The sequence below is a fragment of the Haliotis rubra genome, unplaced genomic scaffold (genome assembly GCF_003918875.1).
Source record: "Haliotis rubra isolate DU_JTF1 unplaced genomic scaffold, ASM391887v1 Scf87, whole genome shotgun sequence".
NCBI lineage: Eukaryota > Metazoa > Mollusca > Gastropoda > Lepetellida > Haliotidae > Haliotis > Haliotis rubra.
Genome location: NW_025767601.1, coordinates 252,176 through 319,784, shown reverse-complemented (window position 1 = coordinate 319,784; position 67,609 = coordinate 252,176). Strand labels below are relative to the sequence as shown.

General features: G+C 42.5%; 3 protein-coding genes across 5 annotated transcripts; all 3 read right to left on the bottom strand.

Moving 5' to 3' along the window:
• Nucleotides 1-7,380: 7,380 nt before the first annotated feature.
• On the bottom strand, nt 7,381-11,317 carry LOC124263143 (cornifelin homolog). The gene is made up of 4 exons (XM_046697699.1): nt 11,210-11,317; nt 9,288-9,504; nt 8,159-8,298; nt 7,381-7,588 (listed from the first exon to the last, which is right to left on the bottom strand). The coding sequence occupies exons 1-4, from the start codon at nt 11,240-11,242 to the stop codon at nt 7,481-7,483; spliced, it is 498 nt and encodes a 165-aa protein (XP_046553655.1). The 5' UTR covers nt 11,243-11,317; the 3' UTR covers nt 7,381-7,480.
• Nucleotides 11,318-15,071: 3,754 nt separating this feature from the next.
• Nucleotides 15,072-27,431, bottom strand: LOC124263175 (protein MMS22-like). Of its 2 annotated transcripts, XM_046697746.1 has the most exons (11): nt 27,376-27,431; nt 26,537-26,543; nt 25,988-26,053; nt 25,397-25,555; nt 23,025-23,151; nt 22,452-22,622; nt 22,012-22,134; nt 21,318-21,416; nt 20,124-20,165; nt 19,383-19,515; nt 18,597-18,655 (listed from the first exon to the last, which is right to left on the bottom strand). In XM_046697746.1, exons 4-10 carry the CDS (start codon nt 25,507-25,509, stop codon nt 19,474-19,476), a joined length of 717 nt encoding a protein of 238 aa, XP_046553702.1. In that variant the 5' UTR covers nt 25,510-25,555; nt 25,988-26,053; nt 26,537-26,543; nt 27,376-27,431; the 3' UTR covers nt 18,597-18,655; nt 19,383-19,473. The 2 variants fall into 2 exon arrangements, with proteins under 2 accessions (XP_046553703.1, XP_046553702.1); XM_046697747.1 differs by lacking the exons at nt 20,124-20,165; nt 21,318-21,416; nt 22,012-22,134; ... (4 more) ...; nt 26,537-26,543; nt 27,376-27,431 and adding exons at nt 15,072-15,902; nt 16,319-16,510; nt 18,261-18,395 and having other exon boundaries at nt 19,383-19,475.
• A 4,603-nt stretch (nt 27,432-32,034) lies between these two features.
• LOC124263174 (protein MMS22-like) lies at nt 32,035-60,389 on the bottom strand. 2 transcript variants are annotated; one of them, XM_046697744.1, is made up of 18 exons: nt 60,310-60,389; nt 58,946-59,134; nt 57,627-57,747; nt 57,083-57,208; nt 55,888-55,937; nt 55,430-55,493; nt 54,750-54,894; nt 53,933-54,023; nt 53,585-53,712; nt 51,833-51,949; nt 51,248-51,329; nt 48,505-48,629; nt 48,226-48,285; nt 47,784-47,903; nt 47,365-47,417; nt 46,697-46,752; nt 33,123-33,230; nt 32,035-32,143 (listed from the first exon to the last, which is right to left on the bottom strand). In XM_046697744.1, the coding sequence occupies exons 2-17, from the start codon at nt 59,082-59,084 to the stop codon at nt 33,190-33,192; spliced, it is 1,518 nt and encodes a 505-aa protein (XP_046553700.1). In that variant the 5' UTR covers nt 59,085-59,134; nt 60,310-60,389; the 3' UTR covers nt 32,035-32,143; nt 33,123-33,189. The 2 variants fall into 2 exon arrangements, with proteins under 2 accessions (XP_046553700.1, XP_046553701.1); XM_046697745.1 differs by lacking the exon at nt 60,310-60,389 and adding an exon at nt 60,058-60,303.
• Between the last annotated feature and the right edge of the window lie 7,220 nt (nt 60,390-67,609).

Below are 67,609 nucleotides of genomic sequence, written 5' to 3'. Positions count from 1 at the left end.
GAACTGGTTCAGGTCACGCGTGGTCAACACGGTTTCGTCCATGATCACACCGTCAGGTCGTCTCTGGAACGGTCAGACTCCACCATGTTTGTGGTACTCGAGGAGAATCATCGGACACAGCTTTGCCACAGTGGACGCCAAGTGTTGAGAATTGACATGGTATACAGCACAACCCATTGTCGGCCAAACATCCACAAGTTGGTTAATCCTACTTTTCATAAAGTGTAGTTAATGTCTGTAAACACCATCCATACACAAGATGTCTCCACATCAACCACGAAAACATACAAGTCCTATTATTCGCCATGTTGTACACTGCTGAATAGCGGTCTGATCCTGTCACTATAGCCTATACATATCTGTTGTAGTAAAAGCTGTAGGGGAGAGTTATGTTAAACACGATGAGCTGTGTCCTTTGTATTGATTCATGTACCTCTGACGCGTCTGTGTCCCTCACCTCGAGTAATAACAAAAACCGGTGCCATTTGATGCCACCAAGGAATGGACAACTCACTAGATGATTCTTCTCGCGTTGAAACACAAATTACCTCCCTTGTGTCCGTAGTCAAGGGAATTAATATGAATGCGTCTCTTTTCACCCAGTAGCTGCTGTAGTGATCATGTGGTAAAATGTATGCACTTTTTCTCCATCCATACCAACATGATGCATGGGGATAGCCTGCCATAGTTACCAATATGATGCATTGGGATTACTTGCAATCCATATCAACATGATGTATGAGGATGGCTTGCCATCCATACCAACATGATGCATGGGGATAGCCTGCCATAGTTACCAATATGATGCATTGGGATTACTTGCAATCCATATCAACATGATGTATGAGGATGGCTTGCCATCCATACCAACATGATGCATGGGGATAGCCTGCCATAGTTACCAATATGATGCATTGGGATTACTTGCAATCCATACCAACATGATGCATGAGGATGGCTTGCCATCCATACCAACATGATGCATGGGGATAGCCTGCCATAGTTACCAATATGATGCATTGGGATTACTTGCAATCCATATCAACATGATGTATGAGGATGGCTTGCCATCCATACCAACATGATGCATGGGGATAGCCTGCCATAGTTACCAATATGATGCATTGGGATTACTTGCAATCCATACCAACATGATGTATGAGGATGGCTTGCCATCCATACCAACATGATGCATGGGGATAGCCTGCCATAGTTACCAATATGATGCATTGGGATTACTTGTAATCCATACCAACATGATGCATGAAGATGGCCTGTCATCCATACCAGCATGATGCATGAGGATGGCCTGTCATAGTTACCAATATGATGCATTGGGATTACTTGCAATCCATACCAACATGATGCATGAGGATGGCTTGCCATCCATACCAACATGATGCATGGGGATAACCTGCCATAGTTACCAATATGATGCATTGGGATTACTTGCAATCCATACCAACATGATGCATGAGGATGGCTTGCCATCCATACCAACATGATGCATGGGGATAGCCTGCCATAGTTACCAATATGATGCATTGGGATTACTTGCAATCCATACCAACATGATGCATGAGGATGGCTTGCCATCCATACCAACATGATGCATGGGGATGGCCTGCCATAGTTACCAATATGATGCATTGGGATTACTTGCAATCCATACCAACATGATGCATGAGGATGGCTTGCCATCCATACCAACATGATGCATGGGGATAGCCTGCCATAGTTACCAATATGATGCATTGGGATTACTTGCAATCCATACCAACATGATGCATGAGGATGGCTTGCCATCCATACCAACATGATGCATGGGGATGGCCTGCCATAGTTACCAATATGATGCATTGGGATTACTTGCAATCCATATCAACATGATGCATGAGGATGGCTTGCCATCCATACCAACATGATGCATGGGGATGGCCTGCCATAGTTACCAATATGATGCATTGGGATTACTTGTCAATCCATACCAACATGATGCATGAAGATGGCCTGTCATCCATACCAGCATGATGCATGAGGATGGCCTGTCATCCATACCAACATGATGCATGAGGATGGCTTGCCATCCATACCAGCATGAGGATGGCCTGTCATCCATACCAACATGATGCATGAAGATGGCCTGATCCATCCATACCAACATGATGCATGAGGATGGCCTGCCATCCATACCAACATGATGCATGATGGATGGCCTGTCATCCATACCAACATGATGCATGAGGATGGCTTGCCATCCATACCAACATGATGCATGAGGATGGCCTGTCATCCATACCAACATGATGCATGAGGATGGCCTGTCATCCATACCAACATGATGCATGAGGATGGCCTGTCATCCATACCAACATGATGCATGAGGATGGCCTGCCATCCATACCAACATGATGCATGAGGATGGCCTGTCATCCATACCAACATGATGCATGAGGATGACTTGTCATCCATACCAACATGATGCATGAGGATGGCCTGTCATCCATACCAACATGATGCATGAGGATGGCCTGTCATCCATACCAACATGATGCATGAGGATGACTTGTCATCCATACCAACATGATGCATGAGGATGACTTGTCATCCATACCAACATGATGCATGAGGATGGCCTGTCATCCATACCAACATGATGCATGAGGATGGCCTGTCATCCATACTTACATGATGCATGAGGATGACTTGTCATCCATACCAACGTGATGCATGAGGATGGCTTGCCATCCATACCAACATGATGCATGAGGATGGCCTGTCATCCATACCAACATGATGCATGAGGATGACTTGCCATCCCTACCAACATGATCCTTGAGAATGGCCTGTCATCCATACCAACATGATGCATGAGGATGGCTTGCCATGCATACCAACATGATGCATGAGGATGGCTTGCCATGCATACCAACATGATGCATGAGGATGGCTTGCCATCCATACCAACATGATGCATGAGGATGACTTGCCATCCATACCAACATGATGCATGAGGATGGCCTGTCATCCATACCAACGTGATGCATGAGGATGGCTTGCCATGCATACCAACATGATGCATGAGGATGGCTTGCCATGCATACCAACATGATGCATGAGGATGGCTTGCCATCCATACCAACATGATGCCATCCATACCAACATGATGCATGAGAATGGCTTGCCATCCATACCAACATGATGCATGAGGATGGCTTGCCATCCATACCAACATGATGCATGAGGATTACCTGCCATCCATTCCAACATGATGCACGCACACACACACGTACACACGCACACTTCTGAGCCATGTTCATGTTCGTGAACATCCACCGTACATTTTCACTTTTGTGTGTCACTTCTATTTACCTTGGCATAAGTTGTGTAGCATGAATAGAGTAACGCAATAACAAAGGACATTCCTCTCTTTTTCTCGGTGCGTTACTTTGGAAACAGCATGGAGGTGTCTCTGTGTCTGGCGGGTGGGCGGCGACCTAGATACTGTTTGTCACAGCAATGAATAACGCCGAGTGATAGGGTAACAACCTTGTCAGTGTTTAAATTACACGGTGAATGTGTTCACCTTTGGGACATCAAACACCTCTCCCTTCGTTATGAATGAGAGCGTTTGGTTGCAAAGATGAAAGCACATTTTTATTACCCCCCACACCTCCACAGCGCGTAAAACTGATTTTTTTTAAATTTACTAATGAAAGTGAACGATTTTTTATGTTGAATACTTGACTCTATCTCGTAAAACTGTTTTGATTAAAATAATGAAAGTGGACGATTTCTTAATACTGAATACTCATCTCAACCACGTGAGAATATTGACATAGACGCTCAAATGCTATAGGCGTAAACGTAATAATTAAAATGTCGATATTTCCAGTGTAATTATGCTGTCAAGCGAATCATACTTCATAATAGTCCATCAATCTGTTACAGCGAAGGATTCAGGACAGCCATTGTCAGAATAATTCCAAGTATCAATTATTATGTAGCTTAGACATGTATAACTTGATTTTATTTATTGACATGACGCTAACCTGCATTCTTAATCCTCGTCACCACAAAATTGTGTATTGACTTGTCCACCAACGCGTGACATTCTGTCACTTTCATTAATTACTGTTATGAATATTCGGACATATACACATCGAAAAAAGTATCGTAACGCCCCATAATTTTTCTTATAGTATCAATATATTACCATTACCCATTGCAAAAGAAATTAACCAAACTTGAATTTATCTCGTCATCTGGATACATTGCCTCTCAAGGAATAATTAAATGGCATATTTAAAAGCAAGAAACAACAGAGGAGGCAAATATGGCATTGTGTACTGCCGACAACTATTGATTATTACGTTAACAAGATGCGGCATACGACCCCCAAGAAATCACGTACGTAACAATAACCGCCACAGTAATGACAACCCTGGCCGTCCTCCTCGCTGACTGTATCTGACGTTGAGGTACTACAACGTTTTGTACTGGATGATCGCTCTGACGTATTCTGCTACCCACAATGTCCGTGGAATTGAGATCTAGAGTCCGGGTGGCGACCCATCATGTCCGTGGGATTGAGATCTGGACTCCGGGCGGCGACCCATCAGTCCGTGGGATTGAGATCTGGGCCCCGTTTCACAAAGCTCTCGTAGGCCAGTTACGACAGTCGTAAGTCTATGTTAAAGTATGGGAGTTACGACCATCATAGCGCTACGATCGCTTTGTGGAACGGGTCCCTGGACTCCGAGTGGGCCAAGGGAGTTTATACCGTCTCGTGAAAGAAATCACCAAAGGCACGTGCACGATGTGGCCTAACATTGTCGTCCCTGAAGACTGACCTTGATGTGTGTACCTGTGCGCGTGTGTGAGTGAGTGGGTATGTGCGTGTTGTACATCATATAGGTTGATTTTCAATGATCCATTCATATAAATTGCAAGGATATTCTCTTAATGCAGTCTCTTTTCCCAAGAGTAATCACTAGAGCTGACCTTTTAGTATATCTTGTGGGATGTAAACGTGAACGTGTCACATGTTGCCGGGTGGTATTTGCACTTGTCGCTGTTGTATTTGTAGTTGGGGGTCCTATTTCCGTGTGTGTGTGCACAGTAGTGATTGCAACACTGGAAAACAACGTCGCGCTGTCGCCCCTGGAGTGTTTATACCCGGGAGTCCCCTCCCTTCCCCTCTCTCTCTCTCTCTCTCTCTCTCTCTCTCTCTCTCTCTCTCTCTCTCTCTCTCTCTCTCTCTCTCTCTCTCTCTCTCTCTCTCTCTCTCTCTCTCTCTCTCTCTCTCCCTCTCTCTCTGCTTTTTCGCAAACACCTGCTATCGTTGTAATGAGTGTGAATCCTGGACGCCTGTTTAGAAAGACTGTTTTCGAATTCATAGCACGGAATGATTCAGGATCACTGTATGACTAAACTGTAAGATGAGCTGGGTCTTGGTCCTTGGTTTCAGGAAACAATGATGTAACGTATCAAAACAATCCTCTCATTGTTTAACTGATCACGCCTTTATTATTTTGGTATCAACCACGCCTATATTATTTTGGTATCGATTGTGACGTGTTGATTTCCAAGTTGAAACTATACCTTAACTATACAGTATGTTCAGTACAGAGCTCGAAGAACAGGAAAGAAGTGTGATATAATTAACAACTGAAAAAGTTAGCAAAGCAGTATAATATAAATGCAGTGACTGTAGCCATAAGGACAGTGTTGAGAGTATTCACCTCGCCGCAACAGTGGTCAAACTTGCAAAAATAGCCCAGCCTGGTGACAATCAGGAATCACATTTTGTTGCACTTTTATTGAAATGATCAAGAGCAATTAAAGTGCCCAGTGGTGTAAATTAATATTTTCCCCATATTACCGCTTTTATGTCACAAAAAGAGTTTTTCATATATTCATCAGATTTGGGTGAGTTTATTTTTACGCCGCTTTTAGATATATTCTAGCAATACCACCAAAAATAGGCTTCACTTATTGTACCAATGTGAGGGAATCGAACCCGGGTCTTCGGCGTGACGAGCGAACGCTTTAACCACTAGGCTATCCCATCGCCCACCAGTCTGGGATAAAACTCATCACCAACATCTATATAAATTTATTTCATCACCAACATATCTTTATGACATATATGGGCTACGACACTACACAATGCTATATATCCTGCCCACCAGTCCTGTTGCTTACAGATATTTGACAGCATCAACGTTTGATATGTTTAACTCTTGTTGGCTCGCCCGCCCACCCTTGTCGGGCTATTTCAAAGAGTTAGTTATGTCAGCCTGTCCGGAACAAAAATCGCCAAACAATAAATATTTGTCTAAGGAGCGTCATTGTATCACCGGATTGACCTTTGTGTTCAGCGTGTAATACACTCTTTCCTCGTTCCTGTTACTGAAATCTGCATATAATGCAAAGGTGGGTGACAGGAGCAAGTATAGAGTTCCTGGATCGAGAGACCAGTATTTGAAACACGTATGGCGGTTGTATGCTGACCCTTTCACGTACTACAAAATGTAAATATAAACAAACAACTGACAACACACGGATCCACATTCCAAATATGGCAGCAAGGCAACATTTAGAGCCGTAATTTGATTGGTCACTTCCAGCCTGCCCAGGACAACCCTGTGCTATTGAAAGTATGCAAACTGCAAACATGATTTATACTTCATCAGTATGTTGTGAAATACATCAATACATTATGCTTTCTTGAATAAACGATAGACGTATTTCATTATTTATTTTCTTACATTACGGATAAACGATCTATTTTAGTTTGAAGACAAATTTTCAAAAGATACAAACATTAGATTTATTGATTGATGATTGCATGCTTTTTGACGATTCGTCTGTTTTGGTATAAAAGATTAGTACTAAATTGCAATCGCACATGTTCTGTTAAACATGACACTTAGTCTCTGATATAATTTTGATAGAAGCAAATAATACCATTTCAACTCAAAGGAGCCCAAGTGAGTTGGAATGTTTGGGAACTGATGAAATCTAGACTTGCGGTTGTGTAGCCCAGTGGTGAAAGTGTTCGCTCGTCATTCCGAAGACTCGGGTTAGATTCCCCAAATGAGTGAAGCCATTTCAATTTTTGAGTACATTTATTCTTGTGTTCAGATCTACATATATTCGACATCTGTTTCTGCCACAATAATCCCTTTTTAGCATTTAGTAGCGTCATTGGGAAACACCCTGCCTTTTCAATCTCCAACACAAACAAGTTTCCGGTCAGAGCACAGGCAAACCGTAGCGCAAATAGGGTTGCGCAACAGAGCAAAGTAACCAGTCTTGGCAACGTACTTCGCTAGCTTCGTTTCGAAAAATAGTCAAAGATAACCGAAATAGTGATAATGTTGAGCACTTTTATTTTTATCACAGTTAGCACAAGGTATACGTTGACCACATGACTACAACGGTACTTCCGGTTGTTGATGTCAGTTCCACGTGACTACAGCGCCGTCTTCCCGTCTTTGATGAAGTCAATTTCACGTGACAACTGACACATAGTGAGCTGGAAGCAGCACGTGACTTTCATGCAATCGTCACATAGAGTTCCCTGCAAGAAAATGGATATAATTGTAAAGAAACTCAGGGTAGAAAGTGACTACTTCTATCCAGCTTCAGACAAAGTAAAAAGACATCTTTGGATAAAGATGATTTGCCCCATACAAGAGCTACAATTATTTGGAACAGGAAGAGACACAATGGTAATTATCAACAAATTCCAAAACTCCTTGTCACAATTAAGGATTTCTTTCTAAAAACTGAAATCAGACCCAGACATCTACGAGAGAGGGGAGAGAGAGAGAGAGAGAGGGAGAGAGAGAGAGAGAGAGAGAGAGAGAGAGAGGGAGAGAGAGAGAGAGAGGGAGGGAGAGAGAGAGAGGGGATAATTATGTATTGGAGGGGGGTATATTTTTTAATATGCTAATTTGTTAAAGACATTTTTATATGTTACTATGAAACAATCCTGACATTGCTCCAGTTTATGTCCTATAAATACATACTTCGCATACATGGCACGCGTGTTCAACTTGAATACAGCTGAACTGACGATGGTTTAGTCTTCCGGTTGTTATTTTGATAATTCATGAGAAAAACTTTCATTGAAAACAACTGCACTGACCGAAATCCGGTATCTGCCCCTGACGTAGGCCCTGAGGGATATCATCCACCCGGGTACTAACAGCGGCACCAGGCAGAACTCCCCAGACTTCCCCGCAAGGTGGCAGGCGTAGCACGCCGGACACAGCCACACCGTCATACCTGCAGACAACAAACACTCTATACAAAACAATCATCACGTAATGTTTGTGGTGAAGTGCTGAACGACAGAAGAGTGGAAGAACGTTTACGCCGTTTTAGCAACATTCCAGCAATATCACGGCGAGGAATCCAGAAATGTGCTTCACACATTGTACCCATGCCGATAGACTGACTGACAGACCGACTGAGTTTGGTTTTACGCCGCTTTTAGCAATATTCCAGCAACATCACGACGGGGGACACCAGAAATGGGCTTCACACATTGTACCCATGTGGGGATTCGAACCCGGGTCTTTGGCGTGATGAGCCAACGCTTTAACCACTAGGCTACCCCACCGCCCCCATGCCGACAGAAGATCAATGAAACAGACACAGTGTACTAACAGAAACTGTCTGAAATCCAACGTTATCGGGGTATTTCACAGAGTATATGGACTCTCAGTACAATATATTCGGCACTTTACGACCAGTAATAGGGTGCTAATCCTATTCTAATATAGCTGAATTTTAAAGGCTTTGGATTTTAACTAAATTTGGATGCTGTCGTTCAGTGGGTGCCTTTTCGAACGTGCTTCCCTGCGTTTATGAATATTGGAGTCCTAAAAGGTGTTCTTGTGTGGGCCAAGTGACAATAGACCCCAACAAACCATATTTATCCTAGGAGGCTACAAACTGGATCGGGTGGTTACACTCAGTGACGTGTGGTCAATGGCGTGTTTAAGCAGCCTAACAGCGTGGAAGCGGTCTTCATAGGTGTTATGAATATCAGAGACCTCCGAAAACAATATCAGAGGACGTTCCAAGAGGCCATAACATTTACCGGGCTGAGATTCCAGCCACGGAACCTCTGTTCCCAGATCGGACGTCTTGTCCGCGTGATCATAGATGCCAACCCTTCACCATGCTGACAGGACCATGGCGTCATCGGTTTGGGTAGTTCTGCGGAAAACGTGAATTTAGCATGCGATCGTAAAATCCTCATTACTTACAAATACCGAAGTTGTCACAACAGGCACAGAGCCCAGAGCTCCAGGATCGGGAAGAGTTATCTACCGCTGACGGCTGGGAGTTTACGACCACTGTCGTGTTGCTCTGGTTGTTCATCATTGGTTGAATCATTGGCATAGCAACTGGTTGTGCCATCGGCATTCCCATTGGCTGGTTGATCGGCATTCCCATTGGCTGGTTGGTCGGCATTCCCATTGGCTGAAAATCAACAAGTCATCTTCAATATGTGAACCACTTTTTCAAAATATTAAAGAGGACATGCTATTGCTGTTGATAGTACAGTGAGCGGCAATGTTCTAGCTGGTCCACATGTTTCGTTATATGAGTCCATGTGGGCAAACCGTCTAGGGATTCAATCAGGTCAAAGATTTACTACCTGATCCCCAACAATCACGGGTTCTTTTCCGATTAGTAAATGGAGTTTCAGTCAAGGTCATGCACACCGGATTTTTACATATGACTTCTGTCAATGGGTCATGTGTTCATGTGTTAACAGCCAATAGGAACAAATTCCTTCGCTGGATTTAAAAAAATTATGTTTAAAATCCGATGGATTTAGATACAACAGACCCTAGTGTTCCTAGCGGTTTACTGAGCGAGACATGATACACAACGATGAGATATAAGAAGTCTTAAAATATAACCAGTCACAAAAGACTAAGGTGTTAGTGATGATTTGGTTAAAAGTGATATTCTACACCTCCCTATGAAGCCGAAAGGGGAGTGAATGGTACACACCATGCAGCTGCAGGCAGTCGGTAAATGTGATCATCGGGTAATGAAACGGTAAGCGTTTAACCTAACACAACAATTACTAGAGAACTTACAAAAATAACGAAAAGCCCAAAATATCATTACAATATATAGGGTCGAACCACGTTGCGTTACCTCTGTAATGTTACAAAAAATATGGGGAACGGAAGGAACTCATTGGACAAGTCACTTACAGCATGATCAACTAATTCCAACTCCTATTTCTGGGTTACTCATTTATAAACAAAACAAGTTTTAATATATACTGAACAGCAAAAGAAACGCAAGTTTCGAAACAATGAAATTTCCATGAAGGCAAGCGTTCATGTTTATGGAACGTTCATGGTAAAGTGACGTAATGATCCCAGATGTGATGATGTCATGCAATTTGACGTCTATACGAACCATTCACACAAACACACCAACAGTGCAGCAAAACCATAATTTTAGCACGTGCATCGACGGTTCTGGATGGAAAGCATGCATTTCACTCTCAGGTATTCTTTATAAAGGTTTGTGTCAAAAATACTGTTCAGTATTGACGCTAGGAGGTGTACACGCCACGCAAACGATGCCTAGACTAACGACTGAGCAGAGGGGAATGGCCATTGGAAAGTTGCACGGAGGTAGCTCTGCAACCACTGTAGCTAGGCAATTGGGCTGTCATCTTACCACCATTACACGACTTGCTCAACGTCATCAGCAAACCGGGGTTGCTGCTGATCGTCCCCGTACCGGACGGCAACGAGTGACAACTCATACGCAAGATCGGTTCATCCGGGTCACTCATCTAAGGAACCGAACTCAAGCAGAAACAATAACAGCAGCCTTAGTTCTTGGGTATCTCCATTTGACGGACTGTGATCAATTTGAACTTATTGCAATTCAATGTCAACAGCAACTTTCAACTGTTAAATTGACAGTGTTTTCTATAGAATAAATGATTAGACATGATTTTGGTTGTCTTCTATTCAAAAACCTGACAAAAAGCCAGACTTGCGTTACTTTTACTGTTCAGTATATATAAATATGTCCACCATTAAAACACACTGACAGGTATTGTCTTTACCAAAACATACTACAAACGAAAACTAATATGTAATGACATAGACATAATTAATTATCAGCAGGTACTTGTAACACTTCTCACCTGGGGTTGAGAGGCGATGTAATTGTTTGCCATGTTTCAAACTGTGATCAACCTGGACGCGCTCTGAGTGTCCAACTGGTGGCCAGTGAAGCTGGCCATGTATATATTACCACCACTCTTGCACGTGGAGCACGGGCGATGGTGACTGGGCAGTAAGTGGTTCTATTGTTAATTGCAAGCATGGTGGATTAGGAACGCTTGCCTATACATAAGCCGCCCGGTAGAAGACACATGAATGTTGATTGCTGCTAAATGAAATATGCGACATACTTCCTTCGACTGTGATGTATTTCGTACGGGTATCAACGTTGTGTTTTGGACCTTACGTTTACAGTCTTCCGGGGACAGTTTTCAACCAAGTAACGTTTTTGTCAATGTTCCAGCAATATCACGGCGGGGAACACCAGAAATGGGCTTCACACATTGTATCCATGTGGGGAATCGAACCCGGGCCTTCGGCGTGAAGGGCTAACGCTTTCACCACTAGACTACCCCGCTGCCCCTAATTGTTTGAACGAGTGATGAGCCTGATAGTTTAACACAGGCGTAACCTGGATGATTGTGGCACAATGTGTGACATATCATGCGCACTCATAAACAGGCACATGCATATACACATGGCTATCAAAACATATGAACGCATATTGACATTCCCACGTGTATGCACATTTACGTACAATTGCATACCTTTATAGACATATGAAAATAATATTGATCATGAAAAATGAAGAATTGTTGTATTTTTCAGACATTCAAAATGTCTCTGCAAATTGATATATAAGTTGTATCTGAAACAATTTCTGGGACATAAACGTCATTGGCTCAGCTGGTATAGTGGTGTGGGAAATCCAGGGCCTCCTTTCTTCTAGTCTTTATTCATGTGAATGTAGGCCATCGGCCCATGGTACAACGTTATACATTGGCAGCCTTCAAGCTGTAGAGACGACGATTGTTAGCATAGAAGATAAACACGGCAAGATTTCTTAACACAAGAGGAGTAGCATTACTCATCAGTCGATTAAATTTACACAAGGTTGGATGGGTGAAAACATCGACAGGGATAAAACGTTTACGTAGATCATCATAGACAGTACAAATCAGTAAAAAGTGGTACTCATTTTCAACATAGTTACAGGAACACATTTCACACAATCTTGAGTTTTTTGGTTTCTTTATATATCTACCAGTTTCTATATTCAGTTGGTGTGAACTACACCTGAACCTCGCTAAGGCAATACGATTTCTTGATAGTTATGCAATGGAGATATGGCTCAACACCAAATATAAATTTAAATTGAGAATATAGGTAAGTTTTTCAGCCACTAGACAACGAGGAATGCCATTCCTGTAAATATGTGTTTTGGGCTCTAGATATGAATTCAGAAATAAAAAGGTTTATATTAGGAATAAATTGATTTTCCCATACGTATCCAAAACCCATTGTATACAATAGATTTTTCAAATTTTGATGTCCAGTTCATTTTACCATTTGAAGCATCTAACAGTAATAAATTGTAACATTTCTTAGGGAAACGTATAGAAGGCATATTTAACAGTTTGTACCAATACATAATACAGCGTTTGTACGCAAAAATATACATAGGGTATCTATCCTTTCACAAAGCACTAAGGTGATCGTAAGTCACTAAGGCAACCTTATTTCAGTGTTAAAGAATGGCAGTTAAGGTTAACCTTAGTAAAGTTGCTTTGTGAAAGGATCCCTTACGAACTACTTAAGCCCATTCCTATCACTGTGGCTACGATCAAAGTTAAGAATTCTAGGCTTACGAACGTTTCGAAAATCTAGTCCTTGGCGCGTAGCAAGCCAACTTTTTTCGTGTAAGCCCGATAGGTTGCAAAGCTTTATATTTAGATCATATTGAGGGCTTGCCCAACTTCCATGGTGATCTTCAGCAAAAATCATCATTCGTGACCAACTCGTGTTATTCCGGGAGAAGCCGAATAGCTTACGGAAAGAGGCGAGTTGTGACGAATGCAAAAATCATGTGTAAGAGCGGGCTTTTTTATAATGGTAGCTACACCTCTGCTTGTATAGTGTGTGGGTACACCTGGACTCCCCACCGGCAGTAGCAGGGACACATGCCCTAAGGTGGGGTGGGGACGTATAGGTGTGGCCTCTCAGACCTGCTGGGAAGCTAGTACCAGTTTTATCAAATATGTAAAATATTATGTGAAATGGGGATTGTCCGAAAATGGCGTGTATGCGTATATGTGATGAGACAAAAGCGTTTATTTGTAAGCTGGGAACTTTGCATAATCAATATCTACTGTCCCCTCCACGTGCACGTGCTTGGATAACTGCCTGTACCCTACGTCGAGTCCGTTGCAGAGGAAACTGCTATGTTGATTCCGCCCAAAGGCAGACTGTAGCGCAAATAGGGTTGCGCAACAGAGAAAAATTACCAGTCTTTTTTTATGATATACCAATTATTTGCCACCTGATCATCTACTTCGAACCATAGTGGCAGAATAATTATCAAACGTTGTAACCCATGCAGATTAGATACCGACATGTTACACGTGCACAAAATTCGTGGATTTGCTTCTGGACATGTTCCACAGGATGTGTTTGGGAGACACTTTCAACTAAGTACACTTGCAATAATTTCTTAAATGATCACTTATCATACGTGTCATCATATTTAAGGGTGCTCAACTTTTTCCAGGTGCATAGTTTCTTCGGGGAACGTCTTGAAAGTTTGCATGTAGTTGGCTTTGTCCCTTCGTTTTTTTGGGTTGTCTTTAGCGTGGGTGCATTTGTTTTTGTTTGCGTACTTTTGTGTTAGTGGATATATGCATATACGAAAGCCTTAGATTCACATCAGCGCCAGTTTTCTGTAAAATCAAATGGACTATCCAAATGACCTCCACGTAATCTACATCAAACGTTTACGTTTGCGCCGTTGTTACCTGTAGTTATAATCGTAGAAAAAACAACAAAAGAAGCAGAAGAAAACAGAGTGCACAATGAAGTTTCGGCTTCAGAGGGTTGTATTCGTACGCCTACTGCCACTTTTGGCTATTGTGTTGGTCTCCTCCCATCTTATATTTCTGGCACAAATCTCCACGCGAGAACATCCCAGAGATGCTCTATCGGTGACATTTCTGTGGACCTTCAGTGGACCGTCCTTTTTCCGTATGCTTTACCAACAGTCCAGAACCCGTGAAGATTCGGGTTAGAATTGGCCTTCAGCAACCCATGCTTGTTCTAAGAGGCGACTAACGGGTGTGGGTGGTCAGGCTCGCCGACTTGGTTGACACATGTCCTCGTATCCTAATTGCGTAGAACCGTGAAGAACCCGTGAAGATCCGGGTTAGAATTGATCTTCAGTAACTCATGCTTGTCCTAAGAAGCGACTAATGGGATCGGTGGTCAGGCTCGCCGACTTGGTTGACACATGTCCTCGTATCCTAATTGCGTAGAACCGTGAAGAACCCGTGAAGATCCGGGTTAGAATTGATCTTCAGTAACTCATGCTTGTAACAGGCGACTAATGGGATGGGGTGGTCAGGCTCGCTGACTTGGTTAACACATGTCATCGTATCACAATTGATCGATGCTCCTGCTGTTGATTATTGGATTGTCTGGTCCAGACTCGTTTATTTACAGATCACCGCCATATAGCTGGAATATTGCTGAGTGCGGCGTTAAACAACCAACCAACCAACTAATAGTCCAGGTAGCAATCTGGGCACGATGAGGTCAGGTGTTGTCATGGTCTTGCAGTTTAGTATGGACAGGTCATCTATGTAGACACAGGCTCGGGGCTGTATCCACATCGTGTCTTTCAAACATCAATGTCTGCTGGGGGTCTATAAATAAATACACGAACAACCTTGGTTATAGTTATCCAAACATTTATTCCAAAACAACACCTCTCTTCTGTCAACACCCTCCAGCATCAGAGAAAACATGTCCAAGTCAGTTTAGTTTTGTTATGATCAGGCATGCTTCCTGGGCCATCTCAGTCACTTCCAGGTGCCAGTTCCCAGTGCCACGTTCTTGTAGTCATAGTAACTGACCATCAATAAAGGCTATAACACACAAGGGCAAGCTCATAAACCATGGTCACCACTGAAGATCCAGGTTATTACTGGTCTTCAGCAACCCATGCTTGTCATTCGAGGGGACCAAACGGGTCTTGTGGTCATTTTGCCCGACTTTTGGACTCCTTCCTCCAGCCCCCTTTTTCATCATGACGTTTTCCTCCTTCCAGGGAGCACACATTAGAAGAAAGGGTCTGTCTCAAATAAATAAGGTTTTTTTTATGGAACATTTATACTCATGCCTGTATTGTAGGTAAGCAATAATTATGTCTCATAGATGGGGTGTATGTATATTTGGATAACATTCTATCACAGCCGGTCAGCTTGATGTATGAGGAGAGTGATTATTGTTGAGCTGGTGGTGGCTGCCATTGTTCTGTGTGGTCTGTGTAGGTTCCAACTGCCTCCGCCTGGTCTACATGTGGGTCTGTCAGCAGTCCAGATGTTCTGTCTGTGGTCCTGACGTTCTACATGTGGCATAGCCATTCAGTGTGTGGTGCCGCTGTTCTGTCAGCAGTCTAGCTGTTCTACTGCTGGTGCATTCTACATGTGGTCCAGCTGTAACCTCTGCTTCTCTGCGTCACCAGCTTCCCCCAACTTGGATAGAACACCCACGTACAGCTTCCTGGAACACAAACATAACATCCCTGAGTTCACTAGTTCCGTGACTTCATCCAGATTTTGTCATGCTGCACTGTTCATCACCAGTTAATCTGTTTGTGCATCAAAATCTTACATTTAAAAAACTTACATTATATTTCCTATCAAAGATTCAAGTTGGATCCTCGGCTTGACAGAAGAGGCAAATAACGAGGTTGGGTGATCAGGCTCGCTGATTTATCATTTTACCTCATTTGTGAACATAAATGTTTCTGATGTTAATCACTGGATTGTCTGGTCTATAATTGATTATTAACAGACTGCGGTCATATGGCTGGACAACTGCTGAGTTCAGCATTAAACAACATCAAAACAAAATTAACAATTCACCCACCACATACTGAAGACATCTGTTAATGTTTGTGTAGGGTTATAGCCTACCTGAGAGACGTGTCAACTCCGACTCCTCGCTTCTTCTCCAGGTCTCGAACAGCACCTGTTATGTCAGGGATGAGCTGAGCCAGCAGCTCGGGGTGAACTTCCGCGATCCTCCCCAGCACCTGGAAAAACCCCTCCGTCTGGAGCTTCAGGTACTTCCCAAAATACCCCAGTACAATCAGCACAAGATCAGCCCTAGAACACCAGGAACATCATCTTGTCTCAATACAAACGCCATACACCCTTCAGGTAAAACGGTTTATAAGTACTAGCAAAAACATATTTAGCCCCATCACTGCCAGAGCTCCAGATAAGATTTAGCTCATGTGGGTACTGTACCCGCTGTATTTATTTTGAGTGGGTATTATGAATGTTGAGTGGGTATTTCATTTTCCATTGCGGAAGGTCGCGGGTTCGATCCCCGACCGCGTCATACCAAAACACGTTAAAATATGGTACTTGTTGGTCCCTGCCTGGCGCTCGGCATTAATGGGTACAACAAGGACTGGTCGGCTCGGAGTCAGTATAATGTGTCTGAGTGGGGTATTCATGCTTCACTGCAGCATGGTATCTCAGTGGGCTAGCACTATAAAACCAGCTGAAGTCTGAGCTAGTACAAGCAGCCGCACATACACATACACAAACATGCGCGTCGTCATATGAGCGAAATATTCTCAAGCACGACGTAAAACCCAATTTCAACTCACCTCATTTTCTGTTACCCACTGCTTTCAAATATGGGCGTATTTCAGTCATTTTACTCACCTAAGTATTATGTCATTGAGTAAGTTTACTAAGCAGGTATGTTCTGCCTTATGTCATACCTAATCAAAACCAAGTTAATATTTCATAAAAAATCACTCATCCTATACTGACAGTACAACACTAGTCCTATACTAACATTACAACTTGATAGCAATCAATGTATTTTTCATTACGCAAGCGATTTTTTATAAATATATTCCGTACGCATTTGTTTTAAACCTTTTGCTTATCTAACATTTTAAATGCATAATTGGTACGCAACAATTATTTTTCAATGCGTAATTGGAAATTTTCTATGCGTATTTTACCCGGATACGCAGCTTATCTGGGCCTCTGACTGCCTTTCATGAAACTCCCAAAAGCTTAACACAGCATTTACTTTCTGTCTGCAAACATCCCTGCCTGACCCTGACATTAAAAAAACACAAGACAATTTCCGGAGGGCACAGAGGAGATGCCTGTGGTAGAATTTCCTGAAGTGTCAATAATCTCTACTTAGTTTTCACAAGAGAGTTCGCTGAATTGTACACACATCTGTCTGCAGTTTTATCTTAAAAATGCAAATAAAAAGCAGGGCTCCTGACAAATACTCCTGACCTTAAACATATGTTGAATTAAGAAAATGAAAAACAGCTGGGGTTTTTTAATAGAAAATCCAGATATTGAACTCCGCCTGAGCACTTAACATCTAATGGTTGAAAAGAGTTCACCAAGTTTGAAACAAATCTATGCAGAGGTTTTCAAGTTATATAGGTCACATCAAATATGTCCTCAGAAGGATGGACGGAATGCCTTGCTGTAACCACACCTGTACTATTGACATAATATGTCGAGTGTATAACAAATATTATCCCAGGATAGGGATAGTCCGTAATCGGTAGAGAATAACAATTTTATTTTCCCTGCTCAAATCACCCACAGTGGCATTCTAGGGTCTACTTCATCAGTATATGCTGGAACACAACAACGTACATCCTTTCCCTGCTTATATTACCTACGGGGTGGTGGGGTAGCCTTGAGGTTAAAGCGTTCGCTCATTACGCCAAAGACCCGGGTTCGATTCCCCACATGGGTACAATGTGTGAAGCCCATTTCTGGTGTCCCCCACTGTGATATTGCTCGAATATTGCTTAAATCAGCATAAAACTAAACACACTCACTCACTCAATATATCACCTACAGGGGTAAGACAGTTGGGTTCTCCTTGCATGCCTCCAGCAGGTGCTTGGTGATGTTGGTGGACAGCTGCTTCAGGGCAGGGGACGGTGCCAACAGCATATACTCCATCGATGTAAGAAGCAGAAACCTGCTGTCTCTGAAATAATATATACACATGTGATGCATTAGTTCATTAATTAGCCACACCCCAAAACTATCCCCATTTGTACAAAAGTCAAAATGTGCTCAGTATTTTTTAATCCTTCTTATGCCCTGTATGCAGACATGTGTAAGTTTATTACCAATCTATCAGATCTGAAGCACTGATCAACATTTCTGTTTCTGTACATTCACTCACTTTGCGATTGTCTCCCCTCCTTTGGTTCTTTGAAGCACCTCTGTGATGTATGTCAAACCCTAGAACAGTAAGTGAGCTTGGTTCAGCACAAATTTGAACAGTATTTCATTTACAGGAAGGCATGTGCACTTATTACAGGACTAAAACCAGATATGATGCAGGTTTTAGAAATTTAACAGTTTGTGAAACCTACAAGCACATGTTTTGTGTCGACAAATCTAGAAACATTATCAGGGAGAACTGGACATCCAATCACAGTTCTCTAGCATGAAAATTCTGTCTCTGGAGTCCAGAAGATGATTCATCAAAACATGAGAGACAATTTGAAAAGTTTAACTTCTTTGAGGACAAAAATGGACAATTTTTGTTAAAGGTAGCATCAGGTTTTCAAACTTTGAGTGAGTGAGTAGGATTTTACACCACTTTTAACAATATTCCAGCAATATCACGGCGAGGGACACCAGAAATGGGCTTCACATACTGTACCCAATGTGGGAAATAGAACCCGGATCATCTGCATGACGAGCAAACGCTTTAACCATCAGGCTACCCCACTGCCCCTTCAAACTTTTGAGAGGATTGCCTGTTTGCAATGAAATGGAACACACTGACACCTGCTTTTTAACCAATTCATATTTTCTCTTCTTTAATTACCCTGTTGAGACTATACACTTAGCATGGTAATATTTCTAACTGGGTTTTTTTTGGGTGATCATATTGACATCTATAGTTAACTTCATTAAAAGTCAAAAACAAAAGAAATGTAGACATGGAGATGTCACTCACGGCACTGGCAGATGGCGGCAGAGCCTGGTTCTTCAACTGGAGGTAGTTGTTGTGCACCATCTCCAGGACAAGATGGCGCAGCTCCATGGACTCAGGGCTCGGAGACTGGACGCAACGACCCATACAGTGAACTCTTGACAACAAATTACACAAATTACATGTAACATATGTCATATTTGGGATTACACTTTCTTAGTAATGTGTCAATAACTATAGCTGGAAAACAAGACATTTTCATTCAAGGAACGTAACTGATCATGACAGTTTTCCTTGTTTGTTTGTTATGTACACATCAGTCAGTAATTTTCTAGCTACATCAACCTATAAATAATCAGATGCAGATCAAGAAACCAGTGGTTGATAACATGAGCAATAACCCATGTGTTTGGATTGCGATGATAAACCAAGTCGTCGAGTCCGACCTTCTGATCCACACAGGTTGCCAGGAAACTATTCTAACTCAGATTTCCTTGGTTCAAGAGAGAGGCTAAAGCTGAGACTTCAGTTTCTCCTTAGTATTCATTCATAGCATCCATTGTGAACCTGCAATTGACATTCTTGTGGACACATTCCACAAAGCAGTCTTCACACACCCAGTGAGGGTAGTATCTTCAATACATGTTAAAGTATGGATGTTACAACAGGCGTAACTTAGATCTCTGTCAGGAATGGTTTCTTCAACAGAGGAGCCTCACAGTAAATGAAGGTCAAACTATGAAGCAGAAACATACAAGTACTCACAACCAAAGGATGCACAGCTGACGCACTGGACCCAGTAGATTTCTGACAAAACAAGCAAAGATTGCTACTCACGAGGGAAACATACACCATCCTGTCAATACACTGAATGGAAGAATGCAACTGAATGTTGTTTTATGCCACCTACAGCAGCTATCATTATGATTCTATAGAACAAGTACTGCTCATGGCACAATATTGTTATTCCCCTGGTCAGTGGATCAGTGTATTTGAATTTCATTCTTAACTCCCTGGACCGCCTTCCACCCATGTAGTGGTTAGAGCGTCGCCTGGAGTTCAAAGGTGAAGAAAGTTTGATCCCGAAGTGGATACTAGAAGACGTTAAAATATGGTACTTGCAAATGGTCCCATTGGCTTCGGCATTAATTGCCACAACAAGGACTGGTCGACTCGAGTGAGTATAATGTGTTACTAATATCCGTGCTTCACTGCGGATATTTCAGTGGGCTAGCACTATAAAACCAGCACTAAAAGTCTGTAGTACAAACAGCCGCATCATTGAATACATACACACGCATGCACGCTGTCATAAGAGCAGAAATATTCTCAAATATCTGCGACACCTCAACTCCTGGAAGTATTCCACCCATGCTGTCTTACGAGGAAGTTCAATGATGAAGAAAAGTGTTTGAAGTGGAATCTAGAAACCTTACAGTTTAAGTAACTGAGTTGTTTCATGTTGGAACTGTGTCTGTTTCATGATGGATATCTACTTAATGTGGGCAAAAAGCACCAGGGGGAAGCAGGTTTTACTACATACATGAAACCAAAAGCATTAGTAAGATAATGATACATGAAGGACTACAATATTTCAGATCTGAAATTCAACAGATACTGGCATGTGAAGGGGAGGCAACTCTGTACAGCAAACTGCCGTGCATTACTTGACAGGGCCACATGTTCTTGTTGTCAGACACTACACACAGATATATGCTAGTATATGAAAAGGTCTGTAAATAGTGGAGTCTGGACCAGACAATCCAGTGATATTGTGATCGATGATCTACGTAACTGGTATATGATGACACTTCATGAACCAACTCACAGAATATTACCAACCAACAGAGAAGTCAGCTCTTATTGACCTGCATAGCATGCTGAGACACAATTCTAACTTGGAATACATACTGGATAAAATATTGGAGTGTAGTTGGAAAAAACAAATCTGGAACTCACCAGTGGAAATCGTGTGAAGTAGAGGCTGACAATATCACCGAGGCGTCTTTGAACATAGGGAGCCCTCTTGTAGTCCAACTTGCCAAGGCCTTGAACAAACTGTAAGCAAATCAGATTGTGTGAGGTCCAATGGCAGGAAACATGTCCACACCTTGTTGCAACAAACTGATCTTTTCATATTACCAGCATGATGTCACTGTGTTGTCAACGTCCTAATTTCAACTTCCGAGACTGACTGACTGACTGACTGACTGACTGAGTTTGGATTTACGCCGCTTTTAGCAATATTCCAGCAACATCACGGCGGGGGACACCAGAAATGGGCTTCACACATTGTACCCATGTGGGGATTCGAACCCGGGTCTTCGCTTGACGAGCCAATGCTTTAACCACTAGGCTACCCCACCGCCCCAACTTCCGAGACAATGTGGTAACCAAGACTTATATTTTAGGGATTTTACACATTTGTATTTGTTTTTCCATTAATAACAATCAACATGTTGATTTTAATGCCCCATTCAAGATCCATCACAGTGCTAGACAAGTAACTACAGTTTCAGACTTTTCTGTGCCACTGTTCAGACATGACATCTGAAGTTTATGACAAGATCCGTGGACAGAGGACGGACAATGTGCCATGCTGTCAACTCAGTAGAACCGTCAGTGAGAAGAGCTTCCATCAACACATCCCTACCAGGTGGAGGTTTGTCCGGACGGCAGTGAGGAACACTGGGTTCACTGGCTTGTCTGTCTTGAGCAGGAAGTGGGGCACAATCATCGCATTGATGATGGCTGGCAGTGGACAGTCCGTCTTCGACTGAAAGCAAGATCAGGAATACCAGAAAACTGCCTGCTGGTGTACATCAGATAGGAAGAATGGATAATAGTTGTACCTACACTCAGGCAGCTGTAACAAGCAATGTCATTAAACTGAGAATGTTTACCTGATTCAACACCTCCCTCTATCAAGATCAGTCAAACACGCGAGGAATGAGCTCAAACAGAATGCTCTACAAATTCAAACTGGAATTCAATAAAGGATAGACTCTGTCGCAAAGAAAATATAGTTACAACTGTATCTGATCTAGTTCATAAAATTGGAAGAAGTACAGTGAGATTGAGTCCACAACCCACCTGTGCAAACAGCAGGGGAGAGCAATACTTGACGAGGTGGCCGACCGTGGAGTAGAGAGAGGTGAGGGTGTCGACTGGCCCCATGTTGGCAGGGATTGGGGAGATGTGCTGGGGGACGTTTGAGAAATACCCCATCACCTTCTCCCGCAGCAGCATCTTCTCCCGCAGGTCCTGAAACATGGACATCATCAAAATCATCATCAGTCAGTTAACATCTTAGTGTACAGATTGACTTGTGCAAAGTTGGTGGGGAAATAATATGAAACATAACTTGAGATTTCCTTTGTTATTTATCAGAATCTGAAAACGTGGCCATGTGTGTGAAGCAAGTTAAAAGGGCCTGCCCAGTGTTCCAGCACAAGCACTCTTACCATCGTGGTGGGAACATTGAGAGTCAGGTGTAAGTGTGTTTGTAGAGTTGGAGAATTTGGGAACATTTTTCTTAAAATATCATGATACTGTGATAAACTGAAGTACCCACAAGTGTTTTTGTAATTACTTTATCTTCATAGTAGCCTTGCTGATCTTGATGGAAAGTTACCTTTGAGTTAAGAGTAGAGACAGGTAAGTTACCTGTGTGTTCGAGTAGAGTTTTCCGAGAGCCTTGAGGAACATCTTGGGAGCCTCCTCCATGTCGGTGGGCATATCTGCTCTAGCCAACTCAAACACCTTCTTGATGTCCGGGATACCCAGTGCAATACTGACACAAACACAATTAACATAGTTACCATGGTTACATGGCAAACCAGAACAACACAGGTTTTTGACTTATTGCATGATCAAGTACAAGAGGATATACAAGCAGGACACGTGAGTCGAGGACCAGAGCTTTTTGTATTGGCAAGAGAGCCCAAAGCTTCTGAACCACAACATTTCTGACATTACCCAGACATGTCACACTGGAATGTCATCAAAGCCAGACATGTCTTCGCAAAGCACATACGCACATGTCATACACCCACACACGCCATCATACCCACATCGCATATCATACCCATGTGTTATCATACCCAGTGTCATCATAAAACACACGTCATCATACCCACCGTGTCATCATACCCTATATGTGATATCATACCAAGGCATGTCATCATACCCACATATGTGATCATACCAACATGTGTCATCATACCCACATGTGTGATCATACCAACATGTGTCATCATACCCACATGTCATCATACCCACCGTGTCACATTTCATCATACCCACATGTCATCATACCCATGTATGTGTCACCCACATGTCATCACACCCACATGTGTCATCATACCCACATGTCATCATACCTCATATACATGTCATCATACCCATCATGTCATCAGACCCACATGTGTCATACCCATACCCACATGTCATCACACCCCATGTGTTATCATACCCACATGTCATCACACCCACATGTACACCGATAGTCATACCCAAATGTGTCATCATACCTACCACATGTCATCACCTCCACATGTAATCATACCCACATGTAATCATACCCACATGTCTTCATACGTGTCATCATATTTACATATGATCATACCCACATGTCATCATACGCATGTTCCTTTATCATACACAGGTCATCATACCAAATCGGTGAGTATGTGTTATCATACCCACATGTCATCATACCCACACGTGTCATACCCACATGTCATCAACATACCAACATGTTCTGCAAGAGAGTTCTCATACCCACATGTCATCATACCTACATGTTATCATACCAACATGTGTTATAACCATCAGACGGGTCAATCATCATACATGTCAATGCGTGCTTAACATGTGTGATTGCTATTTCCGGCATTATTATGCAGGGACAAATCACATACGGTAATCTTAATCCCTGCAAATATCATACCATCATACCCACATGTGTCATCATACCAACATGTGTTATCATACCCACATGTGTCATCATACCAACATGTGTGATCATACCCACATGTGTCATCATACCAACATGTGTGATCATAACCACATGTGTTATCATACCCACATGTCATCACACTCACATGTGTTATCATACCCACATGTCATCATACCTACATGTTATCATACCAACATGTGTTATAACCAACGGGTCATCATACCAACATGTGTTATCATACCCACATGTCATCATACCTACATGTTATCATACCAACATGTGTTATAACCAACGGGTCATCATACCAACATGTTATCATACCCACATGTGTCATCATACCAACATGTGTTATCATACCCACATGTGTCATCATACCAACATGTGTGATCATACCCACATGTGTTATCATACCCACATGTCATCACACTCACATGTGTTATCATACCCACATGTCATCATACCTACATGTTATCATACCAACATGTGTTATAACCAACGGGTCATCATACCAACATGTGTTATCATACCCACATGTCATCATACCTACATGTTATCATACCAACATGTGTTATAACCAACGGGTCATCATACCAACATGTTATCATACCCACATGTGTCATCATACCAACATGTGTGATCATACCCACATGTGTCATCATACCAACATGTGTGATCATACCCACATGTGTCATCATACCAACATGTGTGATCATAACCACATGTGTTATCATACCCACATGTCATCACACTCACATGTCTTATCATACCCACATGTCATCATACCAACATGTGTAATCATACCCACATGTCATCATACCCACATGTCATCACACCCACATGTCATCACACCCACATGTGTCATCATACCCACCATCATCATACCCACATGTGTCATCATACCCACATGTCATCATACCCGACGTGTCATCATACCCACCATCATCATACCCACATGTCATCATACCACATGTGTCCATAACACCCACATGGTATGCCAAAGCTCACACCTTGAACCACTGATGTCTGTCAACAACATGCCATCACATAGCAGACTACACAATCACCACTCAACCCTCACCTCGTCAGTGTGCTCAGTTGTGTTGATGATGCTGGTAGTAAAAGTACACATCTGAACCAAGCCTGCAGCAACTGGGTCTGTGCATTCTGATTGGTTGAAATTATGTAGTCCATAATACCATCTTCACAAAGGATCTGGCACAGGAAGTGGCAGCTGACGCTAGAGAGATGAGGAATTGTTTTCAGGCAGAAGTATCTCCACATTGACAGACATCTGAACGAATGACATATATTTACTGATATCACTGATTTCAGTGAGTAAGTATTGGTCTACACCACTGTCACCAACATTCCAGCCTCATGAAACATGAGGTCTGAAAATAATCAAGTCAGACAACCCAGTGATCAACGTCATGAGCATCGATCTACAGAACTGGGATCTGATGACATGTGTCATCTACGTGAGCAAGCCTGACCACCCTGTCCTGTTAGCCGCCTCTTAGGACAAGCATGGGTTGCTGAAGATCAACTGTAACCTTCACGCGTTGTCTGAACAGGCTGTATACCATGAAAGTTTATGTTGATTGAGACTACTTTTACACAATCCTAAACCAACTATCTTCCCAAATCAAGGGCAAATTATGGCTATTACCTGGCTTGAACTGCCTCTTTTGAACTGAAATGCTGTAGCACTGACTGGAAGTCTTCTCATCATGGAAGTCTTCTCAGGCGAGACATGAACATGGTATATGATATGATGTAATGCAACATCAAGCTATATATGGAAACCGTGCCACAGCATTTAGAAGACATGAACATGGTTGCAGTGATATGATATGATGTAATATGAGAATCATCAAGCTATAGTCAAGCTATATATGGATACCGTGCCAGAGCATTTGGAACCGTATGTGAACAAACACTGCTGATTGTATTGATATTCAAATGGAGTCTGAGAATATACAGAGGGAAAAACTACAGTAACTTATCCAATATGCTGATCTCATCAAAGTTGGATATTTCTTGCTTTTGTTAACGTATGGCAGTACAAAATGTGTGCAACTTATATAACATAATGCAAAACCAATTCTTAAAATAAGTCAACAATAATATCTTCAGGCAGCTTATTCAAGGATTAAAAAAGTGAGTGAGTGAGTGAGTTTAGTTTTACGCCGCACTCAGCAATATTCCAGCTATATGGCGGCGGTCTGTAAATAATCGAGTCTGGACCAGACAATCCAGTGATCAACAGCATGAGCATCGATCTGCGCAATTGGGAACCGATGACATTTGTCAATCAAGTCAGCGAAACTGACCACCCGATCCCGTTAGTCGCCTCTTACGACAAGATAGTCGCCTTGTTATGGCAAGCACATGGGTTGCTGAAGACCTATTCTCCCCCGGATCTTCACGGGTCTCAAGGATTAAAAAAATATAATGTGAACAGTATATCAGAAAAATGTGGTCCATTAGTAGGCATGGCCTATATACAAATGCAAAATACAATACTTGGTTAGCCAATCAAATACCAAGGAATCACTTGCATATATTTAGTAACCCTTCAACAAAATAATGGAGACACATTATTGCTGAGTATGAGAAATACGTAAATCATTTTTGCAGCTTTTATTCAGCTGAGATTTTAAACATACAGTCAGTAAATGAATGTTGTTTTATGCACTATTCCAGCTAACATGGCAGTCAGTAAATATTCCTAGGAGAGAGACGATCAGTGGGGAATGATGACATCCAGGACATTGTGGCCAACAGATACTCATTCTAGTCAGCTCTTTTGACAAGTATTGGGTACACAGACCTTGTCTGAAATGAAATCCTGATTGGGATAGATGAGTTCATATACACAATCATCAGACACAATGTACCTTTCACTCACCAAGAACTGTATCATTGACAGTATGACAATTGCTTTAAAGGACTCAAAGGGAAAGAACTCTGTAATGATAATCCTAATTTCTGAAACGTTAATCAAGATAGTTACTGTAGCCATAGCAACTGTAGAATAAACACAAAGCATCTTACTGGTGTCTGGCCATGACGGCGAGGTTGGCGGCGAGATCAGCCAGGCTGAGGGGTGGGGTCAGTGTGGAGGAGTGGTCCCTGACAGCAGGGTAGACGTACAGCCACAGATAGGAAGAGATGGCTGTCAGTAGAAGGAAAACTTCAGGGAACACATTCAGTATTACTTCACAGAATACATCAAGTAATAATTTGAAGAATATATGTGGCAATACTTCAGTTAATACTTTGTGAATACTTCAGTTAATACTTTGTGAATACTTCGAAGAATACTTTAGGGGACACTTTGGGCTACACTTAAAGAAATACTTAAAGTAACATCTCAAGGATATATATCATAAATTAACCAAGTAATAATTCTAGGAATTAGTCAAGGAATGTTTCAGAAAAGACTTCCCTGGTTGCACAAATTGTGTCTTTATGAAAACATTAAGATGATTTATTGTAACTTTTGTTGACAACTTCTTCTTGAAACAGTGCGTCTTTCCATACAGTATTTTTATCGGACTCTTATTTCTGTTTGACATCAGAAGTGGCCTTAAGTAGGCTACACATGGCTAAGAACAGTATACTGTAATATCACAGCATGTCAGCTTGATGAGGGAGGAAAGCTATATACATCAACTGTAACATGACATACTACTCAACATTTGCTAAGGACTACACATTTGACTAAAGACTATTTGGATTCTTAGTGGATGTTGATTGATCATTAACCCAGAATCTGCATGTACAACCTTGGTGTTGATCCTCCCTGAGTCGATGTGGCACAGCTACATCCGAGTTGGTGTCGGGCTGCAACACACTCCTGGAAAAATGTTTGTAACAAATGCAACAATACTCAAACTGATCTCTCATTTAGTCAATATCCTGAAATTATCTATACATAACTTGCTGATGATCATGTATTGAGAGTTAAGAGTAAAGCAGATGTTACCTGAACTTGCTGACCATCATGTGAAGAGAGTTGAGGACAAATCTGAGCTCCCCATCTCGGCAAACCCTGAACACCAGACTCAGATCTTCTCCTGAAGATGAAATATTGATAATTATCGTGCCTCACATATAAATGTCGTTTTCTGATTGGCTGAGCGCGCTCTTCTGTTATTTTCAATGTACCCCGCTTACAAGCGAGTAACATTTTCTATGTACCCCGCTGGGAAAGCCGAACTCATTTGGTACTTCGTAGTAGTAATTCTTTATCTCGAATAACATTGAATCAAGTATGATGTACGGAAATTACCAATATTTTGCGAATGCAAATCAATGGAAGGGAGATAACTCTAAATTTGTTTTTCTGGTCGTCTGGTACTCCATGCTATGATCCGATAACTGTGCTTCAAACAGTTCAAAATTACCATTCAGGTATTTGGTAAGATAAATACGTTGTTCACTAGTCCCTCGGGGCCCATGAGTTGATGTACCTCGATGTTTCTTTATGTTCCCCTCTCCCTTCAGGCTCAGGGAACATAAACAAACATCGAGGGTACATCAGCCCATAGGCCCCTCGAGACCAGAGAACAACTTATATTAACCAGACATCCAACTTTTCACCAAGAAGCAGGACAATTAACCAAAATATTGGTTAATATTCGGTCAGTCTAACATAAACATGTTCTGTCAGCAGATCTGCCTCACAGCAGTGCACTCTCAATGTCGTGAACATACCCAGTAATCTGTGCTCTGAAGCTGTAAGTGAGGTGCTGACCTCAAAGACGTCCTGCAAGCCCTCCAGGTACAAACTGACCATCCGCCACAGAGCATGGCGACACTGTGGGTCGAGCCCAGGGTCTGAGAACTCCCTGAAACCCGACACACAAATATAAGAAGATTTACAGGATTTGGTGCAAAGTTCTCATATATATTTTGAATTAAATAAACTGTTCTGCATTGCATCATCACAAAGTCTAAAAGAGTTCGATAATGTTATCCTGTTGACATGGAGCAGTTTGTCAGGGTGTGAGTGATGGGCTGTTGGTTTACACTGTAACATTAACTTTCCCAAACTTGATCTAACACAATAAATATGACAGAACCTTTTCCACAGGCAACAGTAAGTTTTGTTTATTTTTGTTAATAACAGTTGAGGGCATCCTGAACCATTGGTGGCACCTATCAAATAGCACTAAAAAGCAAGTCTACTGTGACAGAAGAGATTGTTGCAAATACAGTGACTGTTAGCAGCAGCAAATGATTGAAGCACTGGTAAAATAAGTGCTGCAGCAAATGATTGAAGTGTTAGTAAATTAAGTGCTGTTAAATGAGTTATTGTCCCCCGCAGCAACGCGGAACGGGGGACTATGTATTCAGCGTCCCGATTCTTGTTAACGCGATATCTCATGAACTGTTGCACCCAATGTCTTCAAATTTGGTAACAGCCTACATTGGGGGATTATGCAGACACCAGTCGATTTGGGTGACCTTGACCTTATTTTCAAGGTCACCACGACACTTTGACCACTTTTCAAACTCTTGTTAACGCGATATCTCATGAACTGTTACACCCAATGTCTTCAAATTTGGTGACAGCCTACATTGGGGGATTATGCAGACACCAGTCGATTTGGGTGACCTTAACCTTATTTTCAAGGTCACCACGACACTTTGACCACTTTTCAAACTCTTGTTAACGCGATATCTCATGAAATGTTGTACCCAATGTCTTCAAATTTGGTGACAGCCTACATTGGGTGATTACGCAGACACCAGTCGATTTGGGTGACCTTGACCTTATTTTCAAGGTCACCACGACACTTTGACCACTTTTCAAACTGTTGTTAACGTGATATCTCATGCACTGTTGTACCCAGTGTCTTCAAATTTGGTGACAGCCTACATTAGGGGATTACGCAGACACCACTGTATTTAGGTGACCTTGACCTTATTTTCAAGGTCACCACGACACTTTGAACACTTTATAAACTCTTCTTAACACGGCATCTCATCGACTGTTGTACCCAATGTCTTCAAATTTGGTGACAGCCTACATTGGGGGATTACGCAGACACCAGTTGATTTTGGGTGACCTTGACCTTATTTTCAAGGTCACCACGAAACTTTTCACACTTTCAACTCTTGTTAACGCGATATCTCATGGACTGTTGTACCCAATGTCATCAAATTTGGTGACAGTTTACATTGGGGTATTACACAGACACCAGTTTATTTGGGTGACCTTGACCTTATTTTCAAGGTCACCATGATACTTTGACCGCTTTTTAAAGGCGATATCTCATAAAACATTGCACCCAATGTTTTCAAGTATGTTGACAGCCTACATTGGGTGATTATGCAGACACCAGTCATTTCAGGCATCTTGTATGTGACCCAAAAATAAAAAGTAGTAAATATAGATATTCCATTCTTTAGCGACGGGGGACATTGCCACATCAGTGGCAAACACTTGTTTATAACTTAATGTTACATCAGCATAGTTTCAGCAGTACAGCGATGCTGTTAGGAAAACTTGACAAACAACACTTGATATTATGTTTCGCACAGATTATTTCATCAGCATCCCTATATAGCTGACCTGTCATTGCTAAAAATGAATGAATCAAGAACACAGAAATTCAACCCACCGGCAAACTGAGTTGAAGGATGGCGACAGTTTTTCTGCCACAAATGCCATGTCTGTGTTTCTCTCCCCACAGATCTGACACAGTGCCAGTCCGCCCATCCATGTGATGATGCGGCGGTTTGGGGACGTGTTGCTGGGGTCCAACATACTGTAGAAGTCACACAGCTTCTTGCCCTGACAGATACAACATAACAGTATTAAAGTGCATGGCTATACACATTGCTCAATATAATAAAATAATGGCTATTTATAAAGCGCCTGTTTCCCTGCACGTGTGCATGCTCAAAGCACTGACTCATTATTATCCCCGGATAACCCAAGCTGTCTGTGAGCCGCTCGAAGGTTAACAATCACATGACTTATCCCACTGGGTACATATTCACTACTGGGTGAATAGAGGCAATTTTGGACAAACTCACTTGCCTAAGGTGAGACCACATGTATCACATGTGCTTCGTTGTTGGGCAGGACTGAAGTCCTAGAAACTCTCAGGAGTCAAGTTGCCAAACACAGTCACTCATCCAGGGACTGTCCGCGACCAGCTTGACTTCAACTGATTTGTGACCTGGGCTGTATGCACAGGACCGCACAGGACCACACAGGACCACACAGGACCATATTAGTAATAAGCAATCAAATAATAGGCCCATGGCACAAGGACTCACTTAGATATGTACTCAACAGTAAGAAGATCAACAAAGTTGCTGTAGTGTTGGTATGCAAACAGTTCCTGGTTTCCACAGCCAATTGGGCATTTTGAGAGAATAAACTTTCTGGTCAAAACAAAAAAGTTGAATCCCTACCCAAATATCTAAATTTTGCTAAAATCAGAACATTTGTGTTGAATCACAGCACTAACTAAACATCAATTAGTGATGGCAGTGTCAGCCATATTGAATATCAGATTGTGTCATGATTGTGGGAACATGCATGTGAAGGTTCAACTTCACTGTTCCAACAGTGTCTAAGGAGATATTCATGACAGAAGACATCAGATAGACAATACTGACTTGACTTTCCGTCAGATGAGGTAAAAATATTAAAACGAGACAATGGCTACAATCTGCAGGAGTTACCATGTCCTCCAGTTCTGTGACACTGGCCAGGGTGAGGAAGAGGCAGGTGAAGTTGTACAGACCCATCTCCGACAGCTCCTGCATCCGCCGCCGCTGGTGGAACTTGGAGCAGAATCTTAGAGAAAGAATTTAACTCAGTGTGAGTTGGCTTTTACACTCGTTTATAACAGCATATCCACAAAGAGGACACCAAGAATGAGCATGAACTTTGATCTTGCCAGTGTTTTAACCACTAGATTATCCACAGCCTTGTTAACCAAGAGAAATAATGACTATCTTAAGATATGATCAATGCAGAAACAGCAAGATTCTGAAGCTTCTATCCCACAATGTTGAATGTTGTTACATGTGTTATCAGACAGTGGCAGTGAAAGACATTTTATCATGCACAAACTTGGCAACTTTGTATGCTTGTATGTTGCTTAATGTTCCCCTCAACAAAGCTGTGGCTATATAATGTCAGTTTATGAAGAATCTTGTCTGGACCAGGTGTCCAGTGATGAAAACATGAGCAGTGACGGCAGTTGGGATATATATAATGACATGGATCAACACCAGTGATCCTGTAAAACCCAGGATTCCCTAACTTATGCCATTAAGGAAAAGATTGGTGCTCTTGCTGATGAACAGCAGTCTGGAAAATATAAGAATGTCTTTTGATCATCTTCTATACAGACTGGTAAAGGGTAAACTACTCAGAGAGAGGAACTGTGACATTTTCTGTGTATAATCTGGCATAAAGGCGTGTGTGTGTGTGTGTGTGTGTGTGTGTGTGTGTGCGTGCGAGAGATGAGATTTTATGGAGAAGCATGTAAAATGTGACACCACCACCACCCCAATTTATGTACAAAGTAAGTCAACCCCCATCCCCCACCTCCTCTCTCTGCATGTCATGTACAAAATCAATGACATCCCCAACATGTGTACAAAACTGATGACCCCCTACCTTCCCCGGAGCAAAATGGGGTGCTCCCCCACCCCAACCCCTAAACTCATCATCAACCCACCAAAACCACTCCCCACCCCTATCCCCAAGCCATAAATTATGAACGGTCCCTAACGTCTGCCTATCTGAACTAAGAACCTCCAGTTACCTCCCCTTCATCTGTCGCCATTCCTGCACTGCTCCTGACTTCATGAGGCGGGAGATCTGAGTGGCCGTCAAAGACAGGAACAGATGGAAGCTGCTCTCTTTCTCCAGGCTACGAACATGAACCTCAAACTGTACACCAACATGTTTTATATGTTCTACTCACATACCCCTAAGTTAAAGTGGCCAAAAAGTCAAAACAGTTTCAAATTTATTCCATTTGTAACATTGAATAAAAGAAAACGAGATGGTGCTAATTTGCCTGTGTTGTGAGCACTTATTGGTCATAAAAATGAAATTTTTAGAGTAAAATTAATATTTTTATACTTATCCTGACTCATGCTTATTGCTTGTCTTCTTCTTCTTGCGAACCTAGTGGAACACTTGTATCTCCCAATTGAAGTTCCCTTCAATAAAAAATCACTCATTAGTACCCACCACGAGTTACCTCCCTTCCACAAGCTCGGGAACGAGGGCGCCACCTCCACCCATGTGCCTCACTCTCTCCTCATATACTGAGCCCAACATTTGAATTTTCAGGGAAATCCAAAGTGTTAAGTGGGGAGGACGGGAGGGCTTACCTCATGAGTCAGGATAAGTATAAAAATATTAATTTTACTCTAAAAATTTCATATTTTTCCTTATCCTGACTCATGCTTATTGCTTGTAGAATCCTACGGATAGGAGGTGGGATTATATATACTTTGGATTTTACTAATTAGTGATTTGAACTGAGATGATTGTAATAACCCTATGGGAACTTCATAAAGGCACTGAACTGAAGAATTCCTGCTGTAACTTATCAGCTGCCATATAAAGGTTATTACAATTTACTTATTATGATAAAAGTATATATAATATTAATACAATGCTTAAGACTAATAGACTTAAGCTTGTTAATATGATAGCATAAACTCCTTAGAGTTTGTTAGCTAAAATACTTTTATGATATAAACATAGTACTGAGCTTAAGATATGATTAAACTTAAGCTAAATATATAATAGCAAAAACTCCTTAGAGTTTATCAGCTAATATACTTTTTTATGAAGTAAACATAGTACTAAGCTTAAGATATGAATAAACTGAAGCTATATATATAATAGCAAAACTTCGTAGAGTTTGTTAGCTAATATATTTTATAATGTAACCATAATGCTTAAGATATGATGAAACTTAAGCTAAATATATAATAGCAAAAAACTCTTTAGAGTTTGTTAGCTAATATACTTATATGATATAAACATAGTACTGAGCTTAAGATATGAATAAACTTAAGCTACATATATAATAGCAAAAACTCCGTAGAGTTTGTTAGCTAATATATTTTTATGATATGAGTATAGTACTGTGTTTAATATATAATGAACTTAAGCTACATATATAATAGCAAAAACTCTGTAGAGTTTGTTAGCTAATACATTTATAATGTAACCATAGTACTGAGCTTAAGATATGATTAACTTAAGCTAAATATATAATAACAAACTCCGTAGAGTTGTTAGCTTATATATTGTATGATATAATAACCATAGTACTGAGCTTAAGATAATAAAAGAACTTAAGCAAAATATATATAGCATGTAGCTATTTAGTACTGTTATAAGATAAGTAAAAATCTGTAAGATTGACTTATCTTCTCCGAGGAACTGTCAACTGTTGTGCGAGGACCATGGGACCGAATTGGTGGATACCTGAGACGTCCTCGGTGGTGATATCTCTCAGATAGTGGTTGGCAAACACCATATCGGATCTCCAGAAATAACCCTCCATTATTTCAATAGCATTTGTGTAGAGCAATGTAGATGTTAGCGCGCTCTAATATCATGAGGATTAGAAGCTCATGGAGGGTCGATCCTGCAGTCTTGTAGGCACGTAGTATGACAGTTCTGATCCAAAAGGAGATAGTAGTACGTGAGACTTCCGTCTGCGTAGCTTGATAGAGGAAATAAATCTCTTGCATTTTTCCCTCCTGTTTGGCTCGGTGGAGATATATTTTCAGTGCTCTTACTGGCCATCGTGATAGATTCATCGTATCATGGGGTCCAAGTATATCATCAAAGCGTGTTCATAAACCTCACTTGTGAGGTGTTGGAGCACTATATTCAGATCCCAAGTTGGAGCGTGAAACTTCCGTTTGAATCCTCCAATCGGAAAGCTCGTAGCAAGGCGAGTAACTGGGTTAGGTTAACTTGACGCTCGTTCTCAGTTATGATAGAGCTATTGCTGCAAGATAGGTGGACAAGTTGAGCCTTATAAAATCTTAGTCTGACGTAGATAACATAAGTAGTCCGCCACTTGAGGATGAGTAGCATATCTAGCTGTAAATCCTTCCTTTGCAGCATAATTGACAAACTGTGCCATTTGTCATCGTATAAGTTGCCAGTTGAGTTACGCAGGGCAAGCTAGACTGCTTTGCCGCTCTGGCTGAATAACTTGTTATTCAGACACGCCTTGATACAATCCAAACGTGAAGTTGGAATATATCTGGCTTTCCGTGCTCTTGTTTGGTGTGCGGATGTATTAACAGATTCGAGCACTCTGTAAGATGTAGTATTGGTTGTCCGATTTCTTGAATAAGAGTTGGAAACCACGTTCTCGCTGGTCAGTAGGCCGTGACCAAATTCAGATGGAGGCTCTGCTTTTGACTGATTTTGAGTAAACTTGTGAGATTAACGCTGGTGGCGAAAAGCTGCACGCTGAGTCCTTCCCACGATATGCTTAGTGCCTGTGTTGCCAATGCTAGTGGGTCTGGAACTGGCGATACGAATGTTGTCAGTTGTTTGTTGAATCGAGTGGTAAATAGGTCTATTAGTGTAGTTCCTATTTCCTTGATAATTTGAGTGAATATCTCTGTATGGAGCATTCATTCTGTCGGCGATGGTATGTGTGGCCGAGAGAGAGCGTCTGCTATCACATTCTTTGCTCCTGGAATGTGATATGCTCTGACATGTATGTTGAGATTGTCGATTAAATCGAACAATTGAAAACAGAGTCGATATGTTCGGGGACCTGGTTGAGCTTAGTTTGTTCACATAAAACGCCACTGTCGAATTGACTGTGTGAATCATCCACTGGGTATACTGTAGTAAGTTGCTCCAGTGCATTAAGCGCTTATTACTGCTTGCATCTCTAGCAGATTTATGTGTAATTTGTTCTCTTGATTGCTCATAGCCCTGATGCCGTCCTGTTGGCAAGATGGGCTCCCCAACCTTATAGTGACACATCTACGTAGAGAAGTGTTATCGATTCCAGCTCTATTAACGAGACGCCTATTCAAACATTGATCTCTTGGTCCACCATAGTAGATGAGGTTTGACCTGAACCGGTGAATTGAACGGTAGAGATTCGTCTAGATGCGAATTGATGATGACTTGTAACGGATGTAATTGTAGTCTGCCTCTGCCTGTCATGTCTTGAGCTGAGCTGAAGTGCGTAACCCCAACAGACTCTGTCACTGTCGTAGTGGTAGCGGAGATAGTAAGGCTTGTGGAAATGACTGTTGGATCTTGATCCATGGTTCTCCGGTACAATTATACGATTCTGCGCCGTTACAAATCAAAAACCTAGAATTAGCAGATCTTGCGAAGGTTCTAGGTCCAACTTAGTAGGTTTACTAACCATCTAGTTGTGTTAGTAGCTTGATGATGAATTCAACTGTAGTCTGAGACGCTATGGATTTGGATCCATTTGTATCCCGTCGTCGAGGTAAATTCGCCATGGCGTTTTGACGATGTAGGTGCACAACCAGGGTGACTGCCATCGTTGAACTTTTATGTAAAAATCGCCTGACTGCCGTGCCTCGCCCTTACTTGACAGGGGAGGTCTCTAACTCAAGAAGGCAGCCCAATCATGAAGGTTCAGATTAGCTGGACTGTAAGGAGGCTTGCTCGCTCACTGATATATTGTTGTCACTTGCAACCTATGTGTTGAACTGTGAACTATGATCGACCTCTCATGCGAGGGCGCTTGTCCATCTCGGTCCAATCAGAACAAGGCATTTTGATTCTGTAGAGTACCCGCCTGTGATGTCACCGTGTAGCAGGAAAAGGAACCTTGTATAATATAGTGCCGCCGCTGATATTAGAACAATCGCCGGTCTTCACCGTAGCTTCCCGGTTACCCGAGTGACCACGTGTTTCGAGGGTTGATGGTAAACGCTACGAAACCTCCGCCAAATACCTCGGCTTCTGTAATATTAATGCTGGGTAGGTTATTTTCCAGGCTGTCGTGAAAGTAACTTCAGTCTTGAAGATAATTCGACTTCCTTATATAAGGTTCAATAAACCTTGCAAGTTGTCAGCTTGTAGACTGTTAAAGCTGAACTTGTTGTACATATTTCTTCTCAGGAAATCATTGACGATTATGAGTTTTACTCGTTGTAACAAGGCTGCTGTTCAATTTCGCTATTGAATTGTCTGCAGATCTGCGCGTAATGGTCACGCATGTAGATAATCGTATCGTAGTAGGTAGTCGGCTTGAAGATCCTTAATTAGGCTCTTCATCTGTTGATAAATTAATACAGCGACGCTCTGTGTTGTAAATAGCCTGTGCAATTGTCTTCGCGCAGAGGCTTGTAGACGCATATGGCTTACAGTTGATAGACAACTCATGCGATGTCTTGAACGGACTGACGAAGTGGCTATATATGACGAAAGGGCTAGTATATGGAGACCTTGAGGAGACTTCCTCGGCTAACGCTGGGATTTCGCTAAGATCTCGGCAACGCTTCTAGATCTTCTGGGTGAAGTAGACTTGAGCCACTTAGCCTTCGCGACCTTCGCGAAAGTATCGAAGTCAGAGTCCGATCAATATATGAGCTTTGCTTCGCTTAATCCACCTCTGTGTTCTACAGGGTGTGGGCTCGGCTAAGCCTTCCTTCTCCGCCGCTGATGTCCCTCTCAACTGGTGAGGCTCTAGCTCTTCGCTGAGGCGCCTGGGACTTCCTTAGCCAAGTGTCTAGAGTCCGATCAATATATGAGCTTTGCTTCACCTAATCCACCTCTGTGTTCTACAGGGTGTGGGCTCGGCCGAAGCTCTCTTCCAACAACTCTATATATGAGCTTGCTTCGCCTCGCAACTCCACCTCTGTGTTCTACAGGGTGTGGGGGTGTGGGCTCGCTGCCCCCAACTCTCAATATATGAGCTTTGCTTCGCGAATCCACCTCTGTGTTCTACAGGGTGTGGGCTCGGCGCAACTCAATATGCGCTCTTCGCGAACCACCTCTGTGTTCTACAGGGTGGGCTCGGCTGCTTCGCTTGCTTCAAATCCACCTCTGTGTTCTACAGGGTGTAGGCTCGGCTAAGCCCTTCTCCGCTGATGTCCCTCGCAACTAGTGAGGCTCTAGCTCCTTCGCTGAGGCGCCTGGGACTTCCTTAGCGAAGTGTTCGCTACGGGCTGGGTTGCCCTTCGCTGGGCGCCTGCCTGTGGGCTCAAAGGCCCTACGCTGAAGCTGGCAAGGCGGGCTCTAAGGCCCTGTATGACTTAGTATGGGGTGGGCTCTGAGGCCTCGTGGCTCTGAGGCCTCTGTGTCCGTGAACGGTCTTCCATCAGCCTCATGATTTGGTTGACCAGGTCGCCTGGGATGGTCTGCGCTGGCGCTGAGGGTGTCCTCTCTGTGATAGTGACGAGACCCTCAGTTATAATCTCCGGCGCCAGCGTGAGGGCATCTCTGATTGCATGTTGATCTGCGCTGAAGTGACGGTAGCCGATACTGGTCACTTCTTATGACATACATCTGGAATGATAATCGAAATGTCATCATCATATAAACATAATTCTGAATATCAGAAGCAAAGTTTTTTAGTAGCCTTCGTGGATTTCCCTTTGACGAGGCTGTAGACCTGGGGGTTCGGAGCGCACGCTGAGACGACGCGGGAAGCTCTTCTAGTTTTAGACTGTGATGAAGGAACGCCCTGGGAAGCAGGTCGCTTCTAGGATATAGCGGATCAAGGCCCCACGCTTATCCCCGGGTAACTCAGGATATATCTGACTCGATCTATTAGCCATGACTGAAGATTGTTTCCGAGATTTATCTGCCTTCCGCCTCAAAACGGAACATAAATATTTATCAAAGGCAGAAATTGGTAAATTAATACATAATTTACAACGAGAAACAATAGAACATGGAGTAATGCAACTAGGGCATTTTAAATGTGGATCGGTAGCAGAGTAACGTAATTTACAAACAGTGCAGATTTTATTAACGCAAACTGTTGAGTAAACACGGCTAACCGCGGAATCAAGCAGCAGAAACACGCTAATAATTATCAATGCATGTTGAATAATGATACTAGTTACACCTCTATAGATGAATATAAGAGGTAACAAACTAAATATAAATAAAGGATATAGTGTGCAGGGAGACACAGGTGCTCTCACGCCTTGCTCACTGGGCTAAGAAGGAGAGAGTGAGGCACATGGGTTCGGGTGGCTACTCTCGCTCCCCGCTTGTGGAAGGGAGGTAACCTCGTGGTGGGTACTAATGAGTGATTTTTATTGAAGGAACTTCAATTGGGAGATACAAGTGTTCCACTAGGTTCGCAAGAAGAAGAAGACAAGCAATAAGCATGAGTCAGGATAAGGAAAAATTCTCATCTTGGAGCCAACGTTGTAATCTGAGTAGTGGTGAGGTCGGTGGGCATCAATCCCGTGAGATAAGTATATAAATATACAATTTATATTAAAATTTCCAAATTTTAAACTTATCCTATCTCACGACTTGCACTTATCCCACGGTTGGACGGGCCGGGCCGCAGATTACCCTTCTGTCTGGACAGTGCAAACAGCTGGTCTTGGAGCTGTGTGGACTGATGACAACCATAGATAGCGATGTACAAGGGGAGGCCTGTTTACGCATGCACACAACTCCTATGCTTGTAGTGGGTTCTCCGAACCCATTGGCTTACTAAGCACTAGCGACTCCCAGGAGATGGGTGTTCCCGAGCGATGTGGCGTTATCGCCGCAACCTTGTACAAGACAAGGCCGCAAACTCGGCATGTAAGCCTCATACCGCCACGATTTACAAGGTACCCCTGTAATTAAAGTCTGCAACTAGAACTGGGCCAGGCCCTGCTTCAAAAGGGCCCCCAGACACTGACCGAGGCGGGTGAAAGAGAAACACATCTCGGCATCTCCAAGGTTTAACGTTCAGTTCCGGCAGCATCAAATTGACCCTCTCACTCCTTTGCCTAAGCTTAGTCAAAGGATGTGCCCTGCAACTTTGGAGTCAGAACGCAATGAAATCCACTGGAATTGAGTGTCACACTTCACTGACGTGAAGTTGCTCCGCCATGAGTAGAGGTCAGTAAGCATGAATGTCGAACACCTCTGCATCGGGCCATACTGATTTGCCCTCAGAGTCCGTAGGGCCACGCTTAGGTGGCCGTATTCCGATGCCTTGGTATGGAGGCCAAGTGAAGTAGTTCTTAAACCCATATAATGAAAACAAAAGGTTGAGATCCAGTTCACCTTTTATTCAGTATATACAAGGAAGTAGTAACACGAATCGCGGAACCGTCCCTCATCTGCGTTGTTGGGCCGATGTAAGCTGCTGAGCCAGTACAAGAGGTCCGAACTGGTGTAGTCCCTGGACATCCGTGACAGACAGGTCTCGCAGGTAATGTGAAGTGAAGACTGTATCAGAGCGCCAGGAGCAACCTTCCATGATAGCAGTCAAGGAGCAGTTGCTATGGAGGGCCATCATGGAGGTTAGTACCGCGAAGTCTCATGAGGATTGGAAGCGGCTGGAGGAGGCAACCCTGCAAAGGTGTAGGCTCGCTTGGGATCGTGGCACACATCCAGAAGGCCAATGTGGTCGGGGAAACCTCAGTTCTTGAAGTGTTCGACAAGGGTATGAAGAGGCGCCTCCGTAGCCGTCGAACAATATTGGAGGCAGCAAGGTAAACGTGTAAAGCCCTAACAGGCCAGAGTGTCAAATCTTCCTTATCATCAGGCCCAAGAATGGTGGACAACAGTGGAATGGTAAAACATCCGGTCTGGTTGCCCTGGCAGTTGGTTTTTCGCAATGAAGTTCCAGCGGAGACCCAGGAAAGCATTGCCATGCTTCTTCCGCTCGAACCGCTTCGAATGACATCAAGCATGCAGTTCAGATATACGAGCAGCCGTAGCAAAAGCTACCAGGAAGAATGTCTTGAATGTCACTTGTTGAAGTCCTTGTCTTCTAAAGGTTCATAATCTGTAGAAATCATATGGCCCGAAGGATCGAAGGACAGATCCCAGGCCGGAGGTCTGAACTTTCTGGACTGGTCAGAGAGTCTATAGGAGCGTAGTAGACTCTGCAACTCGGGAACAGTGGAAATCTCGTGCCAATGGTGGTAGCCAAAACCGAGTTGATGGCGGCTAAGTAGGTAGCTAACGTAGTACCCTTGAGTTTCTTAGTAGTGCGGAGTTGCTGGAGAAACTCAGCAACGACCTGAGCCGAGGTGGAAGTGGGAGATGCAATTCCCCTAACCTTGCAATAGTCTTCAAACTTCTTCCACTTGTTGTCGTACAAGGAACAGGTCAAAGTACAATGCGCTGAAGTGATAGCTGTAGCTATGAGACCTCTGAAGATGCGCCAAACGTGTAGATTGAGGGTCTGAGGTGACCCGTGGCGCAGTTCCGAGTGAGGGTGAAGAAGTCCCGGTTGGGAAGCAGTACTGGGTTTGGCTCTGCCAGGCTTCTTAGGTTGACGAACCAACTTCTTGCTGGCCAGAAGGGTGCGACCAAAAGCAATAGTATGTTGCTGGTGGCCAATAGTTTCTGTATTACTTTTGGTAGCAGAGCTGGAGGGGGGAACGCGTAGGCATTGAGACCCTCCCATGATATTGCCAACGTCCGAGGTCCCATGCCAAGGAGTCTGGGATTGGTGATACTTAACTTTGGAAGTTGGTTGTTGAACCTTGTGGCTAACAGATCTATTTGAGGCCGTGATAACGGTAGATCATCGACTGAAAGATCTGGGGCAGTAACTTCCACTCTGGCCGGGACGGTAGGTTGGATCGACAAGGCATCGGCGATCACATTTTTACCCCGGAATGTGTCTGGCTCTGGTTACGATGTTGAGTGAGTCAATGAGATTGAAGAACCTGATCGCCCATTGTAGCAGATTCGCCGAGCCTGTCGAGCCTAGATGATTTATATACCAAACCACTGTCGAATTGTCTGATTGGATCAACAGACTGGTTGATTGAAGCTCTGTTGCCCAATGTGAGATGGCTTGAATTACCACCTTGAATTCCAGCTCGTTTATATGAAGTACCCGTTCGTCGGATGACCACAGCCCGGCCACTTGGTGGTCGAGGAAGTGAGCTCCCAACCCATGAGGGATGCATCGGCGAATAGGTGATGAATCGGGTGCAAAGGGCATCATAGAGACTCCGGTGCAAACATCCGTTCGTCAAGCCACCATTGAAGGACAGGACGGCGGTTCTGGAAGGCAAATTAGTTCCTTGGGGTTGTCGGCCTGAAGGTACGGGCGTAGAAATCACTGTATCGGCCGGAGTTGGAGCTGGCCTCTGTACGTTAAGACTTGAGCTGACGTCAGAAGGCCCAGTAGCTCCTGCCACTGTCGTAAGGTTCTTGCCTGAGACAGTGCTGGAGGAATGCATTGCTGAATCTTTATCCACCTGTCGTGAGGTACGAACATCATCCCCTGACGAGTGTCGAACAGTGCTCCGATGAATTGGAGTTTCTGAGTCGGTATTAGTTCGATTCGCGATTTTCAACAGCCACCTAAATGGCTGAGCAGCATGGTGGTGAACTGCAGCTGGCCCGAAACAATCTGATCGGATCCTGTTGAGCCCGGATGCAATCGTCTATGTAGCTTTCGAAGGTGATCCCTTGAAAGTGGAGGAAGCTCGTTATGGGCTTGGAAATTACCGATGGTAAAAAGCCGCGGGCCGTGGAAATTCCAAATGGTAGGACTTTTCATTGGTAGTGATTCCGCTGAACGAAGCATAGGTACCTTTGGGTGTTCTGGATGTATCGAGCGTGAAGATAAGCATCCTGAAGATCTAGGCTGATGAGGAAGTCTCCCTTCTTCAGGATGAATGCGTAAAAGGTTGATCGACACCATCCTGAAGCGAGGTGGTGAAAGCAGGAATCGGGCATTGAACAACTTCATATTGAAGATGACCCGGGAGTTTGTTGGAATTTTTCTTTGAACCAAGAAGTATGGGTGAGTAGAATCCTGGAGTGACGGGGCAATGGACTTAGGGGCTCTATGTGCACTTTGTGTAATAAGCGTACCCTATTGTGGATTGCAGAGTCTGAAGCTGGTCCACAGGATATGAGCGATGAGCGGATGCGGCGTCAGAGGTGGGCTGCCAATAACGGGTAGCTGACAGCCGTGAAGTAGCAGGTTGGTGGCGATCTGGATCTTTGAGGATGGTCCAATTCGGAGGCGAAGATCTGCAATCTCCCGCCTACGGAGTTTTGTAAATCGGAGCGACTGGGGGCGGGAGGTCCCAATCGTGGATTGTCTCAAGCCGTCACTGCTCCCGGCTGGTCCCTGGGCCAGAGTTGGTCCTGGGGCGGCGGAGGAACCACCACAGCCAGATCTGTTTCCTCTGCCCGCGGCCTTGGAGTGGATGCGCCCACGAAAAGATTGCGTAAATCAGGATTGGTAGGGGTGAACTGTTTCAGCGTGTTCGACGATGTTTTAATGAGTCCTGGAGCTGTGACTTCTGTATCTTTAACAGTTCAATCGAGACTTGAAAGTGGGTTTCTTTATCAACTTTATTAGATACTTTTGGATGCTACCATTGAAGAGGAGTCAGTAAACCAAGGCTGGAGAAACAGTTCTGTTTTAAATCGCTCCTCCCATGAAGAGATGTTAAGGGGTCCACGTCGTGAACAGCAAGAGTGTAGCTCAAGAAATGAGACAACTGATCCAGGATAATTTGGAACTGGTCCAGAGCTAAAGTCATGCATCCTCGGATGTAAGTGTCTTGATCAGAGTAAGTATGCTCCAGAGCAGTGTTAACTGGCGTCAACTGCTGCAATCACGCAACTAATAGATGGCAGCGTCTTTCTCACGGCTGAATCCATGTGAGCCAACTCTCGGTCCCTCAATAAGGTAGGGCTGAAGCAGCTTGTTTGCCACACAGGGTTCCAATATCCTCATCAACTGTTGGAGCCGTGGACATGAGGAGGTAGAAGGATTATATCTGGGAGCAGAGAATCCGTCCTTAATTCGTTTTCAGGCTCTTGAAACCATCATTTAGTGTACTGGATAATTTCAGAATACAAGGTCGAGGGGTGGTAGGGTGATGGTAGACCAATCCGGTTCCTAAGAGTATAAGAGTGATCCAGGTCATCTGCTGAAGTACTCAAGGGAAGTTGGAGCTTCTCAACAATCCAAAGGAGTACCTGAGGTGTCTCAACTGCTGCAAAGCTACCCCAGGGGTAGATAAGATAACTAAGAGTGAAAGGGAGATGCAGGCATGGCTATTTGGACTGGATCAATCTCAAGAGAGGTGGACCAGATGAAGAGCCAGGAGGTACGAAGCCAGATGGGCTGGAGTAGAAGGCTGTATTTGGTTCCAGGCTGAGGTTATGGCCCTGATCATCATATTTAGATCCGGAGTCGCTGTAGGAGTGGAATTGTTATCAGGTTCCCATGACTCAGCGATGATCCTAGAGTGAGTCGAAGGATTCTCAGAGCGTGTAGACGGAACATCTTAGGCCCATTAGTGGCATCAGAGCAATGATCACCTGAACGTCGGTCAGAGGGACTGTATCGAGATCTCGACGTGGTAAGTACCGAAGTAGGTTGGTAAGCCGGTGATCTGGATCTACTAGTATGGCTAGGTGATCCGGTATGATATGAAGAACTAGTCCGGGTCGCTGTAGTTCTAGTTGGTGATCTGGTTCTTATTGGAACTCTGGTTCGACCATCTGAATAGGATCGGCCATGAGCTGTGGATCTGTACTGTGATCCTGATTGGTCAATGGCTCTGTAAGGTGATCTAAATCGTATAGGTGACCTGGGTTGGTAAGATGATCTGGATTTGAAAAGGGTTCTAGATCGATTCGATGCACTAACTGGAACTGTGATCGTGATCTGGATCTATCATGTGATCTGGATCGAACAGGTGATCTGGTTTGCAGTTCTGGCTTGATTTGGTGATCTGGATTGGTTAGGTGATCTACTTTGATGTTGTGATCTGGATCTGTTCGGTGATCTGGATCGGTCTGGCAATCTGATCTGGATCGCTTAGGCATGTTGTGATCTGGATTCGGTTTGTGAGGTGACCGGTCAGTGTCGGATTCCGTTGTGATCTGATTCCTCTCGATTGTGATCTGGATCGATTAGGTGATCTGGATTGGTCCGGTGATCTGATTCGAAGTTGTGATCTGGATCCTTTCGGTGATCTGGATTGATCAGGTGATGTGGATCGTAGTTGTGCTCTGGATCGTGACTGTGATCTGGATTGATCAGGTGATGTGGATCGTAGTTGTGCTCTGGATCATGACTGTGATCTGGATCAATCCGGTGATCTTGATCGCACGGTGATCTAGATGATGGTGATGGTGTGATCTGGATGATCGTGTGAAGGGGTGATCTGGATTGTGAAGGTGATCTAGATCATTGTGGTGATCTAGAATGATGTGGTGATTTGGATCGGCGATTAGGTGACGAAACCTGAAGTGTTGATTCATGATGAACGTCCCCCGGCGACGCTGTTGTAGCCAGCCCCGTCCGGTTCAATGAACTGTGGGGAGACAGTTGGCTGGTTGAATGCGGTTGGCCAGGCTCCAAACAAACTGAGACAGTCGAGGGGATATGTACTGATGATCTGGATGATGATAGTGTCGATCTAAGGTCCTTGGTAGTGTAGCTGGGACAGGTAACTAAGAATTGGTCACAACCACCCTGGTATCTGTATGGAAGGAGGTGATTGATGCTAATAGGTGCCTAACGTCCTCAGATAAGTAAGAATCTGATGAAGTGTCCATAAAATACTCTTGAACCACAGACGTCGCTCTCTTGCGTGAAGGTACGATTTTCTGTCGCTGTAACTTGATACGCTTGGCGGGAGTGGGATCAGATTCTGTTGATTTCCTGTCCCTATCGGCGATTCTCCGGGAGCAAACACGAAGGTAGGCCTTAAAATCCTCATCTTTTAGTGAATTACACTTACCACATCGTTTGTTCCAGTTACATTGTCCAATACAGTCACTGCAAGACAAGTGAGGGTTGAGGGACGAATAATTGTCTTGCATTGAGCACAAACTTCCCTTTTCCTTGACTGATTATCAGTTTTCCCAATGATGTTAGGGTGAAATAATGTCCCTAATATACAGCACGTCCACACAGTCATGCGACAAGAAAGAGAATGATCATTCAAGGTAGTCATGTGGGCAATTAGTGGAGCATGCTGCAAGCTTTATTAGGAACTAGGAAGCTAATTAAGGAGAGCAGCATGGAGTGCACGGGCGAATGGACAAGGAGGTCTATGGAAAAAAGTTTACAGTCGTTCCACTAAAAGTCGAAGTAAGAGAGAGAGGTGTAAGTCGTGAGATAGGATAAGTTTAAAACTTTGATATTTAATACTCATCACTAGTCCCTACCTCTCCTCTCCCTGCACCATTTCTCACACTGAGTCAGCAATGTTTTGGAAGTTTTGCTGAAATTAGAAGGAGCATTGAGGCTTCCATGTTTTCTGACACGGCAGTACTCAAAATACAACCCATGGAGACATGACAACCGTATCCATGGTTTCACCAGCACAAACCAGACAAATTTTGTTTCCTTATAATTTACTTACATGTAATCATTTCCATTGAATGTTTTAGATTTTGAGTTGGTATTTGACCTGTTTACCTACTTGGTTCCAGCTTAATGAGTGTTAATTAAAACGAAAGGTGTATTTTATTGAAACTAATTTTGCTGTTAATGCTGCTTGTGGTGATTCCTAATTTGAAACTGTTTGTGTACTGCCCCCAGCATGCCATGTTGCAGCTAAACCCACAACAGCAACACATAGATATAGTGTTCAGCGGTAGTGTTCATGCACGAGATGTCCATATGCCATCGGTAAATCAAAATCGGTAAGGGAATACTGAGACAAGAAATAATCAGGGCCCCGTTCCTCAAAGCGATCGTAGCGCTACAACAGTCGTAAGTCTATGTTAAAGTATGGGAGTTACGATCAACTTTGCGCTTCGATCGCTTTGAGGAACGGGGCCCAGGTCATAATATTATGACATCCGATCCTCAGTGCTGGGACAATGCAGACCTGATCTGGGCCAGTCCATCCAGGCTTGTTGATGACACTTGGAACGAGTTATTCTGAAACATGTACAGTAACTACAAGACAAGCAGTCAGGTGAGATGGAAATACATCTACGTTGACCGAACCAAAGGCCTGGGTCACATGTTTTGAAATGTATTATTAATTTCTCAATTTTTTACGGAAATTCTAACTGAAACAGATTTGGTTTCAAATATGACTGATATGCACAAGAAAAGTACTTTGGGCCATTGTGAATTATACACAACCATTTATGGTCTCTGGAATAAATTAACTGTAATAAAACATTGCATTCCAGGATGTTATATGAACTTGAAATATATAAGCCAATCCTTGATCTTCATTAATGCTAAATGTAACTCAAAGATTACTCTACATGTGACATTAATCTGAAAACATTTTACCAGTTTACGGTAAAAGTGGTCCCACAGGAGTGCTATGAGTGAAGTCTCTGGTCCCCACAGTCTGGCCACAGTCAGGCAGCACAGTAGGTAGCTCCGCATCTCTGGCTCCGTCACGCTAGACTGTGCAGACAACTACAGTATGACCACACAAACAAGTGCATGTACATAAGAGTATATATTGCTACAATAGGTATATATTGCTACAATATGATTGATTTTCAAGTCAGTAATTTGGGTTAATGGTGTTCACTATTATAGTGAAGATCTGGGTTAGAACAAATCTTCAACAACCCATGCTTTTTGCAAATTTAGACCGATGGGATGATGATGGTGAGACTCAGTGACCGGTAGATGCATGTCCTCGTATCCCAGGTTACCGCAGGTATGTCAGCATATATCAGGTGTGTGGCTGCAAACGTTAATGATGAGTGAAATGACTTACTGAAGACAGGTTCTTCTGCAAGATATTCTTCATGATGAAATAGTTGCTCTGTGTTGGCTCCTGGAAAGGCAACAAGACAAATTGTGTTACTGCATCTACACAAGGGTTGTGGATAAATACGTTCAACACAGAGTATTACAAAAACGTGTGTACAGAATGATTACAGAATACTTCTTGGTTTATGTTTTCAACACAGGATAAAGTCTTATCATCATCATCATCATCATCATCATCATCATCATCATCATCATCATCATCAAATGGTAAAATCTGACTGACCAGAGTCCGCTGCTGACCAGCTTCATCGATGGTGAAGAGATGTGCGACATGTGTGATGACCCAGAGACTGAACCCAACCGGGTTCTTGGGCCGGGGGCCCGGGGGGTTGACGAACACATCACTGTCTGAAATGTGAACACTTTCAAGACTCATTTCATATTTCTGTTTATTTAGTTTCACCATAAATACAATACTAAAACTTAGCTAAACCTGTAGAGGTTTCCAATTCTTTGAAGAGAATCATCCTCGGGGTACATATATGCATTTTCTGTGGCTGAAAATGTCATGTGACAGTTGTATCAATGTTTTAATAAAAATATTGTACAATAAATAAAATCTTTTTTTATCTATTATACGGCCCCCACCACGTGGAGTTACCTCCCTGCTACGCATGACACGATCTGGATGGAACACAGTCAGCGCCGGGTCTGCCGACATAGCATGTAAGTCGCGACCCTTGGCCCAGATGTTACCGCCACCAGAAATACGGCCTTCCATGTTAACAGCTGAATGTAAATAGCCGATAGACATGAGAACGTAGGACCGGACAGCCAATCTAGCACGATTGACAAATCACAGGGTGGGCTGGTGCGCCTGACAGCATGTCGAACCCGATCCATGCCAGCTAAAAAGCGCTTCATAAGAGGGTGCTGCCCCAGAAGAGCACCTTCGACAGGGGTGTGGAATGTGGAAATAGCGGTGGAATAGCAATGAATGGTCGAAGCCGCCAAGCCTTCTTCGAAACGAGCTTGCAAAAACTCCAATACTCGGACTAAGTCCACAGAAAAGGGATCTGCAATCCCCCTATCTGAACACTAGCGCACATAGCGGAACCACCTATCCTCATATTGAACGCTTGTCAATCCCACCTCGGCCAGAATTGTGTCTGCAACTGCTGCAGGAATTCAGCGGCTTCGAGGCTAGACCTGACAGAGGCCAAGCCACCCACTGAATCCTTGATTGGGGTATGGCACTACCGCTCTGAGTGAGAATGTCCGTCACAAAGGTAATAGAACAGGAGGCTGAGCCAGAAACCGAAACCAGCCAGCTGTGATGGCTTATAGCGGTGCCAGTAGCACAAGTAGCCAAGCTGGCTGGGTGGACAGCTGGGAGAGGACCCGGGAATGAGTGGTAGAGGTGGAAACGCCCACAGCACCTTGCCCGTCCCAATCCAGCAGGAAGGTCTCTGGTCCCGTGATTCGAGAGCAGAACACAGGTATCTGATTCGTCCCCGGCCATACGCAAACAGATCCACCTGGAATGATCCGCATAACTGGGAGATAACTCCTAATATCTGCCGGTCGAAAGCATCCACTGCAAGGGCCAGGATCCGGGCGAGAGAGCCGCCGGAAGATAAACAGGAAGCACCTGCCAGTCGCACCTGGTCGCATCTCAGAGTAGAAATTCCCACGCCTCACAAAGGAGCTTAGGGACACCGCGTGACGCCATGCTTCAGGATGTATGTCATGGCCGCACGGGTTGTCCAACAAAAGACGAACAACCTGGCCCCCTCAACATGCTCCCCGAAGCCGAAAACCAACCGCACAGCTCTCAGTTCTAAGACATTGATGTGAAGGCGGGCTTCGCTTCGACCAGAGTCTGGACACCGACAGACTGCCCAGAACACCCCCCCAGCCCGTGAGGGATGCATCGGTTTGAACTGTAAGAGCTGGTGTCGGGATTTCCAAAGGGATCCCCTTGGAGAGATTCCCAACATTGGGCCACCACTGAAGGTGAGGAGACAACCACCCGGGGACTGTGAGACACTGCTCCAGATCCTCCGAGTGAGCCCACAGACTCGCCAAAGCTTGCTGTATAGGGCGATCCTCAACCGCACTCCGCCACACGATTGGCAGAGATAGTTGCCGCCATATGACCCAGTAAACGGAGCCAAGTCCGTGCTGGTGCCTTGGGCTGGGAGAGGAATGAAGACACCAGCTCCCATACTCTGATGACCCGGTCGGGAGACAAAGAGACAAGACCCTTGGGAGTTGTGAACCTCGCCCCGAGAAAAACCAAGTCCTGGGTGGGTACCAGGTCGGATTTCTTGAGGTTGATGATCCACCCCAGTCGAACTAGAATGTCTATCACCGTTTGGGTAGAATCTAGGCTCGCTGGCTGAGTTAGAGCGCTGAGCAACCAGTCGTCTAGGTAAGGGTAACAACGCCTTCCTTGCGACCTACGAGGGTAGCTGGCACTAACATGAGCTTGGTAAACACCCTGGGGGCAGCGGATATGCCGAAGGGGAGCACCGTGAATTGGTAATACATCCCATCGTAAGAGAACCGGAGGTACTGCTTGAACGATGGATGAATTGGCACATGTAGATACGCATCCTTTAGGTCGTTCGACGTAAGCCAATCGCCTGGCTGAACAGGAGATTTATTTATTGTACAATATTTTTATTAAAACATTGATACAACTGTCACATGACATTTTCAGCCGCAGAAAATGCATATATGTACCCCAAGGACGATCTCTATGAAAAGAATTTCAGGAACCATTTGATTTGTTACATTGCAAGGAGATGGTACAAGATGTGGTTTAACCATGATGAATGTGTACCAGCTGAGTCAGTGGTAGAGTGACTTGAGTGACTTTTGCAACATCAGCCACAGAATTATCAAAGCAATGTTTTTATAAATGTAATATGCTACCCTCCATAGATTTATGCTGTTATTTGTTGGAACCATTGTCAAGCAAAATCTACAAAATCCAACTCTCTCCTGCCAGTTTCTCTCACCGTAAACTTGTGTTCCAGCTTCTGCCTGCTCCTTCACATCACAAACTTCCTGTATGATACCATAGAAGCGTACCCAGAAGGACTACACAAGAAAACAAAACCATATACTCTCTACAACAACCAGTGTTAACAATCAACACTAGACCTATTCAGGAGAAAGCCTATCCTCTTTCCATGCACGCTCAACCACTCATGCAACTAAGACCCAGTCCCCTGGTTGACAAAAATACTTCATCAGCAAATTTTCTGGAAAATATGTTGGCGATGTCTCAGGAGGAAATATGGAGCATATTTACAGAACTATTTGGAAACCAACGCCATTTGTCAATCACAATCCCATTAAGATGCATTCTATAGTTCCGATATCCCACTGTAGCAGAGGGTACAAAGCAGTTCAGAGATTGGAAACAGTTGTAAGGATAATAACACAAATCTCACCTAATAAGAAAAATCAAGCATCGATATCTGCGTTAGAAGTACCTTCTGAAAAGTCCTTAGAACTACCAGGTAATGTGTCCTGTTACTAGTTGCAGGGAAGCAGTTTCACTAGAGTTATGGGAGGACACTCGAGATATAGTACTTTACCTCCTCTCCCAGGGCCTTGTGTCGGTGGGAGGCGAGATGAATCAGCCCCACCCACATCTCCAGCACGCAGGTACATGTGAAGGGGGACACACGCAGGTAGTCGCTGCTCACCGTCATCTGCAAACAGAGTTCCCATCATACAGCACCACCTCGCCAAGGAAAGAGCAGGACTTTCTACCCTTTCCATAGTAAGGCCTACTAAAGGCTGGTTTGACTGTGGTGCTAATCTCTGTAGAACATGGGTTGCCTCCCTCATCATAAAAACACAATCTTCCATTAGGATGCTTTATTTCAAATGGCTTTACAAATCACACAACCAGGTACATAAGATGACAAAATGATTTGAAATTTCATCTCTGGCACAAAACAAATTCTCGATCGTGGCAATAAATTATCGCTCATATGACGATGTTAACCTGATATGAGGTTTTGAAATGACTATTACTAATGATTGATACAACTTTGTCTTGCTATCACTGATCGTAAAATATCACATTATTGAAAACTTCCAATATATAGTGGCAATATCTGGTTTCGAACCTACAACCCTTCGCTCTCTAGCTTGGCGGTTTTATCCACTAGGCTACGTAGGATCGCTGTGAAGAATGAGATTGTGTTTGTCAGTATGAACCATGTGTTCCTCACAAGACGGGTACTGCGGGCAGCGCACGTGCAGAACACGGGTAGCGCGTGCAGTCCATGTGCATTGCGCGTGCGAGGCAAGGTCTTGGCTGCCAGTCACATCCAAACTGACACCGGCTGTTCCATCATTTGCAGGCTGTTCCATCAATGTTGTTCTGCTCAGTAAAGGTACACAAAACATTTGCACAAATTGAACATGATACATATTTGTGTTTTACATTCATGACGGTTCATAAGTCGGATAAAACACTCCTCCTCGGTTTTGGTAGCAAATGTAAACCCTTGGAAAATCAGGGATTTTCTACAGAATTGCCTCCCGTGGATTTTCTACAGAATTGCCCGCATCCCATGGATTTTCTACAGAATTGCCTCATCCCGGGATTTTCTACAGAATTGCCCGCATCCCGCTACAGCAGCCCTTGACTTTGAATTATGACTTGTTTTGAAGATTGAAGATTTTGAAGAACCTATCGGCCCTCCCCAATTTCCCTCTGCCGCACGCTTACTTTTTCAAACAAAACCGACTCCGAGGTTTTGATCCTTTACGTAAGACACAGCATCAAGTAACACTGTACATCATGGCAACAGGAACACTCAGCAGGGTTTGTCTAAAAATAGCATTGCATGTTAATCCTGTCCTAGTTTGCACTCAGATTCATAAATTAAATGAATACACGATGCCACATAGTAAAGTGGCCAAATGTAACACGTTATATTTGGGATTATCATAGCTTTCGGCCATGGGAGCCAAGCCAGTGAACACTTATCAGAGGGGTACACCAAGTCAGCGGTCTAGACAACCAGTTGTCAGACTTCCATTTTTGTGGAAGCCATGGTGCCTTAGTCGGTTAGACGGCTGACTTTGACTCTGAGGGTGTGGGTTCAAATCTTGGATGCAACTCAACCCAACAAAAGTACTAAAATCTGTACTTTACTGAGAAAGTGTAATCCCAAATATAACAAGCGTTATAAAATAACATGGTTGAAAACTATGAACCTCTTTGAAAATATTTTTCTTGGTATAATTATGGGACTGATTTCAGTGCAAATTTCACAGGAGACAGTTGTAGTCATAGCTGCAACCACATCTTGGGAACACAGATGTTGTACCTTATTAAACTTGACCACAGCTGCAGACAGCAGATCCCAGAACACCAGCTGCATCAGCTGGTCCAGATACCCGACATCTGTCATGGCGTCCTCCATCACGGCACACAGGGGCCGTCTCACACTCACACCTGGACAAGGAAAGCATAATTTTAGTTACACCTCATGAAATTTAAGCCAAGTGTTATGTTAAGCTGGCAGCTCAAGGGACCACCCAATCCCGTTAAGCCAAGTGTTATGTTAAGCTATCAGCTCAAGGGATCACCCAATCCACATTAAGCCAAGTCTTATGTCAGTATCCAATACAAGGGTGCACAATAGAATGGCCACTCATCATGCTGACTATTGTACCTGCACACTGGGTGTAGATGATGTTGAAGATGTCGAGCAGACTCCAGTACAGGTCCAGCTGAAGGTGAAACTTGTGATGGCTGCTGTCAGTCTGGAGCATAGAAAACAACCCACATGTTTCGGGCATAGGTCTGTAACCCTATTGTTACATAAAAATTACAGGGAGAAGTAAACCTTCAAATAATTGAGTTTAGTTTTACGCCACTTTTACCAATATTCCAGCAATATCACGGCAGGGGACACCAGTAATGAGCCTCACACATTGTACCTATGTGGGGAATCGAGCTCGGGTCTTCGGTGTGATGAGCTTTAATGCTGATGAATGCTTTAAGCACTAGGCTACCCGACCGGCCCCAAAACTTCACAGAAACAACACAAAGAAAACAATGAACAAGTCTGGAAACATTCTTGGTTACGCTGGGTACTCCTTTAACTGAGAAAAACAATGATGAACCTTTTTAGCACCATAGCTTTGTTCTGGAAGTGATTGCCCTACCCAGGGCCCATCAGCAGAGAGTGAGTCAGTATGGTTTTATGCCACTTTTAGCAATATTCTATCAATACCATGGCAGGTGACACCCAAACAGGACATTTTCCCTTCCGCTGTGCATGAGCATCTGCTAGCTAGCCAATGTCAGTAGTTTTTACTGAAGTAAGCCACAGTTTGACATGGACACCCACTCCGACACAGTATACTGACTCCTAGTCAATAAGTCTTTTAAAGCTCAACTATCATGATTTAAACAATCATCCACAGCTCGCAAGATGCTCTTTCCACCAGACCACAGAGGCGATCAGCAACCACAGGATTCCTCACCTTGTTCCCAAAGAAGAGGGGCGCAGAATGCGGCACAAACTGGAGGACATCAGACAGACGGCCTGTGTAAAGCAAGAGGCCATGGAGCTCTGACACGAGACTCGTCATAAACACCTCCCTCCTCATCACGTCTGCTGGCAGGAAACTGGAAGGGCAATCAGAAAAATCAAAGCCATTATTTACCAGGAACTTCAGGTTCCATTGGAGGAAACTAGTCTGCAACACTTACTTACCTGACTTTCTTTCAGTGATTGCATTAAACACAACAAAATCCACTAAAACGTCCAGAAATTCTCCTAATCTATACTCTCTGAAGGGGTTATTGAAGATAAGAAGAGAACTCAAAATCGTCATAATAGAATAATCATAATTATTCTACGTATAGGAGTGAGTGAGTATGGGGGTTTAACGATGCTTTTAGCAACATTCCAGCAATATCATGGCGGTGGACACCAGAAATGGGCTTCACACATTGTACCCATGTGAGGAATTGAACCCGGGTCTACGGCGTGCACGAGCGAGCGCTTTAACCACTAGGCTACCCCACCCTCCTCTACGTAAAGGAAGTTAAGTACCACCTGATACTTTCACATAGCAATATGAAAGAATCGGTTGTCATAAACTTCTCTTGAGTAGTATGAAACAAATACAGCATCTAATAAGGTCTGTGAATCACTCACTGTAGCAGGTACTGTTTGATGTAGTCCAGAAACTCCTGCAGCTGTTTCCGGAGCTCTCTGGGACCTGGAGGAAGGAAGAACGTCTCATAGTTGTAGTCACAACAATGTCTGTGACCATTGAGACTTTTTTCCACAGTCTTTAATGCTTTGTTTTTCAGTGGAGGAGTCATTTAATTTAATCAGGTAGACATATAACCATATTTTATCACATACCTTCAAGACTTATAAACCTTATTAAAACATGACTTGATGGAAAAACAAATCTATTTACTTATAAATAAAAGGAGAATATCACTTCTTTGTTAAACACATCATACATTGATTCCTTTACAAAGATTCGCATTTATAATTACATTGGGTTAAATAGAATAACAGTTATTAATAAATTCTGGAAAAAATTGTTTTGCATGGCTTTCCCTATTCTAAAGAAGATATTTAATTCCCCTGGCTCCTCTTACCTTCCTCTGATGCTCCCCCAACAGAACACTGTATCCTGCTGACACATGACCTACAACAGGGACTCACACATGACCTACAACAGGGACTCACACATGACCTACAACAGCAACTCACACATGACCTGCAGCAACTCACACATGACCTACAACAGCAACTCACACATGACTTACATGACCTTACAACAGCAGCATGCACACATGACCAACAGCAACTCACACATGACCTACAACAGCGACAACAGCTGCACACATGACTTACAACAGTGACTCACACACAACCTACAATAACAACTCACACATGATCGACAACAGCAACTCACACATGACTTACAACAGCAACTCACACATGACTTACAACAGCAACTCACACATGACCTGCAACAGCAACTCACACATGACCTACAACAGCAACTCACACACACATGACTGCACTCACAACTGACCTACAAAAGCAACTCACACATGACCTGCAGCAGGGACTCAGACATGACCAACACCAGTGACTCACATGACTTACAACAGTGACTCAAGCATGACCTGCAACAGCAACTGACACACTACCTGCAACATCGACTCACACATGACCTATAACAGCGACTCACACATGACCTACAACAGACTCACAATTGACTCACATGTGACTGACAAGAGAGACTCACACATGTCCAACAACACTGACACTCACACAAGACCACTAACAAAGCAGCTCACATATCTCTTTTATCATAATTTGACTAATTTGACCAAAAGGAAGGTCTTTCATAACCTGTATAGAACAAACTTTATGGATAACAACTTCTTTTTATTCGTGCAGTGCGACGTTTCGATACAGATTCTTGTACCTTTGTCAAGGATAAAGTTTGTTCTATATTGTACTTCCCAACTTCTAAAATGCCACTCAAAGAAGTTTCATAACCTGGTATACATAAATATTATAAATGCCACACATTTGAGTATTTTATTTCATGAGTGTGAATGGTTAGACCCTAGTCAGCTTCTAACCCACTAATTCCGATGGCAGTTCTGTGATGTAGGTGCTATTTTTACTCAATAAATCATATATCTGACCAGGAAAGCAAATGCTTTTCAAAGAGAATTTGTCATGAAACACTTGGTGAGCACAACCAGCTTCAGTGAGAGGTCATGATAAATCAAGTACCACTCAATTGTAAACTATAAATCCTGGGCAACTCACTTGGCTAGTAGAAACAGTTTCTCGGTGTGTTCTGTCAGAGCAAGCTGGTTGACAAACTGAAAGCCAAACAGCTCTATCACAACGGCTCTTGATATCAGCGACAGCTCCTGACTAGGGTGTATCATGCTGTCAAGTGAAAATATCAGCTGAATACATAAAAACCTACAAAAGTTAATAAGGAAGTTTCGCAAACAATAAGTCATGCACAATTCCTGCCCACACCACTAAAGTATTCTTATATCGAGAAGTATATATACTGTCAACTACAACAATAACAAATATAGAAGAGGCTTCAGTTATAAAGAGGGGTCACTTCATATAACAGAAATATTTGCACTATGCAACAATAAACTAATCACATGCTACTTTTGTATATGTATTTCCCAAAGCATGCATTGTGAGAAAGGTTTTTTTAAAAACCTGTTACTCAAGTTATCAAAAGAAATGTTATAGAACAAATTGTTCTTACTTTTCAAGAAAAAGCACAGCTGAATATTGCAATAATTGTGCTTTAAGATGTTGATGATCTTTGTTTAACACTTACCACTTAAGGGCTCCCTTTTTAATAATGCTGTTATCATGGAGACAAAATGTCTTACAAATCCCATGCACTTCTCCGCCACATGTGAAACAAGGTACAGTCCGAGCCTCAGGAATTTCATCATCTAAAGCAATGACTTTCAGAGAATATTTTCCAAAATACTAATACGAAAGAATATGTACCCTTACCATGTTTATTCAAACTAAATAAAGGAATTTTTTTATGAGACATATATGTTAAGAATTAATTTAAACTAATCATGATGATATACAATGAATTGTGCAATGTCTGTAACTCCAAGCCTGGCTACAGGCACCTGCCAAACACTTGTTATATACTGTAACGATTGTACTATCAGGAATCTACTGGTTGTAGAGACACAAGTACATAACATCGTGCCTCTTGTTGGAAGGGACAGAGCATTTTATACTCAAACTTTTCCAGAAAGACATAAAGGAAATAAATTGTCCCAGAAAATTCGAACAAACTGATGATATAAAAGAAAAAAATGTCAGCCATAAAATTAAATGGCTGGATGCACCTTTTGAAAAAAATATATCTAGACCCCGAGATTTAATTAAGTATCTGGTTTTATTTCACTTTGGGCAGCACACCAGAGACAATTATAGGCATAACACGAAATAGTATTCAGGGCATAACTATTTTGTCTCTGTAGCTTGAATAATGTTCCCTGACATTGCATCCTCATAGCTCAAGCTCATTACTTTATAAAATGTAATTCAACAGCGCCCATCTATAAATGACAGTGGAGATGTTACAGTGTTATGTTTAACATAATGGAAACAGCCTAAGTAAACTGTATATGTGCAGATGAAATATTTCTTCATCAGTATTGACTGACTGACTGAGTTTGGTTTTATGCCGCTTTTAGCAATATTCAAGCAACATCACGGCAAGGGACACCAGAAATGGGCTTCGCACATTGTGCCCATGTGGGGAATCGAACCCGGGTCTTCGGCGTGACAAGAAAACGCTTTAACCATTAGGCTACCCCACTGCCCCGCATCAGTATTGAAACAAGGAAAGCTAGGTAAACCATAGAAAACAAATGTGAATCCAAACATTATATCATCATTATACCTTAAATTGCAAGTTGATTATGAAGGTTATATGTCATAAAGGTCATGTTTAACTTTAATGATAAAGAAGACTCAAATCTTTAGAAAGCGTATGGCAAATGTAGCAGGGAAATCTTCATGCAAATTAAACACAAACTTAATCTTAAAAGAAAAAGAAATAAAATTTTAAAAAGATCCAATATCATGTTCATATGTTTTAGTTTTTGAAAATATTGTAGTTACCATGGTTGCCATTCTGACAGTCGAGTGTCCCTCTGAGAAGTTTTGGGGGAGATGGTTCCATGAAGTCCTCATACAGAAGGGGAAGGGGAGAGTGGGGTGGGGTCATCGAGCAACTGTCCGCATCACACATTGTCCTCATAAGATTTTCATTCTTTTTGAACCAGTAAATGACCTCAGGCTGTCATCTGCCTGTAATTTTTTTTATAAAACTCAATGAAATTTCACTCCTTATGTTTAAAGACATTCTAAGCAGTATTCCAGATAACTCATTTCATGTGAACAGTTGGTAAACATGGTAAAAGGCTCAAGTGAAGAAGAAATACAAATCATTCTGATAACAAATCAAAACTACCAATTCGAACTTCGGATTAAAAATAATGAAGGCATACTATATACAATGTATACTTCCTTTCAAAAGTTTAGACTCACTTAAAACACTTACTATATGTTATGTATATTTATATATACATGGTTACATCAAAGATTGATTGCACGAGGATCATGCATCAAATTGCTGAAACGCATCAGAGTTGGTCTGATGTTATGATTATGATTATGATTAGTGTTTCATTGAGTATTCTATGTTTAGTTGTTTTCGAGTTAGATTGCAATTCATCAGTCGGATTTTGAGACAAACGGACTAAGGGACCGTTCATAATTTGTAGCTGGGGCCTGTGTGTGTGTGTGTGTGTGCGTGTGTGTGTTTTGATGATGATTTTAAGAGGGGGTCATTCATTTTGTTCTGGGGAGCTAGGGGGTCAGCAATTTTGTACGCACATACTAGGGGGGGTCAGCAATTATGTACATAAAAATATGTTTAAAATTATGCTTAGAAATTATGGGAAGGGGAGGGGGAGGTCATTGATTTTGTACATGACATGCAAGGAGGGGTCACTTATTTTGTACTTAAATTTTAGAGGGGGGTGTCATTCACATTGTACATGCTTCTCCATAAAAATCATCACCACCACCCCTAGCCATAAATTATGAACGGTCCCCAATACTTGGCTTTTTGGAATCAAGACACTTTGAACAAAACAAGATGAAGTAGATACCTCACTCCTGTAAGTTTCAGATGGTCACCAAATGATTCATAGAATACAAAGACTTACAATTATCACAAGAAAACTTCTGATTTGTCCATAGTTATGCAGTAGTATGAATAACGCGTAGGACTAACTTAGTCACTAAGTTGACACGGAGATGACAGCTGTTTTTAAACTGTAAACGTTTTTATTAGCTGTTTATTCGGTTGTTCATTTGAAACGACAGTTTGTATTACATTATGCTTTAACACTCAAAGTGAAATGACAAGGACTTTTCTCAATACATGGTGATGTAAATACTAATTGACGAGATATCACCTTCCCACAGAGTGCGCTTTGAAATGCTTCCTTTTCCCGCTGGAAATACAAAGGGAGGTTACTCTCATGTCCTAGTTGCAATGAACAGCCGAAAAAGATGAATGATGAGAAGCAAGAACAATTCTCACATTAGTAACAGCAGTAAGAGAGTAAAATGTTTTACTTATACTGTTAATACAAATTTTCAGAGGTGTATATGTTGGATAGAGGAAATGTAAAAAACGTGTATTCAGAGGATATTCGAAAAGATTCTCCCCCTTCTCTGTAAGAACATTATCACGTCTTCTTGTGACGTCATTAACGACAAGCATGACGTCATGTTCGAGTTCGTTGATAACGGACGGTTTTGTTAGTTGCTCCGAAACCTCGACTCGGTCGTTTTGATTCTTACACACGTGAGTAAATATAACTTTATGCCGTAAAGTCGCCCAAGTTCTTCTTCAGTTAAACATGTATATATTTGAATTAATTGAACCATCAGTAATTGTACTGTTTTATTTTATTTATTCGATACATTTAGACTAGACTATCTGACAAAAATGCTAAACGCAGGTTGACTGTTTCAAGATACAAAATGTTCGTCCAATCTCACGCAGCATTTTACATATGCTATTCATTTGTTACGCATTTTCTAAAGTCTGCACATTACGATAACCATAATTGTGAGGCTAACTTTCATTGTGAAAATAACCAAAAACGTGAAGTTATTTCCCTTTTGCGTTTTATCTTCCACACCAAGGCCGAGTTGACAATGGTGGTGTCAACACCATTGATAGGTATAAGTAAATCTCTTGTCTGAATAGTGTATTGTCCAACTCCCTCACTGTCAAATATATGCCTGTCTATATATTTATTTATCTAGCTAGCTATCTAAGCCGGACTGCACTGATGAATTAGCCAAGTTCATGTATTTTGCAAACAAGAGATCAGTAGATCTACGGTCACGTGTAATACAAAAGCCACAAAATCGTGTATGTAATGACATACATGAGAATTTATCTAAATGCATAGCCCAGAAAAAGGATGTAGTGTGTCATATTTAGGGTTGCGCATTTCTGTGTATCTTGAATTTAAAATGTATTTCCCCGATCGGCAAATCCGTTAGTTTTTAGTTCTTGTCATTAGACCTGTAAAATGAACTTCATGTGTTTTGCACACATTGCAATGAATTTTCAGGACATATTATCAGCGAGCCCAAAGGTATTGTCTTACTTGGGGATAATTTACCAATACTCACATTTCCTGTTTAGCACATTAAACGCACAAAAAGAGGCACAATGTTTCAGTTTGGCTGGCCTGTCCGTCCTGCATTCTGCAGTTTTTGGTGTGTTTTTGGTTTTGTTTGGGGTTTTTGGTGTGAATGGGCATCATTTTCAAAATTTGCAATTGTTTAGTATTATTATCGCATCAATTATCTTATTCTAAAATTGTGTCTAAATCTTAAATTGTATGTTATACATGTCTGAACATGTTACCATATAAACATGGAAACAAATTATAGTTAGTGCCAAATAATTACTTTTCAGGGTCAATATTTACCCATCTTCATGATATTCAATTTCAATCTTAGACCAGTGCTTGTCAAACATTTTCCCATAACTCTATAAAGATAAGCTTAGATTAAGCTATAATAAAGGATAACACATTAAATATTTTAAATATTTCTGATGAAAAATAGCTCTAAAATGGTTTGATCTCTTGTGGCTTTTCGCGTTTCGGTGTATAATTCTTCACACAAATTGGCATTATCAATTATCAGAACTGAGTTCAACCGAGAATGTTAAAATATCCGTACTTTATACAAGTAATAGTAATGTAATACGCATTTTACGTTAATTGTCTAAAAAAGCAATATTATGATTTATTAAGGTTCCAGTTGGAAATCCTGTTGTATTTTGATTTGAAAACCGTATTCAAGGAAATGAAATATTCGTTTTTGGCAAGTTATAGGTACGAATTAACGCACAGAGTTTGAAAATGACTTGTATATTTCACCTGGTGACCTACTGTCCTTCTATTGTACAAATGTGTCATTTCAGTTTAGTTTCAATTTTTCCTTTTACAGCAGTATGGCGAAGTCAGTGTATCTTTTAGGATTGGCAACCCTGTGTCTTCTTGTTGTACAGCAAGGTATGGAATCTTTCCTTCTACACCCGTAGCCTGGCTCCACCCATAAGGGTGCCAATCCCCTGACGGCCTTGTTATACGCTAGTTATAACTGTATTGGACATTGTTATGACTATTCGTATACATTGTTTATGGTTACCATTACTATAAAACGTAGATAAAATCAAAGGATTTTGATCTGTATTGAAAAGTAAGGCCTCTCGCTTGGAATTGAAACTGTTTTTCCCTATAATAAGATCCACCAGTTTTGATTGTAAATAACATGGATATTCAATTTCATTTTTTTATCAATCAACTGCATAAATGCATATCTTGTCATTTTGTCCTTTGATATTGAGCTATATTTCCTTATTTTTTAAACAGACGTACTGTCTAGTGCCTGATATTTGTATAATCAAATATAGCCAACAGGTATTTCTTATGATGCAAGTATACCCAACTGGCAACTGAACCCTGTATGATTTGTTCTAATTTCAGCATCTTCAACATCATCAAGTAACTCTGATCCACCAACACCAACACCAACGATAACGACACCACCACCGTCGACAGCACCGACAACCCCACCAGTTACCACCCCACCAGTTACCACTCCACCAGTTACCACTCCAGCATCCACTGCTCCCAAGGAAACCTCCTCATTTGTGCTGTTCTCCGTCATCATAGCTTCTGTGTTCTTATTTCTTGTCATTTTCCGTTAACACCTGTGTCGAATGTGAATGAGATGGCAATTTTCCCCCCATTGCCTGAAAACAAACTAAAGTGGCAACCAGCTTCACGTGCAAAAAAACTGTATACAAACCAGCCCAATCCCCTCAGGGTATTTCAATTGCAGTGCCAATGAACTGAAAATGGACACCACAACTGAAAATCAATTTGATGGAGATTTGGAAGTTCCTATGGTGGCGGTGTCGTTAGTATTTGGAAGTTAAGACTTGTAAAATAGTAATATCAACTATATTTATGCATGAAGTGAAGGTAACATAGCAAGACAAGATATTTGAAGCCTAAGTGCTGATGTCTGTCTTTGAAGCTTTGGCCTTTGACTATGACTGCTGAGTATATTCATTACCCTGCTGTATAGAATTATCTCATTTAGTTGTTATTCTCTGGACAGGATGTTAAGTAAATAAAAAGTGATGTTCTTATCAATGTGTCCACACTTTTATGTTAGATAGATAAGTAGAGTTGTGACGATATATCGTAGTATCGATAATCGTGATACTTTCTCTGACAATAAATATATCGATACTTCTTTCCGTATCGTGATATATATCGTTGACCTTTAAATTGTGAATTTTCACCAGAAATTGACGGTTATGTCAAAATTTACACTGTTTCTTGTTATCAAAATACACTTTTTCATAGAAAATAACTAAAGATAGCATATCGTGATATGCATCGTATCGATTCGTATGGTTCTATGATATCGCGATACGTATCGTATCGTAAAATTTCTGTATCGTCACACCTCTATAGATAAGGTAAAATAATGCTTTATTATCCCGTGGGACTTTGGCTTACAGATACAAGATCTTGTTGACAAAACAACTCAGCAAACAGTGCAGGGTATTAATTAAGAGAGCAATAGCACACACACACATACACCTACGTACGTTCAATAATGTCAGTCAGTATGTAGTATATGTTTTATGAAAATATATGTCCTTATACAGGAGGAACGTGCATAAACCACAGCTAAACCATTTGGAAGTAATGTTAAGTTACACAAGTAAAAGAGTAAATCCGATTAAAATACGTTTTAAGCAACCCATTCTTGTCCTGAGAGATGGCAGTCACAGGATCAGTCACCGGTGAGTCAGAGCATTCTGTAACGTCATCGGTGCCAGTCCACGTGTTGACCTCTTACGAGAATGCCTAATAGCATATATACTTGAAACGAGATTTGTTTCAAGTATTTCTAGCTCATGTGTTTACATTTAAAAATACAATTTCAAATGCACAATTTCTCAGACAGCTGTCGAACTACAAAAGGTGCAACGATCAATCTGACGCCTACATCATGGATTCTTCCCACTTGTCAGTCTAGTCAGTATCTATTTTAAGAGACAAATAATATCAACGCCAACGCCTTTTGTTCTCCCAAAAGAAGCATTTAAAATCGCAAAAATGTTAAAGAAATGTGCATGTTTTGACGACAGAAATATAAGTATATGTGGGAAATTTATAGTCAGGGCTCGATTTAAGAGATGTTAACCTACTTGCACCAGGTGCAACCTGAGATAAAAACCTAGTTGCACCATCCAAATTCCAGCTGCACAGCTCTTATTGCAATATGTTATGAAAGGAATATGCTATTGAATTATTTAAAGTTTAGAAGAAAAATGAGCTGACATAATTATGCTTATAATGTTAGATTTATTGTCGATTTATTTCTAAAAAATTGACTTGCACCTGGTGCAAGTTAGACAAATAACTAGGTTGCACTTTGTAACATTGGGTTGCATCAGTGCAAGTAACAATGCACTAAATCGAGCCCTGATAGTTGATACTGGTCCAGGGCCTAGCTCTCAACAGATCAACCGGTTGTCCACTAACAGTTCTTGTGACAGTGCCAAAACAATGATGGATCGGGAGTCTTGTGGATTCAACATATAATATTTTTTTCTTTTGAGGGTGGGGTGTGTGTGACAGAGCCACGGAATTGTCATGAGCCTACCAGATTAATGTGGTTCTTTGTGTGTGTGTGTGTGTGTGTGTGTGTGTGCGCGCGCGCGCACGTGTGTACATAGTTCAGTATTTTACGAATATTAGGATGTTATGCTTTAAATCAGCATACTAGCAATAGCACAGGGGAGGTACATTGGACCTCTGACATTAGAGTCAATCAAACCTGGGCCTTCGTGTGACGAGTGAACGCTTGGACCAGGAGGCTACCACACTGCCTTCACCACAGAGAGGCACTGCAGTGTGTAGATTATTGTAGAGCACTAAAAGATCTTTTCAACTGAAATTTCTCGACCACATATTACGAATAGTTTTAAGGCTCGTTTGACAAAGCGATCTCCGAGTACGACTACCCCGGGTTTATGTTAAAGTGGGTGAATTATAATGCATCGTCACGTCAGCAAAAATTGAGCATTAAGTATCAATGTCAGTTAATTTACCGTCGCATCAGTTTTATTTCCGCCATGTATCGACAATACTTATTAGAGAGGCCACTTCTTTGAATGCTGTAGTTTATTGCTCTTGTAGATACATTGGAATTGTAGCAGAGAGCTAACAAACTGTAGGGCTGGGTCCCGATCCACAAAGCGTTCGTAACGTTACGACCTGTCGTAACTCTATAGTTTATCATGGACTTACGAACGCTTTGTGGATCGGGACCCAGGCTATCGATATAGATCATAGAAATACACTTAGTCTAAATGTTGATCGATTATCGATAAATATCGGATACGTAACTTTGACCACATATGCCCAAAACGTCTGAAAAAATGAATATATTTCACAATCACCTGTGAGTGGTGACATGTTTATTCATGCATTACTAAGGGAATCCAGATCTGTATAGGTTTGGGGCACACACTGAGACGCAAATCATATTATTCACCCCACACTGAACGAGTAGGGAGCTGTTGGGTTCCCTAGTGATAAAAGCGTTCGCGCTCGCCACGCCGAAGACCCGGGTTTGATTCCCACATGTGTACAGTGTGTCAAGCCCATTTGTGGTGTCGCCGTGATATTGCTGGAATATTGCTAATAGCGACGTAAAACCGAACTCACTCACTGAACGAGTAGTTCCGAAGGGAACACTGGTGAGCTTAAACGTCAATACTTTCACACCCGCGCAACTGTGCCTGTTTACAAAGATAAGATTCATAAGTTATTAACAATGGATTGTATCATCAACTGATTCAAAAACATGGGATATGATTGTTATGACACCTGAGATATATGTGAAGCGTGTAGAAATGAAAGACCTAATGACTTTTAGTGATAACCGTAAGTGCCAGTGAAACCTAAGCGACTGCATGTCCCCAATCTTAATCTATCACAATATAGTTTCCCGCGCGTGATGATTGCAAGCAGCTTGACGTCAGCCAGGTGTGTGTGATGTGCGGCAATACCTGCATAGTAGTACGGGAGTGACAGATGTGTCACGGTGTAGAGTACTCCAACCACAGGCCCACACTTACCAGGCTGTGTGCGGCAATACCTGCATAGTAGTACGGGAGTGACAGATGTGTCACGGTGTAGAGTACAGTACTCAACCACAGGCCCACACTTACCAGGCTGTGTGCGGCAATACCTGCATAGTAGTACGGGAGTGACAGATGTGTCACGTGTAGTACGGCCCACACATACCAGGCTGTGACAGATGTAGTAGTACGGTGTGACAGATGTGTCACGGTGTAGAGTACTCCAACCACAGGCCCACACATACCAGGCTGTGTGCGGCAATACCTGCATAGTAGTACGGGAGTGACAGATGTGTCACGGTGTAGAGTACTCCAACCACAGGCCCACACTTACCAGGCTGTGTGCGGCAATACCTGCATAGTAGTACGGGAGTGACAGATGTGTCACGGTGTAGAGTACTCCAACCACAGGCCCACACATACCAGGCTGTGTGCGGCAATACCTGCATAGTAGTACGGGAGTGACAGATGTGTCACGGTGTAGAGTACTCCAACCACAGGCCCACACTTACCAGGCTGTGTGCGGCAATACCTGCATAGTAGTACGGGAGTGACAGATGTGTCACGGTGTAGAGTACTCCAACCACAGGCCCACACTTACCAGGCTGTGTGCGGCAATTCTCACCAGCCAACTTTTTCGTGACGATCATATTTACTATATTTATCAACATTTGTAACAGTTGGACTCATAGGTTTTCCCAATATTTACCAACGCGTGCGATGTACGCGCACTGAGGCCCCAGAGTTCATTGGCCTACATGTACCGGCCTATGTCAGGTGTGCTTAAGTCTGTTTTTAGAACTTACATTTATGTTCTAGTATATCAACTGTCTGCGAGCGGGCAGTAATTAAACGATGGGGCATTAAAGACTCGTAAACGTCTGACGACCTGTCCGTCCGGGAAAGATGCAAAGTGGAAATTGGGTGATTAATGTGACCTGTTATTGAATAACTGCCTCTTGTTCCTAACACCAGTATTGTTATAATCGCTGGTACTCCACAGGGAGTGG

Bases quoted from the DNA above. Each gene is read 5' to 3' on its own strand.
- LOC124263143 (XM_046697699.1), bottom strand. From the start codon at position 11,242: ATGGCAAACAATTACATCGCCTCTCAACCCCAG. The intron at 9,505-11,209 runs GTGAGAAGTGTT...GTTGATTTTCAG, and splicing joins ACATCGCCTCTCAACCCCAG to CCAATGGGAATGCCGACCAA. The intron at 8,299-9,287 runs GTAAGTAATGAG...TGTTGTCTGCAG, and splicing joins TTGTGACAACTTCGGTATTT to GTATGACGGTGTGGCTGTGT.
- LOC124263175 (XM_046697746.1), bottom strand. From the start codon at position 25,509: ATGGACTACATAATTTCAACCAATCAGAATGCACAGACCCAGTTGCTG. The intron at 21,417-22,011 runs GTAGGGATGTGT...ATTTGCTTACAG, and splicing joins TCCGGACAAACCTCCACCTG to TTTGTTCAAGGCCTTGGCAA. The intron at 19,516-20,123 runs GTGAGTACTTGT...TTTGTTGTCAAG, and splicing joins CAGCTGTGCATCCTTTGGTT to AGTTCACTGTATGGGTCGTT.
- LOC124263174 (XM_046697744.1), bottom strand. From the start codon at position 59,084: ATGAGGACAATGTGTGATGCGGACAGTTGCTCGATGACCCCACCCCAC. The intron at 55,494-55,887 runs GTAAGAGGAGCC...TCCTTCCTCCAG, and splicing joins TGGGGGAGCATCAGAGGAAG to GTCCCAGAGAGCTCCGGAAA. The intron at 54,895-55,429 runs GTGAGTGATTCA...TTGCCCTTCCAG, and splicing joins ATCAAACAGTACCTGCTACA to TTTCCTGCCAGCAGACGTGA.